The sequence below is a fragment of the Miscanthus floridulus genome, chromosome 16 (genome assembly GCF_019320115.1).
Source record: "Miscanthus floridulus cultivar M001 chromosome 16, ASM1932011v1, whole genome shotgun sequence".
Lineage (NCBI taxonomy): Eukaryota > Viridiplantae > Streptophyta > Magnoliopsida > Poales > Poaceae > Miscanthus > Miscanthus floridulus.
The window spans coordinates 108315154-108387242 of record NC_089595.1 but is presented as its reverse complement, the minus strand read 5'-3'; the positions used below and the strand labels follow the sequence as shown (position 1 = coordinate 108387242).

Sequence of the window (72089 nt, the reverse complement as noted above, 5' to 3'; positions counted from 1 at the left end):
AAAAATTATTCAAACTTCGCTAAGAACGCGCTGCGAATTATAATCTGGTGCTCGTTCATGAACCAACGTTCAGCGCGACAAACCTAGATTGGCATGCTTCTATCTCCCCTTCTGGTTATCCTATTCATGTGCCGATCATTTCTTTGGAATGTCGGTACTATGGGCCTAGGGATAGGAGAGTTGATTGAGCCTCAAACATGATCGTTGATAGTTTTTTGTTCGCTTTAAAACTTGTGTGTAGCTCCCTGTCCGACTGTTCGATCGGGAGTGCGGGGTCACCGCGTTGGCATGCGCGCGTGGCCATAGGTTGGTGGGAGCTGCCCTTGGTTTGGCTGCGGTGTGGCTGTGCCTTGGCTAGCCCAGGCTGCAGCGCTTGCTGCTGGCCGATGGCCTCGGCACTCCTCTCGGCTGCCGCTGCCACAGGGCCTGGCGTGGCCGTAGCCGCTCTCCGTCGGGCGTGAGCTGGTGTCGACCATAATGTCATCCTCACACGCATATAGGGAGGTGCCCCTGTCCATTGCCGTTCGGTCACTGCAGCGCTCGCTCTTCGTCACTCAATCCACCTACCCCGCCTTACTCTCTGCATCATGGCGCGCCTTGCTGTGTCGTGGGGCCATGCTGCCACGTGCACATGGCCGAGCAGGTACTCGCTAAAGGCTCCCTATGAGCACTAAGCAGCATGATCCTTGTCCTCCCTCATGCGACTATGCTACATGCCACCATGCTTTGTCGGTCTTGGTCGGGTCGCCTTGGCCTAGGCCGCTCCCCGCTCCGTGGTGGTGGCAGTGCACTGCTTTCTCCTTTCCCCTTTATTATTCACTAGCTCGAGGTTTTCCAATCCAATTCCTAGTGTCGACATGTAGTAGAGGGAGTTAGCTAGGCACCCCATTCGCACCAGGTCCAGTCGTCGCCTGTCGCGGTCGAATTTTGATTTCTTCTCGCCGCCGGTCATGGACACCGTCGAACCGATTGATTGGGAGGTGAGTCTAGTAGAAAGAGTCATAGTTACATTGCTTGTGGCCCTGTGCTCATCATGACTCCCTCAACCTGGTGCTCATGCTATTTTGGATAGGGTGCTCATCGTCGGTGTGGTGACGCACTGGTGCCATGCTCGGAGCGCCGCCGCGTGGTGTGGGCGCACGTGGCCAGGGTTTTTCTGACTTTCCCCTTCGCAACTGGTTGCTCGACAGGCTTCGGGGTAAGTCCTTGTTGCTCACTTGCAAGCTCTACCATATCATCAGCGCGTAGTTTCATCAAAATAGGTTCACCACCGACGCGGATCGCCGCCCACCACGGCAGACCGCGACAGGGCGTCGTCGAGTGTCCAACTACCGCCCATCACTACAGGTTTAGTCGTAGATGGTGGTCGATCTATTAGTGCCATCACTGTAGGTCTAGTGCGTCCGGCGTAACTGCTATCATCGCCGGTGTGCCGCGCCACCACGCGTGGGTGCACCGTGGACCGCCCTGTTGCGAAGGCAACACATTCCAGGGACTTTAATACAAAACATGAGTCTGTAGTAATAGTGCTCTGTTGCTCTGCCAGATTATTCTAAAAACCGAGTCCTCTTTTGCAAAGTGCCGCGCGCGTGGGCTTTCCCCCACCTTGGGCCGTTTTGGGCCGCCGCGGCGCGCCCACGCCCCGCGCTGGGCTGGTAGGCCATATGGGTTAAGGTCAGCCCTTTTCTTTTTCCATGTATTTACTAATTTAGTTTCTAAGCCAAACTTGTAAATTCATTACCAATTTGTGTAGCTAACCAAAAATTGTGAAACTTATTTTGTTAGGTTCCTAAAATCATGATCTATCTTCTAGTGTATTTTATTCACATAGTTTCATAGAATTTTCAAGAGTAATCTAATTAATTCGAGATGCTTAATATTGTTAAAGCATAAACTTGTAGGAATTGTTGTGATGAATGGGTAGTAGTGTTGGCTCTAAAATTTTTACAGTAGATTTCTAACATTATTAGGTGCTCACTGTAATTTTTGTAGCTCAATAGGGATTAGTTGTTAAGGTAACTAAATGAGCCCTACTAAGAAAAGCTACTAAGAAAAACAGATGGTGACTTGATGATCGTGCCACCATGATGAAAAGCTAGCTTGGTTATATTTTACCCAGGCAAGCTCCGGTGCATAACCCCTATTATTCTGCACTTTATTTTATGCGTGTGTATTAAGTTTTAAGGAGTTGAATGAAAACCATTTGCATATATATATCCTTATCCTATGAGTCCTACTAGTATGTCAGGATCATGTAGATTGCTACGCTATAGGATCCGGTAGAAGTCGAGTGATTGTCTGTCACTCGTGAGAGATAGAAAATATATTACTGTTGTTATTATATTACTATCACATGGAATATATATGAATGATAATTGGAGACTGGGCGGAATGGTACTTTGGATCTGGACTTGGTTTGGCATTCGAGCGAGGCTCGGATTGCACTAGTTTCGCCTGTGTCGGTTAAGGACCGGCCATTGCATTGGATTCTAGTCAGGTCATAGATTTATTATCCTGAGCACATACTTTTTTTATGAGAGCAGAGAAGGCTCGTTGCTCTCTTGTCATGGGTTCCGGCTCTTTTTGGACCGACTGATTGGAGACGGAGATGGTGGATGTCTAAGCATCACACTGAGTCCGGGACTCAGGTGTGTGGGCTTGGAGTCCAAGTTTAGACGGGGACCTAGACCCCTTGATAGGAGAGTGGTGGGTTGGTCCTACTTGTGTCTGGGGTACAAGCGGGGCATGTGTTTTAGGGTACCCAGCTAGGCACATTGATTCACGAATCGCCGGATAATCCGGTACGACTTGTCTACAATCTGACACCGTAGTAAGAACTGGAAGATGAAAGATGGTAAAATAGTTCCTAATTGCATACCACCTGCTTGAAAGTAGCACATGTGCTTATATAGAATGGTTAGTTAATGAACTAATGATGATTGCTAATAAGATTGAATATAAGGACATACGTTTAGTAATGCTTCCTGCAGATGCAATAAACCACGAGCCAGATAGCCTTGCATATCCTTAGAGTCTTTTGTTTCCTCCTGACGGGTAAGCCTTGCGGAGTACAATTGAGTACTCGGGGTTTGTTCTACCCTGTTGTAGGTGACAGGAACATGTGGAGCTGGCACTTGTGTGTGAAAACCTCCTGGTGGACTCAGCGAGGTTTTCCTTAACGTTGCGGACATAGAGTTCGTTTGAAACTTTCACCCAAAGTGTTTTACAATGGAAAAACTTATAACCTGTTAGGATGTATATACGGATCATCATGTTAATGTTTAACTTATCATTAAATGATTTTGTTTCCGCTGAACTCTGATAACATGGTTATATTCTGTTGTTTTAACCAATAAATATTATGCTCTGATGTTGCATGGAAAGTGATGTAAGAAATGTCTTAAGAATGTTGTAAGCTTTATTCTCTCATTTGTGATCCTGATGAAAAATATAGATTTTTGGGTTCTCCCTTAGGGTGTACTCGATGAAATTGCGTAATTTAGTGTCCTCCCTTGAGTACTTACTGTCTACTAGAAGACAAGTACTCCTGAGAGCCATTAGATTAGGCGGTTCTGCCACAACGAGAGCAGGTAGGAGATGGGCAGCGCCCCCTTCCAGAGATGCAGTCTTGCACAGAAGGCGAGCAGTAGAGGCAAAGCAGCAACTGCGGTCGATCGTCGGCAGGCACTAGCGCACTCCACAGGGGCGTTGGGCCGCTTGTCGTCGACAGGCGCTCGCCTACGCAGCCCGCGCTGGAGGGCGGGGGGTCGGGGACGGGTGGGTCGCCACCACCGTCCACTGTTACTCCTAGTTACCTTCTCGGCAGCCTTGCGCTGTTTCTCCCGCTTGGAGAGTTGGAGTAACCAGTCGGAGTGCCAACGCCATGCGAGGGTGTGAAACGTGAACAACCTGAACGGGTAGGCCAAGCCCGGACGGCGCGCCCACTCGGCAATGAGCTAGAGCGCCACCGCCCTGACTCTCGGCTACTGCACGAGCAGGGCCGCACGGGAGAAATACATATCTCGCTGGATTTTTTGTAGCAGGGCCGGCCCGCAGCCACCCTGGCCTGGAGTGACGACGGCGTGGAAGTGCCGGCCGATGGCATCACCATACGGACAAGAGCGGCGGCGGGCAGCCTGGAGGAGAGGGGCGCCGAACTTGAGGGCATGGGTCTGGCCTGGAGTAGATGGATTGCCAGGGGAAGGGTACCGGCATGGATTCCCCCCTGTAGGATTGGGTTGAGATTTCTTCACACGTATGTTACAAATGTTTTAGCTGGATGTTTCAAAAACAGATCGGGTATTGCTGTTGAGGACCCACATGCCGCAGCAGGTGTCCGAGTAGGGAAGTAGTGGGGGCGTGAGCGGTCTCTGTATGGGGTCAGGAGGCGCGGGCGATGTTCGGACGATGCGTGAAACAGAGTGTAGACGTGGGTGTCCGGACACTTACGTCCGTCCGGTAGCTAGCACTGCCAATCAAACTTGGGAAGGACAGTAGCAAAAGTATACTTGTTACCTGAAACAGTTTCTGGTCGAGAACGGTTCGTACCAATTGTCGAACGGGTGGTGTGCATATCTTTTGGTTCTGGGTCACTGAACACATTCTGACCTGCACGCCTTTGAGCTTGCATTTGCTGACTGCTGTTGTGTGAGATCAGATCAGAACACGAGTAGGCACAAGAGTAACCAGAGGCCAGCGCGCACGCTGACACACTCAACCACGCAGGCCAGGGCCCACTCGTAAGACGCACACTACTAGTCTAAAAACGTACCGTTGCTTCCTGTCTTCTCTAGCTTCAGTCCTGTAGTGTTTGCTGCTGTGACAAGGTGCCCGCCATTGCCCATTGCCATGGCCGTTGCCACATTAGCATGCAGTTCTGTACTTACACGCGAGCTCCTGGTAGAGTACTTAGCCCCCGCTTGACATCGGATTATTAATGCATGTATACCTCCGTCGGTAGTCGGTACAATCAGTGCACTGGAGGGGAGCTGATTGGCCGATGGTTTCTGCGGTCAATAAGCTGGCTGAAGTTGATTTGTTGTGAGAGAAAAATATTGTTCCATAGCTGAAAAGATTAAGCGAATAGGTCGATTCTGTTGCACAATACGTACGGCAGTAGGTGGTTTCCGCACGTTTTTCACCAAACTACCAAGCTACAGGGATGAAAACGAACGGAACGGTGGAAAAAAAACTCCTGTTCTGTTTTTGTTTCTATACTTTTTTTTACAGAGGCGAGACTGGATTTGGAGAAGTCTGATCGGAAATAATGTCAGGATACGCGGATATATAAAAGCGGATAAACAAGGACGCAAAGCCAAAAAATTAAGTCAGGGTTATGCATGTATAAAGTTACACAATAATAATACACCTACGTATAAATATTGGTCTAAAATTCACTTGCATGTCATGTTTGTTAACACTTTAACATGCACAGTTAGTGATTATTAGCTTACTAATATTACGTAAGGACATGTAATTGTTAGGCATAGCATATGACAAATAGATTGAAAACGAGATAAATAAAAGTTTGTTTTGGATAAAAACAGGATCCGTAAAAACCGGCAGAAAACACCATCTCCTCTTTCCATAAATATGAAAACAGGAACCCACAGATAGGGCGAGACAAAAGTAGAAAGCATACATAACAAAATAACCACATACTCGCCTTCTACTCTTAAAATTTAATCAAATAGTGTATATAAAAATATACTGCTATTTATGATAGGTAACAAATATGTGATGCATAATAAATACTATTAAATTATTAGAGAAATATATTTTTTAATAATATATCATGTATATACAAATGTTGATACTATTTTTAAAATCTAGCTAAACTTAGAAAAGTTGGACTACCTGAAAAATGAAATAAACGATTATTTTGAGACACGGAGAGTACGGGCACAATGATTTGCCATTTATTTTCTGTGCAGTTTGCGATAATACGATCCAAGGCGCTTGGGCTTGGCTCTTGCTGCTAAAGCAGAGCATCTATCACACACAGGAGGGGAAGATATATGGCATGCGTGCACAACAGTTCATTGTCACTGGTGATTTTTTTTAATTTTTAACATTTTTTAAAACTAATTTTAAATCTAACACTGTTTTTTTCTTCAAAATTAACACTTTTGGCCGCGCCTATTGCCATGGCGCGGCGAAAAGCCTGTGACGCGCCATGCATGGTGGCGCGGCGGGTGGCTGACGTGGCGACGACCGCAAATGCTGACCGGTGACGTGGCAGGGCCTGCCGCGCCACCGATTTTGGCGCGGCAGTGGCGCGCCACGGAGCATGGCGCGGCAGGGCCAGATAAATATCGTGAGCGAGCCCGCCCGCCCGCCCGCCAGCGCCCGCACGCGCTCGGACGGCCGCGCCGGCCACGCCACGAACGCCGGCGCGTCACGGCCGCCCGCTCATATCAAGGTACCTCCCTCTCGATTTCATGTTATTATGATTGTTAGGGATTTATGATAGTTAGGTTAGTGACTTAGGATAGTTAGTGATTTATGATAGTTAGGGTTTTATGATTGTTATTGATTTAGGATAGTTAGGTTAGTGAATTTGTTTGTTTAGGTAGGTAGTTTTTATGTTTGATGTTGTGTGTTGTAGTATAGTTAAGATTTGGTTAGGTAGTTAGGGTTTATGTTACTGTTAGTTAAGATTTTGGGTTTAGGGATTGATTATGTATTTATTATTTAGTTTATAGTTAGTTATTTAGTTAGGGATTTTGGGTATAAATACTAGTTTTCAAGTGTCGGTACTTAGTAGTGCGTGATACGTTGATTTGGATGACTTGATGAAGTTTCGTCAAATGCTTATTTTTCTAGTGAAGTTGTTTAATATGTTTGTTAATGTTACTTTAAATATATACATGTGCTTTTATATTGTGTTCGTATTGCAGAACAAGTAGTTCAAATTTTGTAATGCTACATAATATTAATTTGAATATTGTTAATTTAAATACTCTAACTCTTTGTTTATCAATTTGTAATAGGATGGCCCCTCCCACGCAGCACCCGTTGTATCCTATTCTTGAGGTGGAGTACGACGACCAGCACCGAGCACACATCTTGAGTGACACCGACGCAGAGGTGGCCTTGTCTCCTTTGAGGCCCCGCACGCACACCAAGGCGCACCATTGGGACGGGCGTTACGCGCCGTATATACGGCGTGTCGGCTTCCTCAAGCTTGTCCGTGTTGTCAACTACGATCTTTCGCCCCTTGACCTAGCACTACTTAGTGCAGCTATAGACAGGTGCGAGTGCCTTCTTTGTACGTAAATATTCTTATAATAAATTTGAGTCAACTAACAGTCGTTATATTCTTATAATAGGTGGAGGCCTGAGACCCACACGTTCCACCTACCTTACGGCGAGATGACCTTGACCATGCAGGACGTGAATGCTATCTTTGGCCTTCGGTTGAGAGGACTTTTAGTGACGGGTATAGTTGACAACGATCACTGGAGGGAGCTGGTGGCTCAGTTCACTGGCTTTCTTCCACCAGATGACGAGGTTTCAAAGAAAAATAAGTGAGCAATTCAAGTCTATTTAATACTTATATTACTTTTCTGCAGCCATCGGGTCTTATTTTCTTTGGTAAATTTCAGGAAAAGTTTTAGTGTTTCGTCGTCCTAGATCACAGAGCGCTTTGATCACTTGGACCCACAGGCTGAGGAGGCTCAGATCGACAGGTTCGCTAGAGTGTGGCTCTGGTACTTTCTTGGTGCTTTCCTCTTCCTAGACGCCTCAAGCAACACCATCAGTTGGATCTTTCTTGACATACTACGCCAGCCATGGGAGAACATAGTGGCGTACAACTGGGGTAGCGCAGTCCTAGCATGGATGTATCGATAGCTATGCATTGCCTACCGTCGCACCTCAGGGTATGCGAACCTTGGGGTTGCTCTATGGCAGAACCGCCTAATCTAATGTCTCCCAGGAGTGCTCGTCTTCCATTAGACACTAAGCACCCAAAGGAGAACACTAAATTACTCAGTTCCGTCGGGCACACCCCAGGGGAGAACCAAAAAATCCACATTTTCGCCATTAGAATCACAAATGAGAGAATAAAGCTTATATCATTCTTAACCATTTCTTGCATCACTTTTAATACAACATCAGAGTATAATATTTATTATTATAACAGCGGAATGTAATTATATTATCAGATGTATGAACAATTTAATTTAATAGCAGAATATAAACATGGGATCAGAATTACAGCAGAAATAATGAATATCTAATCATGACATGATGAAGTATTGATATATAAACTACGACAACAGATTGTAAGCTTTCATTTATAAAAACATTTGGTGAGAGTTTTAAATAACAACTACGATCGCAGCATAAAGGAATCCTCGCTGAGCCCACCAGGAGGTATCCACACACAAGAGTCACCTCAAGCATCCACCTGTCACCTGCAATAGGGGGAATAAAACCCTGAGTACTCAATTGTACTCAGCAAGACTTACCCGACAAGAGGAAAGAAAAGACTCCAAGAATATGCAAGGCTATTTGGCTTGTGGGTTTATTGCATTTACAGGAAGCATTACTAAATGTGCGTCCTTATATTCAATTTTTATTAATAGCCACATTGGTTCATTAACTAACCATTCTATGTAAGCACATGTGCTACTTTAAGCAGGTGGTAAGCAATCAGATTTCCTTTTTTCATCTTCTATCTTTCATCTTCAGTTCTTACTACGGTGCTAGGCCGCAGATGAGCCGTATCGGATTTTCCGACGATTCGCTAATTAATGCCCCCAGCTGGGTACCCCAAAAACACACGCCCCGCTTGTACCCCAGGCACAAGCAGGACCAACCCATCACTCTCCTGTCCCAGGTGTCCAGGTCCCCGTCCAAACTGGGACTCCAAGCCCCCGCTCCTGAGTCCCGGACTCAGTGTGGTGCAAGAACCTCCTCCACCAAAATAAAACCCTGACAATCGGTCCGGAAAGAGCCGGATCCACGACAAGAGAGCAACAAGTCTTCCAAGTGCCCATACCCAAGTATGTGCTTGGGATAATAAGTCTATGACTTGCCTAGAGCCTTATGCAACGACCGGTCCTTAATCGACACAGACAGGAAAAAGCAGTGTAACCAAGCCATGTCCCGCATCCACGGCGACACAACCTCTTACACCCACCATTACCCAAACCATATCCCTGCTCGGTCACCATTTTTCCTTTCCACCATTTATATTTTCCAAGTGATAATAATACATTAATATATTTCCTATCTCTCGTGAGTGACAGGCAATCACTCGACTTCTACCGGAGTCCTGTAGTATAGCAATCTACACGATCCTATCATACTAGTAAGACTCATAGGACAAAGATATATATGCAAGTGGGTTTCATTCAACTCCTTAAAACTTAATGCACAAATATAATTTAAACTACAGAAAAGTATGGGTTATGCACCGGGGCTTGCCTGGGTAAGATATATTAAAAAGTTAGTATCTGCATCTTTAGATCATCCACCATCAGCTGAATAACAAACCCATTGCATCATCTCTTGGAGAGAATGACATTACACCATCTTTGGATTCCCAATCATCCTTCAATCGATCCGTTGATCCATCATCGTACCTATATGATATGCAATGCGATGCAATGCAAAGATGTAATTAATCGACTGTAATCGTGGCTCGTAAAATACGATTTTCGCCACTCGAGTTAACGGGCTAATTCTAATGACAACCGTACTTAGGCTACTTATACACGTTGTCGGATAATGCCTTATTTCCCCACAATTATTTTATTTATATAAAGCAAGGTGTTTCTTTATTTTATTCTATCAATTTAATCTTTATTCGCAATAGGACATCATTATCTACTTAACAAACTAATTATTCCGGAGCTACAAAAATTACAGCGAATACCTAATATTGCTAGGAGTCTACTGTATAAATTTTAGATTCAACAATATTACCAATTTATCAGGAAAACTCCTACAAGTTTATATTTTATAATATTAAGTACCTTAAGTTAATTATATAGCTCCCAAAAATATTATCAAACTATGTGAACAAAATCTACTAATAGGTAGCTCATCATTTTAGGAGACTAACAAAATTGGTTTTACAATTTTTGGACACCTACAAAATTGCTACTAATCTTACCAGTTAAACTAGAAACTTATATTTGAAAAGCATTTAGATAATGGAAAAGCCGGTGGAACCTAACCGGCCCAACGGCCCAGCACGGCCAGGTCCAGCGGATGCAGGCGGCCCAGGCTGGCCCAGCATGGGCGTGTGGCCTAGGGACGCACAGTGTGCGCGGCCAGCGGCCCACAGGCGCGCGCGGCACAGATTGGCCCAAGCGATGCGCGGCCGATGGCCCAGGTGCGGGCACGAACGGTGGCCCGGTGGATGGGAGCGTGGCCAGCGGCCCAAGCGCGGGCAGGCACAAGACCGGCCCAGGCGGCCATGGCAGGCCGGCCCAGCAATGCTGCCCACGCGGCCAGTATAGGGCGGCAGTGGTTATTTTGCGGTGAGGTTCCTACACTTTTCTTAAATCCCTCCGCAAGACAAACGCACCATTCCCCTGTGTCACGTATTTGCGTAAAGAACCCTGTATAAAATATTTTCTTGGATTTATACCCTTGCTCACCATTTCTCTCTTTCCCCAAAAGCAGAGGACGACCGAGGCAGCAGTCCGTCGGCCACAGGAGGGCTCGCCGGCAGCAGAGCTATCGAGGGGCGGCGCGAGGGGGCATCAGCGGACCCGGCCTTGTACGTGGGCGCCGACGACATGGCCAGCGACGGCCCACAGCACCCTGGCCACGCACGCGCGCGGCAGCCGTGGAGCGACGGTGGGACTACGTGGCTCCGGTGAACAAACGGCGACGGAAGGGGTGGCAAGGTGCTGCGGCAGCGACTCCGGCGTGGGGCAAGGACACTCGCGCACACGGAAGAGAGCCGGCTCCAGCGCGGGGCGCTGCGGCGGGACAGCATGGGTCCCAGTGGGGCAGCAGGAGCCACGGCGGCTGGAGCGCACTGCGCTAGAACGACGGGGTAGCGTGGGGCCAAGGGGCGCACGCTGGCAGGAGGGCTCCCTAGCTCTGGGCGGCCTAGTGCAGCCATGGCTGGGCGCTGCGGAAGGGCAGCGCCGTGGCTAGCACGCGTGTGGTGCGCCTGGAGCGACATGAGGAAGGCGCGGGCTAGTGCAGAGCTGAGACGGCAGGGCAGCACAGCGAAACCACCGGGTCACACGCGTAGGCACGCGAGGGAAAACGGCGATAGCAGGGCACTGTGGGTATGGAGGAGCGAATGTGAGGTGAAACCGCGCGCGGGGTGACGGCTCGAGGAGACGCAACGACAGCGGCTCGGTCGAGCAAGCAAGCCGAGAGAGAGCGGGGAGGGAAGGGCCTTTCGCAGCTGTGAAGGCTTGGCTGCTGGCACTGTAAAGGTGCGCTGGTGCTCTAAAAGATGGAAACATCGTACGTGCCAGAGGACGGACGTGAGGACAGGACAAGACGATGCGGCGTGGCCGGCAGCTGCACAACGTGAAACCACGGGTGGCGATGATGTTGAGGCAACGACTGCGTTGACGGCGTACACGACAAGGATTTGTGTGCTATGCTCTGGTGGTAAAGAAAAAGGGGAGCAGAGAAATAGAGTCAGACTGAGACAGCAGAAGCAAGGATGAGACGGCTCAGCTTTGGTGGTGTGCGAACAGCGACAGCGGAACAGCGGCCGTATGCAGAGCTAGCCACGCAAACCCAACGTAGAAGGCAATGCGGGAAAACAGCGGCATCACGACAAAGCCATTAGTTCGACAAGACAACAGATGCAGTGGCTACTCAACGGTACTTTTGTTATTATTTTAAATGCAACAAAAAATCATACTCCAAATTTGACTTAAGTACTATATACCAGTCGTATCGTATTTTGTTTATAAAAATTGTTTTTCATGTTTAATCAATTAAACACGCCGTTCGCTATTTATTTGCTAGAATCATCGTTCGCCATTCCTAAATATTCCTACGCACGGCGTAATTTAACTTGAGCCTTTATTCGAGTCCCCACAACTAAGTCACTGGATCCACTCATCACGTCGAGTATGTTTAAATAAAATATTCAAGAAACCTCGCTTCGAAAATTTTTCTTAGGCCTAAATTGTGGGGCTAAACAAGCTCGTAACACCAGGGGTGTTACATGCTCCTACCTACTCCAGGTTTGGTGTTGGGAACGATAGCCTATTGGGAGGCCCCTTAATACTGGTTTACCAGTAAGTACTTTGGTTCACTATATTCTTCGAGGTGGTTATATATGATAAAATTATTAATGGCTAATTTATTATCGTGTTCAATGCAGTAATGGAACGGGCAAGATACACTCCCTACAGCTCTGTATATCTTGATGGAAGTAGAGTTAGTTAGAGAAAATATGAGGCGCAAGTATAGGGAGTACACAGACGATCTCGACGTCCTAACACAGCACCAGGTTACGCTGTCTTTACTATCATACATGTGTCTTGTTCGATGTATACTATATCACAACCTAACTCAATTACGAAATGTTCAGGTGCTGTCGGATACCGTGAGAAGGGGTACCCTAAGCAAGAACCAAAAAACGACTGCTTAGACTTCGTAAAGATCAAAACCAGCTAAACACCGCTGGCCTCGGCCAATTCTCCGACTCGCCCGAGGCCCCCTCACCGCTGACCTCGGGCGATCCCCCACCGAAGGCCTCGGCCGACCCCCTCTCGTCGCAGGCCTCGGCCGGGTCGCCGACCCTCCGTCTCGCGCGAGGCGGGCTCGGCAGCACTCCGCTGCCTCTTCCATCACCCGTCCCTCTGATAAAACATCGTGTCGCATTAACTCGGCCAACTGCTGCCCCTAACATCGGCCGCATGCTCGGCATAGTACAGCGGAATGGCCGACGGGACAGGAGGCAGGACTGGGCAGGGGTTACCCGCCACTGTGCCAACCGCTATGCACATGGTTGACGCCCATGCCTCACTGTGCTGCCAACTCCTGCTCCGAGAACAACGCGGCATGGGGAGCCACGTCTGGGATACTGTGGCCTCGAAATCAGTACCTAGGACCAATAATTCCCTCCAAGGCCTCGGCAGTTTGCTTCAGGGGCTCGGCAGCCTGAGGATCCGTGTCCACCAAGCCCCCCACGATGGCTCGGCCTCGGCATCTGCAGAGCCACGGCTCCCTACAATGTCATCACACGATGACTAGCACGTCGCCCGCCATGTCCTACCTCAAGCTGTACTGGAGCCCCACGATGCAAGACCAAGTATGGCCGGTGCGTCACTTCTGCACGACAAGGACGGGGCCACTCCACCGACCATACCACAATAGTGCCCAGCTACAGGGCTCAGACACGCCACCCCCATTTGTAGAGCGTTATGTAGCAACATATGTACGTTCCTGGTTCTCCCTTAGAGTATAAAAGGGAGGGACCGGGGCCATTTCTAGGGAGAGCAACGAGCAGAAAGACGAACACACCGATAGAACTACACACTTCTACGCTGCTTGAGAACAGCGCCTCAAGCAGCCCGCACCACCCTCGCCGAGACCTGGGGCTAGCTCCCTCTCTCACCTAGCTTGTAACCCCCTACTACGAGCACTCTGGTGCAAGGAATACAAGATTGATCCCTCAGACTGGACGTAGGGCCTCGATCGCCTGAACCAGTATAAACCTTGTGTCTCTTTGCATCACCATCCGGGATAGGGCACGCAGCACAAATTCACTCGTTGGTTGAGGGACCCTCGGTTCCAAAACACCGACAGTTGGCGCGCCAGGTAGGGGCCGCTGCGTGTCGTTTTTGTCATCCCAGCAGGACCCGGATGGCAGACCCCATACGACCATTGCGTCTCGGCACCGTAGTTTGGTTCGGGAGCCTAGAGTTCATGTCTCTAGGGCATGAGTATGACATGGTGCTCCTCACTCCTCGAGCCCCACCGTCTGATGATGAAGTCATGCCCCGGCAGCCTAGGCGCAGGCGGCGCCCGGGCGGCCGCTCTCGCCGCGCTCGCCAGGCACGACGCGAGGAAGGCCACCCCGACGCTACGCGAACCCGGGGCGGCACGCCACTCCCCGCCGATATCCTACGACCAGCTATTGGTATGGGGTCCCTGGCTGGGGACCTGTCTGGCCTGAGCATGGACAAAGGAAAATCGCCGGTGGCTCGCGGCGATGCCCAGTCGTCTAGCTCCGCTCCACCACTCCCTGAAGAGTCGACCCCGGCGGGGCAGAATATGGAGACGGCACCGTCCCCATACCCCTTTGGGTTGAGAAATGCCACCGCCTCTTATGCCTACACTTACACTGCCGCTCACGAGCACCCCTCAGAACACCGCCAGCGCTTCGCTCTCAACCTAAGCACCCGCTCTGACTCCTCGGACGAGGACGAGGCATGGCCCGGGGTGGATTTCTCCGAACTCCACAACCCTGGGGCTTTGCGCCAATTCTTGGCCGCAAGCGACTACTGCCTCGGCTATTCCGACTCCGATGACGAAGGGACTTACGATCCATCTCGTGAGTGCTTCCACGTCAGGCTCGGGATGCCAAGGGCGGGCGAAGAGGATGAGAGGACAGGCAACCATTCCCCGCCCCAGGCAGGGGCGGGCGATGCCACACCTCCGCGTCTCGAAGCCCCAACAGCACAGAATGAGAATCCCGTCCGCGGGGAGCATCGACGCCCAGACCTGGAGCAGCTCCGCGAGCTTCAAGCCATGGTCGAACAAGATCGACTCCTTCTGCAACAGCTACGGGACACTCTCGAGCAGGAGCAGCAAGGGCGCGGTGAGGGCGGAGGAGCCCGACGGAGGGCCCGCGACGTCCATCACCGCATCAATGACAACGAGGGGGACGAGACACCCCCAATCTTTAATCACGCTAGCCAGAATGTCGCAGCAGCTGCGATGCTGGTCCGAGCAATGCCCGAGCCCTCCACCACCATGGGGCGATGGGTCCGCGGAGAGCTCCGCGACCTCCTCGAGACCGCAGCGGTGCAGCAGGCCGAAAGTTCCGCCTCCCACCGGCGCGGAGGCACTTCGGAGCAACCCACGGCGCAACCTCGCCAGGGCCAGGATGCCTTGGTCCGTCCCGAGCCTGCTCGCGCGCCGACGGTCAACAGGACCCTCTCGGTGCGCGACCGGCCTGGACACCAACGCGAGGCACAAGGCGACCACGAAGTAGTTGGCAGGCGACGGCGCCACGACGACGGAGCCGCCTGGGGCTACCACCCACACCGAGGCGGTCGCTACGATAGTGAAGAGGACCGCAGTCCTTCTCCCGAGCCACCTGGCCCTCGGGTCTTTAGTAGAGCCATTCGCAACGCTCACTTCCCAGCCCGGTTCCGGCAACCTGCCAACCTCACAAAGTATAGTGGCGAGACGAACCCCGAGCTATGGCTAGCCGATTATCGCCTAGCTTGTTAGCTAGGCGGTGCGGACGATGACCTGCTCATCATCCGCAACCTCCCTTTGTTCTTGTCAGACTCAGCGCGAGCCTGGCTCAAACACCTTCCTCCCGCACAGATCCACGACTGGCGCGACTTGGTGAGGGTCTTCGTCGGGAATTTCTAGGGCACCTACGTGCGCCCCGGGAACTCCTGGGACCTCAAAGGTTGCCGCTAGAAGCCAGACGAATCTCTTCGAGATTTCATCCGGCGCTTCTCCAAGAAATGCACCGAGTTACCCCGCGTCGGTGACTCGGAAATCGTCCAAGCATTCCTCTCTGGCACCTCCTGCCGAGACCTGGTCCAAGAATTGGGCCAGAACGTACCAACCACAGCGGCCGCACTCCTCGACATCGCCACCAACTTCGCCTCGGGTGAAGAGGCGGTGGGGGCCATCTTCCCCAACAACAACGCCAAGGGGAAGCAGAAGGACGAGGCCCCCGAGGCCTCGCCCACCCGTGTCCCCAAGAGAAAGAAGAAGGGTCACCCAGGGAAGCAGGAGGTCCTCGAGGCCGGCCATGTCGCCACAGCAGATCGCAGGAATCCCTGAGGCCCCCGGGGCCCCGGGCTATTTGACGACATGCTTAAGAAGCCCTGTCCTTACCATCAAGGTCCGGTGAAGCATGCCCTCAAGGAGTGCACCATGCTCCGGCGTTACTACGCTAGGCTTGGGCTCCCCGACGACGATGAGGCTAGGAAAAGGGGTGCCGGCGAGAGGGACGGCGATAAAGATGATGGGTTCCCCGAGGTACGCAACGCCTTCATGATCTTTGGCGGACCCTCGGCATGCCTCACGGCGCGCCAGCGAAAGAGGGAACGCCGGGAGGTCTTCTCGGTCAAGGTGGCCACCCCTCGGTACCTCGACTGGTCTCGGGAGGCAATCACCTTTGATCGGGATGACCACCCCGATTATGTTCCAAACCCTGGGCAGTACCCGCTTGTCGTCGACCTGATCGTCGGCAACACCCGACTTACCAAAGTGCTCATGGATAGAGGCAGCGGCCTCAACATCCTCTATGTCAACACTCTGGAGCTCCTGGAGCTCGATCAATCACGGCTCCGAGGCGGTTCGGCGCCCTTCCACGGCGTTGTGCCAGGAAAGCGCACGCGACCCCTCGGGCGCATCGACTTACCCGTCTGCTTTGGCACTCCCTCCAACTACCGCAAGGAGGTCCTCACCTTCAAGGTGGTTGGATTCAAGGGGGCTTACCACGCCATCTTGGGGCGCCCGTGCTACGCCAAGTTCATGGCGGTCCCGAACTACACCTACCTCAAGCTCAAGATGCCAGGCCCCAACGGCATCATCACCGTCCAGTCCACGTACGAACATGCATACGACTGCGACGTCAAGTGCATCGAGTACGCCGAGGCCATCGTGGAGGCCGAGACCCTCATCGCCGATCTCGACCAGCTTGGTAGCGAGGTTCCCGACGCCAAGCGGCGCGTCGAGACCTTCGAGCCCGCGGAGGACGTCAAGCTCGTCCCCGTCAATCCCACCGTCCCCAACGGCCGAGGACTGAAGATCAGCGCCACCCTCAACAGCAAATAGGAGGCTGTGCTCGTCGACTTTCTCCGTGCGAACGTCGATATATTCACGTGGAGTCCCTTAGACATGCCGGGCATACCAAGGGAGGTCGCTGAGCACGCCTTAGATATCCGGGCGGGCTCTAGGCCGGCAAAGCAGCGCCTGTGCCGGTTTGACGAGGAAAAGCGCAGGGCCATCGGCGAAGAAGTGCAGAAGCTCATGGCAGCCGGGTTCATCAAGGAAGTATTCCATCCAGAGTGGTTGGCTAACCCTGTATTAGTCAGGAAGAAAAGTGGCAAGTGGAGGATGTGCGTGGACTACACTGGTCTAAATAAAGCGTGCCCGAAGGTCCCATTCCCACTACCACGAATTGACCAAATCGTCGACTCCACTGCAGGATGTGAAACCCTCTCCTTCCTTGATGCGTATTCCGGTTACCACCAAATCAAGATGAAAGAGTCCGACCAGCTCGCGACTTCTTTCATCACTCCATTCGGCATGTACTGCTATGTAACCATGCCGTTCAGCCTCAGAAACGCAGGGGCTTATGGGTAACGCCTTCCGCCAAGGTTTCTATTGGCCAACGGCGGTGGCCGATGCCACGAAGCTAGTATGCTCCTACGAGGGATGCTAGTACTACGCTCGACAGACGCACCTCCTGGCCCAGGCCCTCCAAACCATCCCCATCACATGGCCATTCGCTGTGTGGGGGCTGGACATGGTTGGGCCTCTGCAGAAGGCACCCGGGGGCTATACCCATCTGCTGGTAGCCATCGACAAATTCTCCAAATGGATCGAGGCTCGTCCGATCACTCAGATCAAATCCGAGCAAGCGGTGCTGTTCTTTACGGACATCATCCACAGGTTTGGGGTCCCTAACACCATCATCACTGACAATGGGACACAATTCACCGGTCGCAAGTTCCTAATGTTCTGCGACGACCACCACATCCGGGTGGCCTGGTCGGCCGTAGGACACCCAAGGATGAATGGCCAAGTAGAGCGTGCCAACGGCATGATCCTACAAGGCCTTAAGCCAAGAATATTCAACCGGTTGAAGAAGTTTGGCAAGAAATGGCTTGCCGAACTCCCGTCAGTCATCTGGAGCCTACGAAACACCCCGAGCCGAGCCACGGGATTCACACCGTTCTTCCTGGTCTATGGAGCCGAGGCCATCCTCCCCACTGACTTAGAATACGATTCCCCGAGGCTACAGGCGTACAACGAGCAAAGCAACCGCACCGCCCGCGAAGACGCCCTTGACCAACTGGAGGAAGCCTGAGACGTCACGCTGCTACACTCAGCCAGGTACCAGCAAGCCCTACGACGCTACCAAGCCCGGCGCGTCCAAAGCCGAGACCTGAAGGTGGGCGACCTGGTGCTGAGACTGAGGCAGAGCAACAAGGGCCGCCACAAGCTGACCCCGCCCTGGGATGGGCCGTACATCGTCGCTCAAGTGCTGAAGCCCGGGACCTACAAGTTAGCCAATGAGAAGGGCGAAATCTTCACCAACGCTTGGAACATAGAACAGCTACGTCGTTTCTACCCTTAAATTTCCAAACGTTGTCTACATTGTTTCTCGAAATACAATAAAGAAGCGTTCTTAGTTGTTATAATCTTTCGAGGACCCCCCTTATAGACAAGTCGATTGTATAGAACCTAAGGATAGTACGATCGTCTCAAAGGCGAAAAGGCCGGCCGAGCCGTGAGAACGGCCTACGCCTCTGGGCTACGGCAGCTCCCTCACCACCTTTTCACCCAAGGGACAGTGTAGGCTCCGAGGAAGTTCTGTACAGAGAGCTTGTCTATCAATAGGGGCTCGACGCCACAATAGCGCTATAAGGGAGACTCGGCTATGCCTCTGCAAAGCCGAGCCTCCCTCGGGGGCTAAAAAGGGGGAACCCCCTAAGTCCCGAACACCGTTTGTTAATGGTCTTTCAAAAAATTTCTACGCCAAACTCTCTCGCGCTCCGACGGGACCTTCTCAAGAAACCCAAAGACCAAAAGCTTGTCTCAAGGCCAAAGGGCCGATTGAGTCATGAGAATGGCCTACGCCTCTGGGCTATGGCAGCTCCCTCACCACCCTTCGCCAAAGGACGGCTTAGGTTCCAAGGAATTTCTTTGCGGGTTCCCAAGACCGAGATAGAGGGCACAAGCTCGGAAGTAGAACAGAAAATGGTTAAAAGACGCACATACGCAAATACTTTAAAGGCCTCGACGGCCACAAAAACGTCACGGTATGGCAACTAACTCAATCCGGTTACATGGCCCCTTTTGGCCCAGGTCAAAGCTCAAGGATCGGCGGCCGGCGCGGGAGGGACCACCTCTTCTTCAAATAGACCGGCCAGCGCTGTGCCAGGTGCCTCGGCCGCCTCCAACAGCTTCATCACCTCTGCATCAGCCTCCTTGTCATCTTCTGGCAACACGTAGCCGTCGCTGACAGCCTCGAGGTTGATGGCGTAGTGCGAGGAGACGACGGCCAGGGCGCGCTTGACGCCCATGTGCAACGCCCCCCGGAGCCTCTCGTGGACACGGCCGCTCAACGCAATCAGGCGGCTCCCAAGGGAGCTGGCCAATTGGACTCCCTCGACGTCCAGGGCCTCGCAGGCGGTACGGATAGCGCTGCGCAGCGCCTCGTGCTCCTGGACCTCAACATCCAGCGCCGCTTGCGCTGCGACGGAGGCCTCAGCCGCCTAGGAGGCCTCTTTCTCCAGATCTACGTCGCAACGAGGGGTCAGGAGTCAAACGCGAACCAGAACAAAAAGAACAAGGAGCACGGTTCAGTGGAACTTATCCTCGGCCTTGCTCTTCCAGTCTAAGGCCTCGACCCGAGAGGCCTCGGCCGCCTTGGTAGCCTCGGCCAAGGCGACTTTCGTCAGCTGATGCTCGCTCTGCTCCGCACCTAGCTGCCTGGCTATGGCCTTGGCAGAGGCCGTCGCTTCTTGGGCCCGAGACCTGGAGGCATCTCGCTCCTCCTCCAGTTCCTTGATCTTCGCTACCAGAGGGGCAGACTGCTCTTTAGCCGTGGCCAACTCGGCCTGAATGTCAGCACAACGAAGGCGGAGGTCCTCCACTTCCGCACTCCACGCCGACAAAAGCCCCTGGGCATCGGCAAGCAGGCCCTTCTGCCGTCGGAGCTAGTCCCAGATATCCCTCTCCCTTCGTAGGAACACCGATTTCCCAAGGGATTGGGTCTCGAGCTCCTAAAGAGGCAAAACAAAAAACGCACGTCAAACACTGCGAGGGGGCTTGGAGAGAAAACAACGCGGCACAAGAGAGGAAAGTACTTACCTGGGTGACACCGGGCAAGTCCCCTCCCATAATAGTCATCGCTGTCTGCAGCGACCGCACTGCCAGTTGGCGGTACTGCTCGAGGGTATCCCACTGCCCCCCCTCTGCAATATCTTCAAGGGCGAACACAGGCTCCCCCTCGGGGTCAGCCTGGTTCCACCAGAAAACACACGGGAAGTTCCACCCACGGGGCTCGGGCCGTAGCCGGACAAGGGCCGAACTCCCCTCGGTGGGATCTAGGACTGGCTGCTCCACGGTACTGGCCACCTCGACGTCCGCCGCCTCCTTCCCATGGGAGGAATCATCAGGCGAGATTGTCTGAACCAGGGGCGGCGCCAAAACTTGCTCCGTCTCCACCTCTATCGCCTCGGCCTCGACGGACCTAGGGGCTCTGGCCTCCGCCATCTCTACCTCGGTGGCCCCAGCGTCCACCGCCCTGACTTCGGAGGTCTTGGGGGCTCCGGCCTCACCCTCAATGGCCTCGACAATGGTGGACTCCCCAGCCTCCTTCGCCCCAAGACCCACGACATCGTGAGGCGTGGGCTCCTCCTCCTCCACTCGCTCCGCGGCCGCCTCGGCACCCTTTTCCTGGGCAGCCGCCTCCTCCAAAACGGCCCCGCCCGAAGCCGCGCCACGCTGCACGCCAGCCTGCGCCTCCGCTGCCTGATGGGCGGAGGAGCTAACGTTCACCTTGAGCGCCTTATGGGGCGCCAAGGCAGGATCTTCCACCAGATGCTTCTGGCTGGAAGCAAAGACACTCCCAAGGTCAGCATGCGACCAAGGGGCAAACAAGAAGTACTACGGACTCCACCAGAAAAGACGCTTACCGCGAACGGGGATGCAGCCGCTTCGGCACCGCCAGCCTCCTCTGCAACGGCGGCGGTGGTGGCAGCAGCACGGCCTCTGTGTCCACCAGTGCCAGCTGGCCTCCGCCGGACCCCGGCATCTCCTCGACCCTTCGCGGAGACAATGGGGTCGCCCCCACCGTCGCTCGCTCCACCTCCACCGACGGGCCCACCGGGCTGACGGCACGCTCCTCTGACACCCGTGCCTCGGGCGGTCCGGCCTCGGCCCCGGGACGGGCCGCCACCGGCCCCGGGACACCTCCTCCTCCTAGGAGCATCACGCTCCTTGCCGGCGCCCCGGGCACCATCTCCCTAATGTCGGGAAGGTGTTCCAGGCAGGCCGTCCCCACCTCGCGCCCGCCGCCGTCGCCCGAAGAATCCGACACCGACGACGAGGGAGACGGCTCCAATGGGAGACCATCGAGCTTCTGACGCCGGCGACGGGCATCCAGCTTTTCGCGCGCGAGGAGCTTCTTCGTGCGCTTCGCCTCCTTGGCATCTTTCTTCTTCTTCTGCTCCTCGGCATGCGCCCTGTTCACGGCTCGCCACCGGGCGTCCTCGAGAACGAGCGGTGGGGAGTCTCGCACGTCTCTTATCCCCTGTGGGAACGACGAAGTAAGACAACGGGCAAAAATGGCGAAAAACAAGAAGGCCGCGAAAGCCTCGGCAACATCTAACTTACCAGTGAAATGTGCCCCCTCGACGGACGCATCGGGAACGGCATCAAATCATCAATCTTCGGCTTCCCATCTACCGCCTCTCTCACCCGACGCAGGGTCTCGTCGTCGGTAAGGGCGAAGGCGGACATCTTGATACCGGCAATCGGATCGCTCGGGGTCATCTCGAACAGCCGCCGCCGCCGGGCCATCAGCGGCAACACCCTCCGGCGGTGAAAAGCCGCCACGACCACGGCCGCCGAAAGGCCGCGGTCACGCAGCTTCCCCAAGGCCCTCAATCTGATCAACCTTGATGACGCCGTATCCCCATTTCTCTGGCTGACTCTCTACAACCCGCCCGGTATAAGGGGGACGTCCTCCGTCGTCGTTGCGGAGGTAGAACCAGCTGTCATACCAACGACGGTTGGACGATGACAGCTGGGCCAGGATGTAGAGGGACTACCGGTCTTGGCGCACGTGAAGAGTGCAGCTGCCGGCCCTCAGCACCTTCCGAGCCCCCCTCGTTCCCCCCGGCTTAGTGGTGAACGTCGCTCGGAACAAGTGGAGCCACAGCTCCCAGTGGGGAGCGATCCCCAAGTACCCCTCACAGACGGCGACGAAGATGGCCGCCTGCGCGATGGAGTTGGGGCTGAAGTTGTGAAGCTCCACGCCATAGTAGTGCGGGAGCGCCCGCATGAACTGATCCACCGGCGACCCGAGGCCTCGCTCGTGGAAGACGACGAAGCTCACCACGTAGCCCTCACGCGGCCTCGGCTCCGACTCATTCCCTGGAGCGATCCACTCTGGCTCGTCGGGGTCGGTGATCGGGCGAAGAAGACCGGCCTCCACGAGCGACTGCAGCTTCTCCTCGGTGACGTCAGACCGCTCCTAGGGATCCGCCGGGAGGATGACGGGACCACCAGCCATTGCGCGGTGGAGGACGCTGCTATGGCGGTAATCTCTCTCTCTCTTTCTTTCAGTCTCTCACTCTCGCCCTTCTCCTCCCCGGAGCTCTATGCTCTCAGCAACGACATGGAGGCAGCGAAAGCGAATGCGGAAAAGGTAAGAAGGGGGAGGGCGAGGCTCTTTGCGTATTTATGCAGGGACGAGACGAAACCGCCGGGCGACGAAATCGGGGAAGTTTCCCCCAAAAAATCCGGCGCGGTTATCCAGATCCGGTCCTACTGCCCAACGCGCCCACTCCCTCCTCATTAATCGCGCGTGCAGATACGTCCCATCGGCTGACGCCACGTCGCGTCCAACCGCAGCAGCAGCAGGCACCGTTTCGCCTCCCCGAAAAAGCCACCTCAAAAGACGCGCCTACCGTTGTTAGCCGTAGGGAGAGAAATGACTCCCACCCGATTCCTTTCAGGCAAAGGAACCGGGCACCGAGCCCACTACGGCCCAGGGGTTCGAAGGCTGGGCCCTTAGGGGTTTCGACAGCCGCCCCAGGGCAACAGAGTCAGGGGCGACTACGGGCGAGCCTGTACGAGGCCTAGACCCAAGCAAGCGAAACGCTTGGGACGCCCTGTGTCGTGTCCGAGACTGGCAGGGAGGTGTCCGAATGGGATCCCACCGTAGGGAGGCACCGAGCCACCGAGGCCCAGCGAACGGCCTCGGCACCCACTAGAGAAACCCTCTGGTACTCTTGGAGCGCGTCTCCGGACCGCTAGCCGACCCCCAGCGAACGGGGTACGGGCCTCCACTCGGACTTACCCGATAACAGCTCACCGGAAATGCCATTGCTTGCGCCCACCGAGGGTAGCGTGGCACATTCCACCCCTCCTTCCGAGCGAAAAGGAAGCGCGAGGGTCGAACAAAAAGTCAGGAGAACCCCTGACGGCCCTCTTGCCCCGTGCAGAGGCTAAGGGACTCTTCCTGCAAAACATTGCCGAGGCCCGGCGACTTAGGCTCGCACACGAGGGGGCTCGGCAAAACAAACCCTCCTTCCAAGCGAAAAGGAAGCGCGAGGGTCGTTCAAAAAGCCAGAAGAACTCCTGACGGCCCTCTTGCTCCATGCAGAGGCTAGGGAGCTCCTTCTGCAAAGACGCCGAGACCCCGCGACCTAGGCTCGCACCCGAGGGGGGCTCGGCAGACACCCTCACGCACGGGGGGCGAACCAAAAGCCAGGGGGACCTCTGACCGCTCTCTCGCTCCGTGCGAGAGACTCGGGGGCTCCTCCTGCAACTTTGCCGAGACCCAGCGGCTCAGGCTCGCACACGAGCGGGCTCGGCAAAAACCCCCCGTCCGAGCAAAAAGGACGTGCGGGGGATGGACAAAAAAGTCAGGAGGACCCCTGACCGCCCTCTCGCTCCGTGCGGAGGCTCGGGGGCTCTTCCTGCACCCAAGATAAAGAAAAGCGACCCAAGCCTGTTACGGTCCAGGGGTTCGAAGGCTGGGCCCCCAGGGGTTTCGACAGCTGCCCCAGGGCAAAAGAGTCAGGGACGACTACGGGCGAGCCTATACGAGGCCGAGACCCAAGCGAGCGAAACGCTTGGGACGCCCTGTGTCTTGTCCGAGACTGGCAGGGAGGTCTCCGAATGGGATCCCACCGTAGGGAGGCACCAAGCCACCGAGGCCCAGCGAATGGCCTCAGCACCCACTAGAGAAACCCGCCGGTACTCTTGGAGCGCGTCTCCGGACCGCTAGCCGACCCCCAGCGAACGGGGTACGGGCCTCCACTCGGACTTACCCGATAATAACTCACCGGAGATGTCATCGCTTGCGCCCACCGAGGGTAGCATGGCATCTTCCACCCCTCCTTCTGAGCGAAAAGGAAGCGCGAGGGTCGTACAAAAAGCCGGAGGAACCCCTGACGGCCCTCTCGCTCCAGGCGGAGGCTAAGGGGCTCTTCCCGCAGCATCATCGAGGCCCTGCGATCCGAACTCGCACCCACGGGCCCGGCAAACACAATAAAAACCCCTCACTCGAAAGAGAAAAAAGCCCCTGAAGAAGTGAAATCACTCCTCCAGGGCCTCGGGGGCTACACCCGGCGGGTGCGCACGCGCGCACCCACCGAAACCTCGAGTACAAAACACCATCCTGACAGGAACTATCAAGAGCCAATTCTTGTCAGAACCTCAGGGGGAGTGCCTCCACTCCCCCCAAGGCTCGGGGGCTACTGTCGGATACCGTGAGAAGGGGTACCCTAAGCAAGAACCAAAAAACGACTGCTTAGACTTCGTAAAGATCGAAACCAGCTAAACACCGCTGGCCTCGGCCGATTCTCCGACTCGCCCGAGGCCCCCTCACCGCTGACCTCGGGCGATCCCCCACCGAAGGCCTCGACCGACCCCCTCTCGTCGTAGGCCTCGGCCGGGTCGCCGACCCTCCGTCTCACGTGAGGCGGGCTCGGCAGCACTCCGCTGCCTCTTCCATCACCCGTCCCTCTGACAAAACGTCGTGTCGCATTAACTCGGCCAACTGCTGCCCCTAACATCGGCCGCATGCTCGGCACAGTACAGCGGAATGGCCGACGGGACAGGAGGCAGGACTGGGCAGGGGTTACCCGCCACTGTGCCAACCGCTATGCACATGGTTGACGCCCATGCCTCACTGTGCTGCCAACTCCTGCTCCGAGAACAACGCGGCGTGGGGAGCCATGTTTGGGATACTATGGCCTCGGAATCAGTACCCAGGACCAATAATTCCCTCCAAGGCCTCGGCAGCCTGAGGATCCGTGTCCGCCAAGCCCCCCATGATGGCTCGGCCTCGGCATCTACAGAGCCACGGCTCCCTACGACGTCATCGCACGATGACCAGCACGTCGCCCGCAATGTCCTGCCTCAAGCTGTACTGGAGCCCCACGACGCAAGACCAAGTATGGCCGGCGCGTCACTTCTGCACGACAAGGACGGGGCCACTCCACCGACCATACCACAACAGTGGCCGGCTACAGGGCTCAGACACGCCACCCCCATTTGTAGAGCGTTATGTAGCAACATATGTACGTTCCTAGTTCTCCCTTAGAGTATAAAAGGGAGGGACCGGGGCCATTTCTAGGGAGAGCAACGAGCAGAAAGACGAACACACCGATAGAACTACACACTTCTACGCTGCTTGAGAACAACGCCTCAAGCAGCCCGCACCACCCTCGCCGAGACCTGGGGCTAGCTCCCTCTCTCACCTAGCTTGTAACCCCCTACTACGAGCACTCTGGTGCAAGGAATACAAGATTGATCCCTCAGACTGGACGTAGGGCCTCGATCGCCTGAACCAGTATAAACCTTATGTCTCTTTGTATCACCATCCGGGATAGGGGCACGCAGCACAAATTCACTTGTTGGTTGAGGGACCCCCGGTTCCAAAACACCGACAGGTGCATTGGTGTTCTTGGGATGCTCCGGAGCTCGAGTACTATCTGAGTCTTGTCACTAGGGATGAGTCAGATGAGTATCGCTGCAACATCCCTCTTATTTTCTTCCACGTGGTCGAGATTCACTTGCCCATTAGGGTCTATAGACAATTTGAAAGAATGACAGGCTGCCCACCACCGCTTTACTCCACCAACCAAGAATTGCACGGGTGCGTTATCGATTAATAACAAAGCTACAATTTAGAGGTGTGTGTGGTACAACTAACATCGTTTTGTTGCAGGTATGACTGCAGAAAGAGGTACAAGACCAAGGATTGACACGTGACACACAACGCGTACATCCACTTATAGCAGAACAGGGAACCACAGCCGGTCCATGCGGGTCCTCCACACGACCAGCACACCTTCGACGAGGACCTACGGTGGCTTCACAGGTCTACGAGGACACATATCAAGCCCCCGTACACTAAGGAGGCGATTGACGAGGACTCGGAGGAAGATGTGATCGAAGATGTGTACGACGTTGCTACTAGGGAGGACACACAGCTATAGAGAGCTCCGCTTTAAAGATACGTGGTAAGATACTTAAATGATACAATTTATTATCCATTTGGTATTAAGTATATGTACTAAAACTGTCCAACCGTGTTTTTGTACCCAGACGACACAATTGTCAAGGATGTCCAACGAAGCAGCGTTCCGACTTTACGAGTCTAAAGGGCAAGGGCCAGGAGTTTTCGAGGCTTTTATGGAGGTAAACATAAACTTGTCCGTTCTAAAAATGTTTCTTTAGTGTATATGCGTTTGGGAAATGCACTAACTTTAACGTCTATTTATGTAGAAGGTGAAGAAGAGCTGTAGGAAGCTAGCTCAGAAGCTGAGCTGCATGGACACTCCTTGGGTAGAACCGCCACTCCCGGCGTGGTCTGGTGGCACGTCTTCCACCTCTTTGAGGACACCAGCCGGCTCTTCTCAGCCGATGATAGGTGCCACTTCTGCAGTGCATACACCACCACATCATAGCGCTGGGAAGGACCCTACAACTTAGGACGACGAGGACGATGATGACGACGACGACGCCCCCCCCCCCCCGGGCTTCCGCAAACAGCACGACCAGTGGGACGATTGGCCGTAGGATGAGATCGGCATGTCTCAGCTAGATGATGCCCCGCTTGGTACCCAAGTAGCCTCACAGGTACTAACAAAGGTAGTTTCTTTAAATACGTAGGCTCCATGAACTAAAGATCATAAAGATTATAAGTAATCGTGCATATCATATACTTGCAGGGTACGAGCCATACGCACCGGCAACGCGACCACACCGATGTTGACTACACTTCCAATATGTTGCCAACAAATCCAAAGAGACAGAGGCGTCCGAGGGATCCTTACACTCCTGGGTCTTAGTTTGTTAGGTCGAACGAATATTGGCGTCCAAAACTTGCAGGCTTAGTTGGTTATGTTATGTCGAACTTATGTTAAACCAATGAAAATGTTATGTGGCAGCTTGTCAACTTGCGCACGGACTTCATTTATTTGCTTCATATTCGTTTCAATGGCCCCATTCGACTTGCTGAAACTTGGCTGAATTGGCTGAAAAACACTGTTATGGCTGAATTGTTGTGAGAGAAAAACACTGTTCCGGCTGAAAAAATAAACTAAATAGTGCGGATTATAAGGTACGTCGAACGGGGCCAATACGTCGCAGCAGCACTGCCGGCGAGATTAAGTAGCAACTAGTTCGGGAACCGACAGTCCCGGCGTATCTCGACGCCTATGGCCGGCGTCTTGACCCCGATCCTCCTGAGCTTGGTCATCGCCGCCACGAAATTGCCGAAGAAGACACCCTCGTTAGACGCGTAGTAGTCGACCGTGCTGCGCGACCTCACGTCGGACTAGAGCACCTGGTCGGAGCCCACCGACGAGGGGTCGAAAAGTGTTAGTTTTGAAAAAAAAACAATGTTAGATTTAAAATTAGTTTACAAAAAGTGTTAAAAATAAAAAAAGTTCCCGAGGTCCATGGTCGCGTCGCTGCCGATCCTCACCGACAGCTACCGATCTTCTGTCTGTGTCCAGGTACTGCCGCGTCATGCTCTGTGGCGCGGCACTGCCGCGCCAAGATCAGTGGCGCAGCAGGCCTTACCACGTCACCGATCAGCATTTGCTGTCGTCGCCACGTCAACCACCCGCCGCGCCACCATGTATGGCGCGGCACAGGCTTTTCGCCGCGCCATGGCAATAGGCGCGGCCAAAAGTGTTAGTTTTGAAAAAACAAACAAACAGTAGATTTAAAATTAGTTTAAAAAAGTGTTAAAAATATAAAAAAAATCTCACTGGTGGCCCTCTGCAGGTGGGCCCAGGTGCTCGTTGACCAATGCTTTTCTGCATTTGTTGGCTGGACCATGCAGGGACAGCGGACATGGTCAGGGTCACAAGCTAGGTTGATGGTACGGTACTTCCGCAGAACGAGCCAGGCTGTTCCGGTGTCCCATGTATTGCCTCACTTGACTCTGCGCGCAGTGCGGCAGTGGTCGTACATGGTACTACTACCTACTCCTGCTACTAGTACGCCATTTTCAACAGTTTAGCATCTTAGGCTGATTTAGTCGGCGAAATGATACGGTAGCATTTTTGTTGTTATTTAGTAATTAGTGTCTAATTATAGTCTAATTAGGTTTAAAAGATTTATTTTGTGAATTTCGTCTAAACTGTATAATTAATTTTATTTTTTATTTATATTTAATGCTTCGTGCATGCGTTCAAAGATTCGATGTGACGGGAAATCTTAAAAATTTTTACAAAATAGAAAAGAACTAAACAGTACCTTAGAAAGCTGCTGAAACGCACAAATCCACCGCCGGTAGGTGCATATGGTCCGGTAATAACGTTGGACAATGAAATGCTCATCAAGGTTTCCAACTTTCCATTACACGACCTAAGAACCTGACAGATAGATATTCCCTTGTCCTAAATTATAAGTCATTTTGACTTTTGTGATATATCTATTTTGCTGTACTTCTAGTCTAGATATAATAATATATCTAAATACATAGCAAAATGGATGAAAAAAAGTCTAGCAGTTTATATACTGTACTGTACTATAATGCTAACCCTTGTTAGTACTGTATTAAACTGCTATTAGTCAACTCTGTGCCCAAGAATGTCCGACTAAAAGAAAACACGCTTGAGCTTTAGAACATGAGGCTGCATTTGACCGGGAGACCTGGAACATATGTTTGGACGCCTGCAGACTTGATGTACTGGTATATTGTGGGTTCAGCACTCAAGGAGTCAAGGCTAGCCGTCTCAAGAATATATCCCGTTCGCTTGTCTTAAAGTTTGGCTTGTTCGGCTTGTTTTTTCAGTTGGAACAGTGTTTTTCTCTCACAACAATTCAGCCGGAACAGTGTTTTTCAGCCAGTTTCAGCCAAAGTTCAGACCAGCGAACGGGGCCGAGATTTTAATTTGCTGCCGCGAGAAACTAGGCATTTGAAAAAGTTTAGAATTGAAATCGACCGCCTTTGCCATATTACGCCATCTTGTTCAAAAATCCCACTACATATATTATACAATGCTACCCTTCTGTTGACCCTAGAGCAAGCAGGTGGCCATTTCCATTTCAGTTATAATTGACATGTCACCTGTCCGCATGCGGCATCAACAGCCAACAGCCTTCCCTTTGCTTTGACCTCACTCTTTGGTAAGCTAGACATAAACAGGCAGCCAAACATCCAACCAAAGGTAGATGCACCGTCGCCGTATGTGTCTTGAGCATCTGATCACAGTCACTATAATTACTGCTATATATGGTAGCCGCATGGAGCTACTTGTCCTAAGTATGGACTGTTACCATCGACATGTTCAGTTTTTCTATATATATATATATATATATATATATATATATATATATATATATATATATATATATATATATATATATATAATAAAGGCCGTGTTCAGTTAGTTACTGATGCTATCTAGCATTACAAGCAAAGTTTCACTTTTCTGCCCTTCCTTAGATTCTACTCAAGTCTCTGTAAAAGATGCTGTAATTTTTCACTCAACTCAACCTAAGGGAGCTTTATTCTCTCTTTTTTGTTTGACCTCTGTTATTTGACAATTAGTGTCCAATCATAGTCTAATTAGGCTTAAAAGATTCGTCTCGTGAATTTCGTCTAAACTGTGTAATTAGTTTTATTTTTTATTTATATTTAATGCTTCATGCATGCGTCCAAAGATTCGATGTGACGGAAAATCTTAAAAAAATTTGCAAAATTTTGGGAACTAAACAGCACCTTACTCGTACAGAGGACAATGTTTGGACCAAGATTACAGTTCAGACGGCTGTGGCTTATCATAAACGATCATAAATTTTCAGTTAAAACAGTATTTTTCTCTTACGCAAACTAATTAACAGTACTTCTTTACGAACCAACAACCATACAAACCAGACAGCCGAACACGCTGAAAGCTATACGGGCGGGGCCCAGCAAACGAACAGAAAACGAGAGACGTCAGCAGAGAAAGGTTCGTCCCTGACAGAGCTACGCATGTCACGCAGAGAAACAGACAAGAACAGTCTTAGAGACGTCACTTCATATCTGCAACAGCCAACAGTGCCGAGAAAGTGAGAAACAGAAGCCTGCATACAGTGGGACCCCCCAAGTCCCTTCCTTTTCTCTCAACCCCCCTCGTCTCCATTCTCCAGTCACCAAGCTCCAGCACTCTGATAATCTGTGTGCCCTCTTGCTCTGGATCACTCCAAGTGTCCAAAGATGTTTTCTTTTGTTGATAGTGCCAATTTTAGTTTATAAAATAGGTTCACATGAGTTCAAGAGGAGTTACAGTTCAGTAGTCAAATCTTGAGCATGAGTTTCAGCAGTGGCTTTGCTTCTCTTTTGTTCTCTAGCATCTGTCCATGATTGTTCATGGGGTGCGACCAAGGCATGGTCTTTTGGGCATTTAGTGATCCTGTCATTCTCCAGATGCAGCAAGTCAAGAACTGGAGGTAGCAATAAATACCCTCAAGAAGAGCGAAATCTGCAGCATCTGTTCAAGATCTTTTTTGCTTGCATTTATTTCGACTTCTGTAAGGGAGTGAGAGGCATCCGAGATTCTAAAGGAGATGCATTGCAGCACAAGGCTCGGAGAGAATCGAGTTTGGTTTTTCTTTTTGGTCGTGGGGACATGAAGAGCGGCAGCGCCTCCGCTCCCAGCGGCGGCGCCGGCGGCCTGGCGATCACCGAGCGGCAGAAGCCGGCGCCGTCGTGCGTGGCGGCGCTGTTCCAGATGTTCGCCAAGAGGAAACTCTTCTCCTCGTCCTCCAAGAAGAGCAAGCTGCTCCCCCCAGGTGAGATTGCAACGGGACTGCGCTGTCCTTTCTCCGCGCAAATCATTCCCCCCTCCCCCCTTCGCGCAACTATGCGAATCCGCCGCTTTTCGTAAGCTTTCGTCTTCGGTGTTTCAGTCCGCGCGCACAAGTTCTCACCTGGGAGACCGCCGGTCGGCGGCGAGAAGACGGCTGGTGGCCAAGATGAGACCCCTTCTGGTACGCTGTTTTCTTTTTCTTCATCAGATTTTTTTGGGTGGTGAAACTGCAAATTTTTCTTGTTTTCAAGTTGTGATGAACTCACCATGATATTTTGGGACCTTTGGCTTCTGCAAAACCATATGCCTGAAATGTCAAATTCTCCTGCCTCCAAGCCATTTACCATTTGTTTTGTTCCCCAATAGTTCTAACTCTTTCATGTTATTTTTCCTTCAGCTTGATTCTGCAGATTACTCAAGAAGCAAAACTGAATGCAATGGCACCAGTCACTACCCACAGCCTGGCCAAGACAGAAACTGCAGCGAGAACGAAATGTGTGCTCCGGGGGTGGTGGCCCGGCTGATGGGTCTCAGCTCGATGCCGGCCAACCAAAGCCATCAACGGCCGACCAAAGCCACAGACTCCTATGAACCCGGTGACCACTGGAATTCAGGCCGTCAAGATTGGTCTGGTACGTCTCGGAGCATATACACATCACCTCAGAAGCAACAGAAGACGGAGCAGCTCATAGATGATCGGCGCCACGACAATGCAGGTCAGTTCAATACTCCAGATACACGGCCATTGTGGCCACGAAGGCATGCACACAAGGTAGCCTCGCCTGTTAAGAGCCCAAGGTCAATGTCTAGCAGGAACAAGGCCCGGCTGATTGAAGCAGCAGTCAAGGTTCTGGAACCTGGTTTGCAGTCCAGGAATCGCCGTCTCTCTTGGAGACATTCATACTTGGAGTATCCATGCAGCAGCAGTGATGGTGCGCCCGGTGCTGCTGCTGTCCTACATAATGTGTCTGATCAGTTCTTGAGAGATATGTGTGATGTTGACATACCAAGATTAGGTGCTCACAATACAGGAGCTACCTCTCTGGACAATTCTACTTCTGATCAGAGGACTGAAGAGGATACTTTTAAGAAGAGCATTCCAAGTAGGAGGTCAGACCAGAACGTACCATGTCAATTGCAACCTGAGTATTTGCTCTTCAGCTCAACTGAGAAGGCTGGATTTGGGGACAGTGTTCAGAAGATCTCTAATTGTATTGCTGATGCAAACCAAGATGCACCGAGAAAACAGCTGAAGAGCAATATATCCCGGTATAATGCTCCTCATGGTCCTCTCAAGCAAAACAACCTGAAGCAGAATGCACTGCCTGCAGCTTGTAAAGCGGCAGATCCAGGATATGTGACACAAAGTAAGAAGCATAGAAGTGGGGAGCGAAACATGAGAAACGGAGCTCAGGACTTTATTTCTTTGAACAAAAGGATGAATGACAGTGCATCTTTGAGGTCAAAAAGAAAGGTCCAGGATAGATTCGGACGAGTCACATACTAGTGCAGAGAAGAAGAACATGAGCACAAAAGGTTGTCGAGCCAGCAACCTTCATGGTGGAACCTCTAACAAGCTGAAGCTAAAGACTGGAACACCAAAAGCTATGGAGAAAGACATGATAATTGCAAAAGGAGCAGGGTTAGTCAGTGAGAAGGCCGAAGCCTGCCAGTCCAAACTGTGCAAGAACTGATTTGCAGAGACAGCCAGTCTCACACAATGTTTCAAGGGGTAACAAAAAATCAGGCAACATTCCTTTCACTTCCAGCTCACCGATGAAGGTTGCCCCTACTTTGTGTGGTGACAATGCTAGTGGAACTGGTACTGCTGTACAGAGATCTCCAGTTGATACTTGCCCTAAGAGACGCTCTCGTAGAGATTGCCAAAATACGTCTCCTCAAAGAGAAATAGTTTTCTGGGAAGATTTACAAGGCACATCCAATGTGGAGTCTACTGAATCAGTTTTCTGTAACCAAGATGAGGTGAAAAATAGAGTTATTCTTGGTGGCAGAGCAGCCTCTTCTTTGTTCGAAAATAAGAGTTGTGGCCATGTTACAGAGGAGTCTTTAAGCAATGAACTGGTCAAGCAGCACAACTCAGTGGACTCTGCGATTTATGACAACAAAGACCCTTATAAAGTGGCCCACTTGTGTGAAACACGTAAGAAACATGCGGTCAGTACTCTTGATCTTTCTTGTTCCCAACCATGGTGTAATTCTGATGAAAACAACAATATAAGTTTCTGACAGAAAAATGTTGCTACCATCTGCAGGATGATGGAAAAGGCAGCATACCTTCTCCATCTATATCCAGAGGCAGCAATAAGCACAGTCCTACATCTATTCTTCAATCTAGAAATGCTGATGATGCCTGCGTTCCTGGTACTTCCACGCAATACTGCAGGTAAGGAAACAACCTTTTTTCTTGTGTGTGCGCTGCCATTAATCTAGCTCTGTTCCTTATAATTAGTTTATTCTGCCCTTCCCTTTTTAGAATTTCAGTCTACAAGTAAAAGCTTTTGCTAGCGAACACTGTGGTTACCTAATCCTTTTATGTGGCATTATATAATAATTAAACATCCTGGTTGATATGCCATGCAATTTGAGTTGTGATCTGACTATTTCTTGTTGTCAACTATTTCCAACAGAAGCTACCTCCACCAACAGCCATCAAAGGGAGACATGCACAGTAGCAGCTAGCATTGTGCAAGATATAACTACCGAGAGAAACCCCAGATGCGGCGATCCTAATTTTGGCCAGCATGGTGTTCAACCATCTGAACCCGATGAAGTCCAAGACAGCAAGCTGAAACACTCTGGAGAGGTTACAACAACTGTCGAACTGCTACTAACAAACGTCCGCGCTTCTACTCGACACAATAAATCAGAGGAATCACCCAAGGCATTCCTCCTCCGAACAACCGAGTGCGCTCTCGCCACCTTGACGACAGGCTCCAACTCCAAGCAGGAGGATTTCATCAGCACCGCCATCATCAAGGACAAGGAAGCGAGCGCGCTGAGGAACCTCGCGCTGGACTTCGTCTGGGACTGCCTGGACTCGATGTGCTCTCAGCTCTGCGACTCCGGCTACAGGTCGTTCTCGGAGCTGCTTGCGCTGATATGCACCGAGGAGAGGCTGGCGGACAGGGTCGGGAAGGAGATCGCGAGGTGCGGTGGCATGGCTGGGAGGAGCTTGGACGAGCTGGCTGTGGGCGAGGTCGAGCGCGCGGTGGAGGCTGGCATGGATCCCATGCTCGAGGCGGTTCAGATCGGCGCCCAGATCGAACAGGATCTTGTCCAGGAGCTAGTAGACGAAATCGGAGTAGATGTGTTAGCCTTGTGACTTCGTTGCACCATGTCTATGTCCATGATATTTCGCTGAAAAAAAGCTAAAACACTGTTTCGGCTGATTTATTGCGAGAGAAAAATACTGTTTTAACTAAAAAACAAGCTGAAAAAGACGGATTATAAGAGAAGCAAACATGATCTATGTCTATATCTATATTCTATATATATTATATATAATATATAATTATATATTTATATCTTCGATACCTCTGTACCTCTAATACTGAAAAGATAAAATTTCTTTCACCATAATTTTTCGTCCAGCCCTGCCACTCGTGTCCGTGTCGGTCTCGGAGTGGTCGTCCATGTCCTGTCTGCCAATTCAGCTACGTTCACATTGATTAGGAGTGGGGAAGAAAATAGCAAGAAATATGGGGTTTCAGATATAAAGATGCTAGAGAAAGTAAACGTGTGAGAGACTTAATAGTTTTTAAAATAGATCGAGATTTTCTGATACAAAATGTTCAGATCCGAGTATGCCTCTCTAACTAGGCTTCTTTTTTGACCCGTTGAACCGACTTTGTTGTGCGCCAGACCAAATCCATACAAGACTTTTTCCTTTTCTTTCGTTTTTCTCCTTTTTTCTATAAAAACAGAGGTCTTGCAAAATTCACCAAAAATCATAGAAAATCAGAAAAATACCAAACCAAAAATGTGATCTATCCATAGATGTTATAAACCTTGTTAGTCTATGCTTCATCTATAGGTGTGTTAAATCATCCTTGCATATGTTGTATGTATATAGTTTCGGCGATGACCGAGAACGTACCAGTGGCAAATCCGGAATACGCGGAGGTAACCGAGGAGTACGAAGCCTTCACTAACTTTTTGTTGTCCGGTTACTGCCTATGAGCCCTGGTGCATAACCCCTACTTTTCAGCAATTATTATGTTTGTTTACACATTAAGTTTTGAGGAGAAAGATTTACACCATCTGATGTAGTTTTGATTAGAAACAAAACTATTTTTTTATGAAAATATGGTTAGTCAATGGTACAACTAATTATTTCGTGAACCAGAATCTTGGAAAGATTATTGTCTAATAAAATCTAAACAAATATATTTATATAATTTCTAACGAGGGCTATCATGAAAAATAAAGAGAGGTCTCCCATCATAATCATTGGCGGAGAGACAAATCCTTGACACATCGATAAAAATGTTACGGAGGTTGATATGATGCGTCAAAAAAGTTACAAAGGTCGATATTGAGTCATAGAAACACATGGGTAGTATGAAAAATTAAAATTATGATATATTTATATATGTAAATAATTATGCGCTTTGCAACGAAAAGAAAATATATCAAAGTGTATTTTAATTCGATACAGGTTTAAGGCGTCCTTTGGTTCGTAGGAAAAATGGGGGAAAACATAGGATTGACAATCCTATAGGAATTGTTATTATTCATGCCATTGGTTCACAGGAATGGAGTATATGAATAGTGTAGAAACTTTTCCTTTGAACGCTGTTTTGGAGGAAAACTATAGGAACTTTAGCATCCATTCAAATTTCTTGATAAAAATCCTACGTTTTTCCTGCGGTCCATCCAAATGTTCGTTACTTTCAAATTCCTGTATTTTTCAATCCTCAGTTTTACAACTGCATTCTTGTGTAATTCCTATATTTTTTCTATTCCTATGTTTTTGCTTTCTATGTTCCATAGGGGGCCTAATAGGACATTGTTATTTATTGTGAGCATTAACTTATATTATGGATGTGATGGTCATCATAAAATAAATGATAAAAGCATAAAACATAAGTAGATATGTAACATTCAAGTTTTGCAGAAATGTTTAATAGTTTTTTCCTTCCGTTGCAACGCACAGACACATTTACTAGTAATAATAAAGAGACAAAATATCTGGCTATTTTTTTCGTCCATCTATTTTTTGGTCCGTCTCCCTAACTACAGGACAATAGAGAGTTTTTTTTGTCCAGACTTATATATATATATATATATATATATATATATATATATATATATATATATATATATATATATATATATATATACACACACACATACAACTCATGCTCATACGAGTTAGAATAACTCTTTTTAGCATAATACGGAGTACGATTTCAAAACGTATTGGGTAAGAGCTAAAAAAAAATTGTGCAACAAAATTTTGATAAAGTCCAGTCCGTCGTTCCTTTAATTTTTCCTCCACGTCCTTTTCTTTTCCGTTTCCATCTCTTTTTTTTTTTGGTAGTTGTCAAGCTTCCGTAATGTAATCCACCTCAACATGGTCGATTTTTCTGTTCTAATTTCCTTCTCACATGCGCACGTCAGCCTCGCAAAGGTAGTTTCTGATTTTTTTTTCTGTCGGTGCACATGGTATGTTGATTCTTTAAAAAAAAATCTTCCAATGGCTAATAGTAATAGGCACGGATGATCAGCTCGGGAAAAAAAATCGACCGATGGCCAATCGTTTCCATGTTAGCTCATAAGGAAAAAAAAAACGCAGCCAGTTCAGACACAAACAAAAACTATACTTTGGAACGGATGTCAACCAAAACAAGACTCACGAACAGACAGAAAATTGGAAAGAAAAGGTAAAACAAACCCGGATGCGTACAGCGGAAATCGTATATAGATTGTACGAGGAAAATCCTTCCAATCCTGCATAACTAGGAATCTTTATATCTATATCGATATGTCAAAACAAGAGCTCGGAGTCACAAACCGTCTCGGATTGCACGTCGTCATGTTGGTTTCCCAAGCATGCACGTTCGAGATTGCCTTTAGCTCATGGTGCCTCCGTATACCAGCTCCGGTTCCAGTTAACTTGACCGTATTACTTGCGTCTCTTTTTTTTTCCAGCTCACAAGTCACGTGTCCCTTTTTTCTTTTGCCGTGTGGAACTTCCGTTCCGTGTAGGAGATCGTCGAGTCAAACCGCTATTTCCAATCCGAACATAGCACGATCTTGGTGGCTACAAAAAATTAAATGCGCAAGCCAACCAAACCAAAGAATCAAAACATATCGTATATTATGCCAAAAAAGAAACAAATCACGAAGCGGGCAAGGAGCGTACTACTCGCTGAGTTGGCAGGGGCAGCTCCACCATCCACTCTTCGATAACAGGTTCTAGGTTCGATTTCAGTGAGAGCGAATTTTCTAAGATTTTAAGGTATTGTGTTTTTAGTGGTAGGCGGTGTTCCCGTCGACAGCGAGGCACCTATGATAACTTCGTCAATCTCAAGGATTTACCAGATCAGTCTTCAAAGATGCTCACAGGGGTTACGTTCATGTGTTCATAGATGTGAGTGTGCTACGTTGTATCTGTGTTGTACCGTGTAATCGCAAAAAAAAAAAGATCGAGTTAAAACAGGCCATATGGAGCTCTGAACAACACACAGAGATGGAGGCAACGAGGGACCAGGGAGCACATAAAACCACTCCTAAAGCTGCTAGAGACGTTGATTGTTGATATAGTTCTTATTAGAAAAAAATAATAAATTACCATATTATTGTAAATATTAACTTATATTATGACCCACCATGGTCATCATAAAATAAATTAATTTTTAAATTTAATAAAAAGGATAAAACATAACTAAACAAATATATGACATTTTATCATTGTTTGTCACATGTTTAATAGTTTTTTCTTCCATTACAACGCACGGACATATTTGCTAACGCACGGGCATATTTGCTAGTGAATATATGATTCCTTATATGTTCTATTTTGTTGTGTTGTTGTAATACTTGGATGTTTGCCTGCCGTGCTGTCTCAATGTTTGCAAGCGCAAACGGAATTTCGCCTATGAGCAGTGCTCGGCAAAAATTGTCATGGCAACATGCATTGCTTGACGCTAGCTTCCCAAACCACTAGAGAAGCAGAGGACCTTTCAACGTTAGCATTAGCATGCAGTGCGCGGACTCGCAGCCATGCTCAATAATGTCACCGCACCGGGTCACCGTGACGAGCGCGACCAGGATAGCCAGGAGCCCCGGCGCTTGTACGGCCACAGCTCACAGTGAAGGAAGGACAGAAAGGAAGCAGCGGTTGGGGTTGGGGCCCGCCAGGTGAGAATTATCAAGGAAGAGGCACTCGCAAGGAGGTAGGTTGGGCCTTGGCTGGAAGTTTGGATCTCCCAAACGGACCATGGTGATTATTAATGAAATTCGATTCCTTAATACCTTTTTTTTAGCAGAGACAAACCAGGTAATACTATACCAACATGGGGAACATATCCGGTGCTCCCACCCAAATGTGTCTGAAAAATTTGAGACGCAACAAAAATCTATAGAGATGAAAAAGTGAAATGAGCACTTGAATAGTTGTGGATTTCAGACCATAAACAGTACGATCCACAGCTACTCAAGTGACAATTCACTTTTTTGCATCTCAAATTTTACATAAATACTAGGTAGCGTGCTCGTGCGTTGCTACGGAATAACTAACAATTTATACTAAAAACACACGGATCGCACGATAAGATAATAATACTATAAAAATTAAATATCAACGTTAAAGTGATATTTAATCTAAAAAGCAAAGTTTATGAATTTAACACAGTCACGGAGTGCGCGGCGTCGCAGGCTCACAAACTCTACTTTATAGAACTTTTCGTGATGCGGCTAAGATAATATTTTATATTGGCAGGAAGAAATCTTCGATATCCATTTCTTTCATTGTAATCCATTTATCTGGAGAATGTTTGTAACCGTGCCCTCACCTTAAACATATATGTTTATTCGGACAATATCGCAAAGCTACTAAAAACTGTAACCGTGCCCTCACCTTAAACATTATCTAGATAAATGGATTACAATGAAAGAAATGGATATCGGAGAGTTCTTTCTGCCGATATAAAATATTATCTTAGCCATATCACGAAAAAATCTATACAGTAGAGTTTGTGAGCCTGCGACGTCGCGCTCTCCGTGACTGTGTTAATTTCACGAACTTTGCTTTTTGAATTAAATGTAACTTTAACGTCGGTATTTAATTTAACAGTATTGTTATCTTATCGTGCGATCCGTGTGTTTTTAGTACAAAAGATTTAGTTGTCCCGTAGCAACACACGGGCACGCTACCTAGTTGAATATAAAAGGAGAGAACTGACTGCATTCGTACATATAATGTACGTCAGTTAAGGTTTAGTTTGAATTAACTCAGTTCGTGAACTAATAGTAATAACTAAGGGCCTGTTTGGCAGGGCTCCTCCTGGGGGCTCCTCCGGAGGAGCCAGAGCCGTTTTAGAGGAGCCACAAATTGTGGCTCCTCTAAAACAGCTCCAGCTCCTCTGCTTTTTACTAAAAAACGGCTCCTCCAGAAAAACGTTTGGCAGGCTCCTCTGGAGGAGCCAGAGCCGGAGCCGGAGAGGAGCCCTGCCAAACAGGCCCTAAATGTGGCATATATCGAATTCTGTGTTGCTACGGGAAATATTCGTTTAGGAAATTGCCGAAGATTCACCAGTCTCACTATGTATAACCTGCACATCTTTTATTTGGCACCACTAATGTTCTCAAGGAGCAGTCACTTTTTAATTTCAGGTCTGCTTGCTGGAAACACTAAAATTAAGGGCCAACCTCATTGAGTCGTCTTGCTTGATCTTTGCCAATTGTCTTGCTTGAGCTTTGCGAACAAATTATACCATTGACAAAGACTAACACATAAAGAGGTAGAAGTTGCAAGAATAAAGCTAGGTGGCCTACTATGCACCTAGCCTAAATTTAATACCCTCCAAATTATGGACAATACTATATGAACTGTTGTAACCGACATGTTAACTCCATCATGTAGTACACCTAAGTATTGAACATGCACATGCATAGTTTTTTTATCATAGAATATATTTTTGTGAGACAACATAATTTTTTTTCTAAGTGACAGCAGAGAGCCCCAAAATATTAGATAGAAACTCTCATTTTACTATCTCTGCATCTGCTAAAATTTAACTGAAGTTTAGTTAATCCATGGAATAATTTAGATTGTGCCTTTTGTACTGCCCCAACAATTCTTTTATCAAGCATGATTATTGTTTTCATGGATGATTATTGTTTCCTTCTATGCATGTGGCCTCAGTTGATCGATTTGTTTTCTTCAAAGCAGGCGGGGATCGCAGGGATGACAGTTTTATTTTCTATCGTGCGGGGTATCGCACGTCCGGAAGGGAGGAACGACCCCAAAAAAAGTCGCACCAAAAGAGGTTGGCCAATTTGAATTTTGTGTTAATTCTCTTTCATTTTGCTCGTTGTCATGTATGATGGTGCATGCAAACATGTAATGTGTATATAGATAGCACAATAATTTTCTACTTCCTATTTTGCCGTGATTCCTCTATCACATGACAGGCAATATTCAATCAAGGAGAATGGCATGCGGGAGATGTCGTGGGATCGCAGGCGTGAGTAGACGGACGAACCAAAATAAATGTCGCACAAAAAAATGTCCACACTTTGTTCTTTTTAGTTGTAGGAGATAAAACTTGGCTTGATTCATATTTCAATTTGGATTTTTGAGCACATTTGGATGAGGTTTTTTCGATGTTATCCTAACGCTAACTTATAAACAGTCGCTCACTTATCGTTTAGGCATTATTCGGGCAAAACGGCCACAAAAAGGGCAAGGTGGTCCTATAAAAATGACAAATGACTGATTAAACGAAAATGGCATACCTTCGTGTAAAGTTTAAACGGTGTGTAAATGGACTAAACTACTGTTTAGGCGAATGCCACTTTTTTTAGTTAAATGCACCGTAGGTCCATTAACTTTTGGTGGTGTGTCATCTAGGTCCATCAACTTTTAAACTGTATTTTTTGGTCCATTAACTTTTAGTGGTGTGTCATCCAGGTCCATCAACTTTCAAACTGCATTTTTTGGTCCATTAACTTTTGGTGGTGTGTCATCCAGGACCATCAACTTTTAAATTGCATTTTTTGGTCCCTAAACTTTTTAATTAGTTCACCGTAGGTCCATATCCCTTCATTTAGCAAATAGATCTGACATGACACGTCAAAAAAGCAGCCACCGTGGAGTACATGACGAGATCACCACCTGGAGATAATCTTCAATACGAAAAACCTGATGGGATCACCATCCAGGGTTTCTCGAGCGGCGGCTCGACGGGGAATAAACTCCACAATAAAATTCAGTCTAATCTACCCGGTACAAGGCCGAAGGCTACAGGTATAGGCACGCAAGCCACCTGACCCAAACAAAACTCGGACTCCACCAACCCAACTAGGACCGATTGATCCTGAGTCCCTGATTTGGCTAACATGCATGGCACGTCCAAACGCAGCCACCAATTTGATTCACGTACATAGATGCACGCAGGCACTAAAAGCTAGATGCTAGATAGAAAACTAATGCATGGAAATAATAAAATACTACGGTAAGGATGCTAATCACGTTGGAAAAATTCCATTGATGATCTCCACCCCTTTAGAATTAGTACTGATGTATTGGCTTTATTTTCTCATCCTTTTCACGCAATAATAAGGTAAGTTTAGGGATCCAAAAATACAATTCAAAAGTTGATAGACCTGAATGACACTTCACCAAAAGTTAATGAACCCAGAAATGCGGTTTAAAAGTTAATAGACTTGGATGACACACTACCAAAAGTTAATGGACAAAAAACTACAGTTTAAAAGTTAATGAGCCTAGATGACACACCACGAAAAGTTAACTTTTTCTTTTCAAATTAGTGCACGGGAGCATGGGAAGGACCGCGAGCACCGAATATGTTCTCCTAGGGGCAGGACAGGAGGTGCGACAGTTTAGGACTCACATAAGAAAGGGGGTCTCGGAGACTCGGACCTCAGGTATGTAATATCTTGTGTGTGTATTGCCGCACTACAGCTGAAGCCAGCCACGTAGCCATGATGCAACCACTGCGAAACATTGCATTCAGCAACAGGTCACGTGGATCTATCTCGGTGCTGCATCCTTATCAAGGCAATCCATCATCGTGGATTGCTGGCCATAGGCCATGTCGATGGAATCACGCTTGTCACTGTCAAAAACGATCACTCATCGCCTTGCTTGAGAGCTTGTCGATGTCCATACATGATTGTGCTTTTCTTCCCATCCCTCCTTACTCCCAGCGCTTAACCGTTTATTTTTTTTAGTTAAAAACTCTATATCCCATAGCTTATTTGATCGGCATGTTAGATTATTAGGGGGTTTAAACTTTTAAGTCCAATATTGTAGCATTGACAGCACAAAAGTCATTGTATCTAATATATGGACAATATTGTAGCAAGTGGTGAGAGTTTTCACAAAGCAATTTGTTTTGAAGGTACCGTAGCTGTGACTGTATTGCTATCTACGGTACCTTCAAAAATGGTAATTCTCAGACCCCTCGTGCGCACGCGTGGGTACACATTTTTTTTTAGATAATACATCCAGGTGGGGTTCCTCCCCCCAGTTTACTCTTTAAAAAACTATCACAGCTACAGTCACGAGGTTTCTACCCCGTTGATATATATGTACAAATGAATTGCGGGAAAGAAATTACAAAGGGCGAGAGTTGCAAAAGAAATCAAAATCTCGCCTGGTTAGTTTGACGTAGAACACTCTGCCGTATCAGTCTTGATGACTCTGGTGTTGTAAGAACCACAGAAGGCACATTTGTGGTAGAGCCAATGGAATCGTGACCTACCTTTTCTCTCACAGTCGTTACAAAGTATATCCTGGAACAGTCACGCAACGATGGTAAATATACGTGAGGTATGTGAAAGAATGAAACTGGGATTAGGAGAGTGGTTTACCTGGCACCGGTCCCGGTATTCCTCCGGAAGCTGTTCTGCAGCCAGCAAACCATCAAGCATGCCAAAATACACCTTCAGAAATGAAACATCGCATTAGCTATTTACTGGACTGGAGAAAAGGGCAAACGGCTATACGACTTAATATCATCAAGAACTGTGAGCAGAATAAGATGTCCAAAACTTAAATGAAGTATAATTTGGAATGTACCGAGTATTTATTTGTTTCAAAACGAAATACTTCAAACCTACAGGGTCCTTGGGCATCCCACAGATTAATTTGGAGAAGAGAGCACAAGAATAGTATGCCTATGGACTATAAATGGCAGAGCAAACCGAAACGGTGAATGCAAAATAACTCTTTATGCTTAAGCAGCGTAGTTTACCGTCATATCTCCCAAGGATTTGCAGCAGATTGGACAAGTGTAGTGGGTACAAGTATATGCCTGAAATATTATAATCAAATCTATTAGAACAGCACTTACCCCATCCATAATAGCAAATGAGAATGCTACCAGATTGTCATACCTGAAAGCAAGCCGAATGCATGAAGTGGCCACAAGGAAGACCTTTAACTGGTGCACTTGATGTGAATAAAAAGTCACAGCAGATCGGACAGTTCATCTCTAGCATCTTTTCCCGGCATTTGTGTTCTATCATCTTTATGCCAAGGCAACAATTGCACTTCATGCAATGAAAAAAATCAGTGCCCAATCCGCTCCCAAGACGGCACAAGTTGCAAAAGGGACAATGGTAGACACTCCTGAGAAACAACCCAGAATTAGGAGTGCAAAATATCACAAAGATGAACCACATCAAACAATAATTTAACTTCAAGTGATAATAAAGCAATGAAGTAAACACACGAGGCACATAACACATTAGATCCTCACAGCTTGCTACTTTAGTGGCTTGAACTTTTGCATGAAGCTGAAGTTAGAGAAGAATATAGCACAGGACAATTTTACTGATCATAAGTAGAATATGACAATAGGATGATAATAAATAAGCAATATATTGGGTGCTAAGAAATAAAATCATCATTATTTCAAAGGATAATGCGGAAACTGAACCACCATGCATTTATGGCAGAGAAATTTGTCCACCCTACAAAGACGAGGATTGTATATAGTGCAGAACAAAATAAAATGTAGATCTGCACAGTATTACCTTTCATCATCGAAGAACTTGCATATGCTACAATAATACTTTGCCATGGACAGTCCATTGCAAGAAGGGGATTGGCAATTTGGACCGACCGGTTGAACATTCAGACATAGCATGCACATCATCTCCACCACTGATTTCCTACAAATAGCAGCTCCACAAAGTAAGCAAAGTATAATTGTTTCTTTTTTCTTTGTAACAGATTTCTAAGTTCTAACAATCAGCACGTCATATGACAGAAAAGGTTGTCCAAGTATACAAATACAAGTATGTTCTTTTGTCCTTATTATGCAAAACTGATAGACTAAGAGCCAAGTATCCCACTGGAAATAAAAGCTCCAATTAGAAAGTTCAATGACAGAAAAACAATTCATTTCACAAGGGACGCACAGGTCCATAGCACCACCACAAACAGCTATTTCCAAATAAAACGTCATGCTTAATTGATATTGGTAGTTCGATGTTGAAATGAAATCCTACTAGCATAAGAGGTGCATAAGCATCTCTAAAAAAAACGGGCGTACCCAGTGCAGAGAGCTCCCGCTCTGTGCGGGGTCTGGGGAAGGGTGTTAGTGGCAAGCCTTACCCTCGCCTGTGCAATGCGAGGAGACCGCGACTCGAACCCGGGACCTTCCGGTCACAGGCGGTAAGACTCTACCTGCTTGCACCAGGCCCGCCCTTCTGTGCATAAGCATCCCTCAGCAGGAAAAATGTGGACAGTAAAATAAATGGTTGTGTTGAAGATACCTGTCCATTGTATGGTCACTAACTTTATCATGACAGAATCTGCATGTGAATAGCTTATTGCAGCATGCAGCAACAAGCTTGCAGTTTCGTTTATAATGCTCACAGCCAAATATTTGTTTCTCTGGGTCTCGATACGAAGGAACACATCCAGGTCGTCGTGTACATCCATTATGTCCTTCGACGTTTGGTTGGGGTGATTTCTGCTGAGCAGCTATCCAACGGCTGAAATTTACAAAATTAGAAATATATATAATACAGACTTATTTTCTGTATTCTTAGGGGGAGATAATAGTCAACTTATTTACTTTATTTTTAAATAACAAACCTGGTCATGAGATTTTGGATCAGATAGGCCTTCCTCCTTGGATCAAGAGTAGAATCTCGAGAGACTTTTCGAATCTCAGCCTCAAGCTCACTCTGGTTCATTCGGAAGATGTCCTTCCAACCAGGCCTAAACATCTGATCATTTTGTTCAAGATTCTCCTGAAAATGATTTTCTACAAGGCCAAAGTAAAATATCTCAGTGACATAGAAATCATATCCACCATTCTAGAGGAGAGAAACCAACTGAACAAACCTTCTGAAAGAGTAGAAGCCTTGTCTGATGGGTCAGATGAAGTTGAAGGTCCCTTCCACCATTCATTTAGCCATTCATCGAACATTGTATTTTTCGTTGCTTGCTTCCATGTATCCAGCACCATGTTCTGTTCCTCTAGACTAAGTGCTGATGTAACCCAAGGTAACATTGACTGCAGAACCTCAGCACCAGTAGTTCCAATTATACGCCCGATAATCTTATCCTGCTCGTCTACAGAAAAATGTTTATCGAACAATGGCCACAACTCAAGTTCTTCTCTGTGAACGTGATTTGACAACGTGACATGGATAGACTTGCATAATCCTTGAAGCTTTGTCAAAATTTCATTACGCTTTTTAGCCCAATCAATCTCATTATTTGAAATATCATTTGTTCCAGCTTCAACATCAAGAGGATGGCTCAAACCATCATGTAGTTGAGAAAGTTCAGATAGGACAATGGATATATCTTGGAACAATTCTTCTTCCTGCTTGTGATCAAGAGTGTATGAATGACTAACATTGTGCAATGTCTCCTTTGATTCAAGAGCAGGAAATACAATCTCATCTTCAGCATTGCTGTGTGCTCTATATAGACCCCACAGTAAACGAAACCTTCCGATAAATTGGCGAAGGCAAGATTCATTCCCGTCAATAAGTTTTCCAGACTCCACATCCAAAAACTCTAAATCCTTACGAATTGCCTTGTGGAATTTGAATATGGTATCAATTGGCTTAGAAATGTTATCTGGGCCAGATAATACTGCATCTGTCTCCCATGAAAAAAGGCTTGAATATAATGAAGGTGCAGAATTATTGTAAGGCAGAGAGCGAAAGGATTTTGCAGGGGTAGATGAATTAACACCAAGGTAGCTACTTTCTACTCTTAACCTGGGAATGTAGCAGGGTCTGTTGTTACATGGCGAGGCTTCAGTATCCACATTTTGTGAGCAGTGACTTTTGTTAATATTAGTGCTAGATTCTCCATGACTTGCTCGCTTAACTGGTTTCGAAAAAGCTCCATTGCTACTTACATAACATGGACAGAATGACTGGCATGTTTTGGAACCATTTCCATCTGATGCACAGCCCACCGCTCCTGATGTGCATATGAACTTTCCAGGGTTGGATGTGTCCTCCAGACGACCTTTGCATGCCCAGCCGGAGAGAAGGGTAACCAATGCAGTTTCAGAGGAAGGTGCTGCGATGCATTCAATAAATATAAAAATTAGGAAAGCTATGTGAAGCTGTTGTATTATTCAAGAGAGGTAGAAACATAACAGAGACAACCTGCTAATCGCATATTCTGAAGAAAAGACACTGCCTCTGCATCATTCAGTTTCACTACAAACCATGGTAGAACACATTCCAACTGCTTTAGTGGCATGACACATAGACTCTGATATAAAAGTTCCCTCTGTTTCTCTGGTGAGAACTTTATCCTAGCTTTAGGAAGTACCTGAGTAATAAAGGTAAACAAGACCTGATGATCTGTTGGGCAAGTAGGGTTAACATTCTGACTGATAGGACAGCAGTCCCAGCTTCTTTAGTACTAAACTAACCTTTATTTCCTCATCATTGAAGTGACTCTCAATTTTCTGCATTATTTCGTCAGCTTGTGAACATAACTCAGAATGAAAATCAACTACAGTTGACTTGGCTCCTGTTATTTGAATTTGTTCAATTAAACTCCTAAATTCATTTAACCGCTGTTCTTCTTCAGCATGCTCCTGTACAAAAGATAATTCACCATCCACTGCAGGGAATATAACTTGATCCTCGGCAATACTGCAGACCAACAAAAAATCAACTGATGAAACTAAGAAATCAAGATAATAGACTTCACCGGAGAGCACAAAAAAAACATAGTTGGATATAAAACATCAAGTGTTTGACCAAAACAATAATCTATATTATAGAGAAGCAAAATAAAGAATATTTTCTAGCATATGGCTAGTATTTCTACCTCTTAACTGTGGCATCTGGTGCGTCTAAAGCATCTATCAGAGCATTAACAATTTGTTGTCACAATACATGTAATATAATGTGCAGCCGAATAAGTATCCGCAAATCTAACACGATAAAAGAATATTCACATGAGTTGAGATTCGAAGCCTCATACCTGTGGAAAATGCACACATCTGCAATAAATTGCAGCCTCATATTAAAGCCTGCTATGTCAGAAAAATCTCCAGACTGCTGTATCCTTTTCGTCTCGTCTGCTATATCCCTCAGTTCTCTCCGAATAGCATTGTGCCAATACAGAATTTCATCAATTGGATGTGTGACAAGCTGACTAGATTCTGTGGACTTCCTCTTTCCAATTTTGGAGTGTTCAAGTGAACATACATGTTTATCTATTCGACCAGAGCTAGACTCACATGTAGAACTGCTTTCTGAATAAGGATCACTAATACCTTGTGCTATTGTTCTGAATGATTTCCCTCCAAACCACGTGAAAACAATCTTCACAAAGTAAAAAAACTTAAGTGAGAGACACCAATAATTTTACAAATGCAAAGTTAAGATGTGTGATGCCATAATCATGCGGACCTCTTGGAGGAGTTTTTCTCCGGGAACTATTTTACTTAGGCAGTCAAGAATATCTTGATTCTCATCAGTTGAAACAGAAGAAGATATCCATGGAAGGAATTTTGCCATCATATTTATAGGGATACTACATAAGAACTGCCAGACCAGATCTGCTTGCTCTTCGTGTGAAAACTTCTTGATGAGCAACGGGAAGACCTGCAAAGTTTTCGGAAGATTAGACCCGTTATATGCCCTGCGTCCCAGCTGCTACCACTAAGGATGCAAATTGTGAAGTTACTACAGATTCATCATGTTTAGCGTGTTGCTCAGAAAATGTCTAGAACTACATATGGGAGTATAAACTATAAAATTATGGATGTTTTTTCCTCTCAAACGTGTAGAAGAACCATCAACCATGTGTCATGCATCGAATAGAGGAACCGGTTCAATCACAAAAATACTATAGATGTGACAGAGAACACTAAAAGATTGACAGATATTCCTTATTCCTTATTAAACTAATTGAGCATGCCAACATGTCTCATACTCATACAACCACTTGATAGAGAAACTGAAGGCCTGCGAGCTATATTTCATTATTTCTCAAATTACATTCAAATGGCAGGACAAATTAAGCAGGGAAACAGGAATACCTGTTCTTCTTCCTTGGACATGTGTTGGGTAACAAACGTCCGAATTGCTCCAGTACAGGATGCAAGTTCCCTCCGAATAGCATCATCATTCTGCACATCCAGCTGTAGCAGAGTGAAGAGCTGTGCGAAGAGATCATTTTCTCCTTTGTGTTCAAGAGAATATGTCCCTGCGACATTTTTCACTCGAATATCAAGTGCTGGAAAAATAACCTGCAATCATCAAAAGAAAAGTCTTATACCACAAATGTTCTGTGCATCACGACGGGCTTACAGTTGGCCAATAAATTTCCAGAAATACACCGATCTATGGGCATTAAAATCAGCAATTAATCTATGATAAAAACATGCAAGGTCCATGCTTTGAACAGATGGTATAGTAGGCCCAGCATTTCCCTGTATGGCCATATGAAACAGGAACAGTAGTTGTAATTGCACATAGGAAGTTAGGAACATATTTGTTTGTAACAATTGCACTGTGTGGATTGCAACCTTCATTTGATCCAAACACCAAGATTCTAACAGGAAGGAGTTGTTTCTTAGAAAATAAATAAATAATGTACTCCACTGTAAACAATTCGCAGTAGCCATGCTACTCTAACAAGCACCATGAAACATGTAATTGGAGATGAAACCCCAAGACTAAGGTGCTGTCAAGGTTGACAGTTTACTTTAAGACATAACTGGACGTTCACATGAGAGTGACAGTAAAATCCAGCAAATCGACACTGATGTCACACGCCGGCTAATTGTTTACAGTCACATGGCCTGTACACGTACACGCATATCATACTGCAATTGAGAATAATCAAATCGCCCAGCTAACTAGCTGCACTTGAAAACTCCTTCCGTTTTCAGATCATGTCGACGCAACCGCAATTCAGCCCAAACCCAAGGCAGATCTTCTTGTTGAGTTGTGATCCAAAATCAGTTATGTACAAGATAAAGGCTAACGAAGATTTGCTGAAGATTTGCTGGCTGGTGCCCGTGGTTTTTTCCTTCTTCCTTGGAGGGTTTTCCACGTTAAAAATCTCGTGTCCCCTGAGTTTGATGTTCTTCGTCGTTTATATTGCCTATGGTTTCTAACACTTCTTCTGAGCCTAATCGACAATTCCGCAAAACACTATCCCCCGCCGCAATCACCACAATTCCGCTGGCTCATATGCACGAGGGGCATTCGTAGAAACCACAATCCCAGTACGAAACGACTGCGAAACAAAAATGCGACGAGGAACAGCAAAATCCCCGGCGGCGCGGGCGCGCCGCACTACGTACCGCGTCCTCGGCGTCGCAGTGGTGCCTGTAGACGGTGAAGAGGAACCTGCAGCGCGCCTCGAGCGCGGCCACGTCCCCGCCCGCGCGCCCCGTGGCGAGCCGCACCGCCGCGGCGTGCATCCGCTCCAGCTCCGCGCGGATCGCCTTGTGGAAGTAGACGAAGATGAGCACGGGCGCCTCGGCCGCCGACCCTCCCGCGCCACCCTCGGACAGCGGGGGTGGGGACCGCGGGATCGCCGCGGCAATCGTGCCCTCTCCGGCCATCGGCGTCGCCATGCTCCGGCTGCGGCTGCGGTGCGCCTGCGCGGTGGCTCCGTGTGTGCTCTGTCTGGTGCGCGTCCGGCTCTGCGCTCGGTTGGCTATTTTTTTAGCTTTTTTTTTTTACCGGTTGATTTGTTGTTTTCCGTTCTGTGGGCTGCTTTATGCTCGCGGCCAATCAGCAACGGAACGGGACGGCGCGTGGTGGCGCCGTGGTCTGTGGACTCTGCCTCTGCGCCTGCGCGGTGGGTCGTGGCCTCGTGGGTGCCTGAGTGCCTGAGTGCCTGTGCCTCCGCTTTCTCACCTTGTAGTGGGATTGCATTTAATTTTAAGGTAGAAGAGCATGTTTGACTTGTCTAGGTTGGGAAGGCACGTTGGACGTGGTACGAATTAGTTTTATTTACAAAATTTATACATATTGGTTTCAAAATAGTGTACGTCTCGTTTGGTGAGAACTCAAAAAATAATTGAATTTGACTAAATATATAAAAAATATTATTAATTGTGTATAATAGTATCATTACATTCATAGATATATTTTTATAATAAACTTACTTCTATTTTGGAAAAGAGGGAATACTTTGTTTCTAAATCTAATCTAATATTAATGAGTAAAGACTTTTCTCCTCTATCCGTCTCTATATATCACTCACTCTTCTTTCATCTCTCACTCTCGTCTTCCCCTCACTCTCTACTCCGTCCGATAGTCTCCTACTCACTCTCACTCTTCTCTTCGTCTCTACCATGTCAGTCTCTTACTCACTCTCATCCTTCCCACACTCTCCGTATCCTTTCCTTACTCTCTGCTCCGATCCATCAATCTTTTACTCAATCATCTTGTCCCTTGCTTTCACTCTTCTCATTTTGAACTTAGGTCCGAAAGTCATTTAGCATGTGTTTGGTTGGGTGGCCAACCCCTAGCCTGGCTCCCTAGAACCAATTTTGGCATGTTTGGTTGCCTAGAAGTGGGCTAGAGCCTGGCTAGGGCTGGCCATCCGTACTGCTATAGCCTGGCTAGGAGCCTGGAAGTAGGCCTGAACCAGCCCCGTGCTCCTTTCTTGTCACCGCCCCGCCCCTCACCTATCGGCTACCGGACGCGAAGGAGGACCACGCGGAGGTCCCGAGCAGAGGCGGAAGTCCCTGCTCGTCATCCCCTGCTCGCAGAGCGGTCCACGAGCACGGCGAGCCGTGGCCTTCTTCTTGCCGCTAGTGGGCTCCACCTCCCTGTGCTGCGCGGCGGCATGCCCGTTCGCCGCCACGGAGAGGGTGCGTGGCCAAGGAGGCCGCCGTGGAGGTCGTGCTCGTGCGCGGCGAGGGGAAGGCCGAGGCCGGGCTGTTGCAGGTGAACGATGATGCCAAGATGGCCGGCCTCGCATCCGCCTTCCCCCCACCCGCTTCCCCGGCCACCTGCCTCCGCCCGCGATCGCCGGAAGAAACAACAGTAGTCGTCGGGGTAATGGCCATCCTCGTTGCCGCCTCCACGGCCTCCCTCCGCCTGTGGCCGTCGACGCACCTATTCATAGATTCGAGCTGAGGCCGTAGCTGTCCACGGAGATTGAAGGTGCAGGCGGTCCAGCCACCGCGCTTGGAGCGAAGGGCGGGGTGGCCGCGGAGGTCGACGAAAAGCCTTCCTTGGTGTACTCCCCTCCTCCTCCCTCGCCGTTCTCCATGAATGAACGCTGCAGCTGGCTCAAGGCCAGAGGCTAGTGCGACGGTGATGCAGCACATATGTTTGATGGATTGCTTCAAAGGGGTTAACTTACCTCCTCAAAGAGGAGGTGATTCTATTCAAGCAAAACCAGCTAACCAAAAGCACCAAAACTTAGCCAGGCTAAAGCAATCACTCTAATCAAATAAGTAGCGGTTGGCTTGTTCTAACTTGGCTAAGTCTAACCTAACTCAGAAGCTAGCTAGGCTAGAAATTAAACACGAACCAAACACACCCTTACTCACTCTCGCCCTTCCCTCACTCTTTGCGTCCTTCTCTCATCATGTGCAAGATGCCCGCGCAAGTCGCAAGGACGACGACGGTGATGATTCGTGCCTCTCCTAGATCTACGCAAGACCAAAGAAGGTGTGCGGACAACGCCGGGATGGCTAGGCCATGGTGTTATGTGGAAGGGCTCCTGTGAGGGTGCGCACACTCAGTGCCTGCACTCATGGTCGCACAAGAGATATGCGAATTCCTTTGTTGCCTTGAGGTCGCCATTGTCTCACCTAGCCACAGGGCCGACATGCCCTTCTCTCTGACTTTTCGTTGGTGCTCTGCATCGGCTGGTCAGCGCCTCTCTGCCCCGGAAGCTACCGGATCTGGCATCACAATAGTCAGATCTATCCTTTTTGCAGTAGGTGATGGGTGCCTGCTGACAAGGCCACTTGAGGTGAGGTCAACGAATGTCATGTCAGGTTTGTGTGCATCCTCAGTCTTGTTCGGCTGGTTTATAAGCCGCTTGTGCTGATTTGTATGGCTGATTTGTTGGGGGAGAAAAATATTGTATCATTGCTGATAAGCCGGCTTATATGAGCAGCCGAACATGCGGTTAGCTGGCCCTAGTGGGGCGCAACAACGATGGCCCTGCCATGGCCATGGCATTCCATCTGAAATGACTCCATGAGCTTGGCTAGAGAGCAGTGTGCACTGGTGGACGACGGGCAACTTCACCTGGCTTCGTGGGTGCAGTTGAGTTGGTCACGCACGTAGATCTCAGACCACGTGCCATGGTGCTTGCAGGCTAGCTGTTGAGTAGTGGGTGCCTCTCTTTGTGCTGGTATATGAGGTGGAATGCGTTGGGCAAGAGCCCCCTGGCAAGTGTTTGTCGTCGTCGCCGCCGACACCTTAGGTGAGGCGTAGTCCCCTTCCTTGGAAAGGTCCATTGAGATGCCTCCCCTCGTCCTAGATGTGGGATTCCTCTGAGGAGGTGATAACGGCGCTCAACGTCACAAAAACACGTCATCTAGAAGATCTTGCACCGCCTTATGCTGGTCTGTGTGGGACGCTTAATGCTTATCTGCAAGCCGTAGGTTTTCGACGAGGCCAAGTTCTTTCGGGTTCACTGCTTGCTTTGCAGCGTGTCTGTGGCTCTTCTGAAGTAGATCAGCAGTGGCGAAGTCGGAGTTGCTTTTGTTGTGGGGTGCAATAAAACTCAACAACGATGACACGATGTGTTCACTAGCTTGTTTGGCTGTCTAGGCTTGTTGGGAGTAGGCGGCGACGTGTTAGACGCTTTGGCTGATGTTCGCCGTGAGAAGAACGAAGCTAAGTTCGGTAACAATGACACGCTCCCTACCTTTTTTAAGGTTGCTTCAAAAAAATTGCAACTACAAAGACCTCGACTATCCAAAAGAGGAAAAAAAACACCAAATCGTTGACGTGCCGTGGCTGCCCATTGGTGCCAATTCATGCAGCCCATGCACACATGTGAGATGTGATGTGACCCGCCACCTGCTGCCATGTCAGCTCCTCCAGGCGCTGCGTCGCCATAGCCTCGTAGGAAAGGAGAGACGGCGTGCCGCGCGCCGCGTGCTTACAAAATCTGATGACCCATGCCATGGTGTATTAGCGTGTCTGATAGTAGTTGCATGCATGGGACGTTGACAACGAAATTAATCAAGTGCAGAGTTATTTATTGCCGAATCTAGCTACCTAGGCGACCATAATTCTAAACTCGAGCATGCCATGCATTGATTTTAATTACTTTACTATATATACGCGGTCTCTGTCGACCACAGATCCTGTCTGACGACCCCGCAGTCAACATTTCAGAACCTGTTGAAAGATACTGCTGCACTGCCTTCGTCCTAAAAAAATGTATAATTCTAATTTACTATTTAGTCAAACTATCTAAAATTTGTTAAAATATATCGATCAGTATTTATAACGTGAACAGATATATATTATTAAAATATATCCAATGAAGAATCTTATAATACTTATTTTGGTATCATAAAGATTGGTATTTTTTATATATCTGAATTTGGCCAAAATCAAAGTAATTTGATTTGGTACTGTACTAAAATTATATCCTTTTTCTGGATCGAGGAGGGGAGTATAAAATTACTCCACGAGTAGAACAAGCACTAGAGAAAGGGGTGTCTTGTTGGCGCTTGTTGCCCCCTCCACGTTCCCAAAGGGCAGAGGGTGGGTGCCCTCTCAGATATTATATATGTACTATAGCTAGCAGTGATCAGTTTAACAACCCAGCAACCGGCAGCGCAGACTGGTGATCAGTTAAATTAACTATATATATGCATGGCCAGATTGTAGGAGGAATTAGGAAATATCACTGAGTATGTCGTGATTTGTGACGGCGTGCGTGGGTGATGACTGACTGGTGACTGGTGGGTGGGTGCTCTACGACCCACCTCGCGTCGTGACCTCGTCCGGCCCCGAATATAGGGTCCGTTCGCTCGAAGGAATTTTGGAGAAATCTGGAGGAATTCGGAGAAATTTGTGAAAGAAAAACGCTATTCCAGGTAAAAAAAGAAGCGGATAAAATCGGATTTAACGAACGGGGGCCTATATAATATATATAGCTAGCCAGCTAGAATCATACTAAACGCATGTTTAGATATTATAGAATAATTGTTAGGCAGCTAAGTTAGCTCATCTCCAAACAAGAGGGCTAATAAGTCGACTAGTTTTTTAGTCAAGTCTTCAACTAGTTGTTAGCTAACTAGCTAACCAACCACAGTAACCAACCACAGTTAGTCGGGGCAGTTACTAGTTATGGCTAAAAATTAGCCTAAAATAGTTATGGTTGGCTAGTTAGTTGATGATTTGACTAAAAAATTAGTTCACTTATTAGCTCTCATATTTAGATGCGCTAGAGCTAATTTTTAGCTAGCTAGAATTTAGTTCTTGTATTAAGTAGACTCTAATTTATATTAATTTTTAGCTTAACTATTAACTAGCCATGACCGTAAATACACTGGACCACACACTAAAGAAAACTATGCCGCATTCGACCCAGGTGGAGCCGTGGAGGTGGCCAGGCCAGTGGGCCATGCATATTTGGTCATGCCGTCCCAAATGGTCGGGTCACTTGTGAATATAATTGTGATATATAAGTAGTTATATTTACTCTGTGTGATCCAGCAAAACCGAACTGATCCACTACATGTGATCGTGGTTGCACCATATTAGCCCGGGTCCGGCCAAACTGGTCCCTGACGGCTCATACTGAGAAAAATAAAGGCGATGGTGACATTTTGAATAGGTGACAAGCAAGGACTGCCGAGAAAGTGGGAACCCTGATGCACGTTAGGGTGTGTTTGATGCATGGACTAAAGTTTAAGAGATGTTTCATCGGATGTCATGGGGTATTATATAGGATGTTTAGATACTAATAAAAAAATAAATTACAGAATCCGTCAATAATCCACGAGACGAATTTATTAAGCCTAATTAATCCGTCATTAGCACATGTTTACTATAGCACCATATTGTCAAATCATAGACTAATTATGCTTAAAAAATTCGTCTCGCAAATTAATTTCAATTTATGTATTTAGTTTCGTAATTAGTCTATATTTAATACTCCATACATATGTCTAGACATCTGATAGAACAACGACTAAAGTTAGTTTAGGAGGTGAAATCAAACACCCTTGCTCTGATGCATCCATCTGATATGCTTTTGCTGATAGCCTGATACACAAACGAACAAAAAAAACGTGTCGGCCCTGGGTCGCACCGAATACTAGATCGACCGAGACGGAACTTTCTGCACGCCTTGCTGGCACTCTGAACCCGATGATGAGGCGATGAATCATGACCTGTCTCGACTCTTTTTTTTGTTGGAAATTCCCTGTCTCCACTCTCGAGGTACAATCACGAGAAGCTAGCGTGAATCATGCACGGGGGCACGGCATGCGACCAGTGCAGTGGGTCCAAGCCAGCCGTCCAGGTGATGACTCGATGAGGCCTCCGACTCTACTTGCGGCGTCTATCGATCAGGTTTGCCAAGCCGGAAGGAGGATCGCATCGTCGCATACAGAGATGCCAAACGATCGCCGCGGCGAGATCGTATTCGCGGGCCCAAACGCCACGCAGGTACGGCGATGCGCCCTGTCCTCTTTCGGCGGAGCCGGGCGCGGCGTGTGCCGCCTCGCGCGCCGGTCGGGGTCGCCGCGAGGAAACGGGTGACCTGCGGCGGTCCCGGCACGCGCGGCACGCGCCCCTCGCGTGTCTGCCCACGGGTGGCGCACACGCCGTCACGTACGCGCGCCGAGCAAACCACCAGGCACCAGCGCTCCGCGTCCTGGGTCTGGGTCCAGCGCCAGAGACGCCGGCTAGGAGAGAGCGCTGGGATTTGTTGGAGACGACTAGCTCGGCCGTTGGGTCGCGAAATTCCAAGATTTCTGGCCCGTTGCGGCTGGCGCTGAGTAGGCCCAACTCTGGACCGTGGATTGAGTTGCTTTTGCTGATAGCCTACTACCCATTACATGACTTGTCTGATTAGCTGTCTATACGTTAGATTCAAGACTTATACAAACAATCTTTGTCTATGGGTTGTACATGCCTTAAAGGCCGTAGTCCATATACCTTAAGGATCTTGTGACACACTGTGCAGAAAAGGAAAATTAGATCTATTAAAAGATAAAATTAAAAAAGAGAAAAAACTAAGTGTCGGTATTTCAAGTAAACACCAACGAGTAAATTTATATATTGCGCGTCTGACCCGGATGATGTGCTAAGAGGACACAAGGATTATATTGGTTCGAGCTGAATGTCCCTACGTCCAGTTTCGGGCTACTCGTGTTACAAGCACTGAGTTTGTAGTAGAGGGTTACAAACTGTCGAGAGAGGGAGGAGCTCCCAAGTCTCTGTGGTTCGATTGCTCGATGCTTCTACTGCTCAATCTATCAGTCGGTTAATATCTCCCTCTGAACGGTGCCCTGTCTTCCCTTTTATAGACCAAGGGGAGCAAACAGGATACCCGAGACCGAGAGAGAGGAAGAGGAAAAAAAGAGAAATAAGGCTCCTGGGGTGTGCCGTCCTCCTCTTCGCGTGGGTCCCGCCGACCCTGTAGATCGTGGTGGTAGTGGCGTCGCACCGGGATCATGTTGTCCGCTGCAGCATACGTGCGGGAGTCGTACGCCGTTCTTGTCTTCCATCCCATCTGAGCAGACGGAATGGTCAAAGGGTCCCCTGACAGAGGCCATACGGGGGGCTGACGATACAGTGCCAGTCAACTAACGCCGGTCGACTGATGTTGGACGGTGGTCAAGCAGGGAGTTGGCGGCACAGTGCTGGCCTGTTGACGCGGTGGGCGACATGAGTCTCCCAGCATGGCCTGACGCGACCGCCAGTCGCATCAGGACGCGCCCGAGACATGCTCTCGGGCGTGCGCCTCCACGCTGTAGTGGTTGAAGTGGTTCGGGTCCGACCCTGGGGCCACTGCTTTCGCCCGGTAGCAAATCCGACCCCCAGGGAACGGGCGAGGCGAAAACTCGCCATGGGGGCCGGGCGAGACGGAATCCGACCCTCGGGGGTCGGATGAGGCGGAGCCCTCCCCGCGGGACCGGACGAGTCGCAACCCATGCCTTGTGGTCAGAGGAGTCGCAACCCACGCCTTGGGGTCGGACGAGGCGGAAACCTCGTCCTCGGAGTCGGACGCGGCGTGGCCCGGCCCTTGGGGGTCGGATGAGGTCGCAGTTGCATCCTTAACCATCGGATGAGCCGACGTGACGCTCATTAATCCTTTGGCTCGGATTTCCGGGTATAGATATCCGACACTAAGGTTTTTAACAATAGCATCCAAAAGATGCTCTATTACATATTTTTACCATATCTGTTAAGCTACTACTAGAGCTGAGATAATAAGTGCAAAAATAGAGGTATGAACACCCAAATTCAAGCATGCACACAACACACGCACACCCAGCCCAAAACACACGTACCCAACATGAGGAGAGAGGAAGACACGCACACTATGCTTGGTACCCAACATGAGGAGAGAGGAAGACACGCACACTGTCGGGTTCATAAACCCGGGGTCCCCAATGGTCCCGCTTCCCAGCAAAAAGCTCGGCCTAGCAGACGATGTTACGACAACGCGTGACTCCTGGGCCGGCCTAGGTACCTAACGATAGGCCAAAAGAGTGATCCAGTCTCCGACCGGAAGGTCTGGCCATGGAGGGGGCGACGCTCGCTTCCGACTCTGACTCGTAGTCTCCGACCGGAAGGCCTGGCCAAGGGGGGAACGATGCTCGCTTCTGACTCTGACCCGCTCTTCTGACCGAGAATATGTCTAACCTCAGCTTACGGCTTATGACTCCGACCGACGCGGTCGGAGCCGACTGAGAACGATCGATCGGGGACACCCGCTCGGTGAGGACCCAAGAATCAGGCGGAACAAATAAGACAAGACGCTTAAGTCAGCTGCAATACCGAGGACCGTACCCTGTATGCCTGTAGGACAGTACCACTAGGACATGTCAGAAGGGTGCCCTGCAATCTTCCAGACATATTAGAACACGAACAATATTGTGGGCGCTGACATTTGTCCTACAGTATGGTAGGCGCCGACATTTGCCATACCAGAAGAACACGATGGAGCCTGCCACATGCATCTAGGCGTCAATAGTATTGTGGGCGCCAACAAACTATCTTGTACCCTATGGCGTGGGCAACAAGATAGGATAGACACACACACACACTCTCTCTCTTACATGTAAGGCCATCCCCTTCACCTATAAAAGGGGATGCTCTCTCTCCCAACAGTGACAGACAAACGACTCATTTTGACTCTCTCTCTACTAGGCTTTAGAACTCTAAAGCTCTCAAGCTACGCAGAGCGTATGTTCCAATACTTAGCACATGTTGGAGCTCCCGTCACTCTTGGCCCTTCGGTCCAGAGTCCGACCGGACCTTTAACATCCCTCTTCTATTTCCACTCGTTTGTAACCCCACAACAAACTTCGAGCACCTAGGCTTAGGAATAAAGTCACCGACCGACTAAAACTGGATGTAGGATACATTGCCTGAACCAGTATAAACCCTGTGTCATTGAGTGCTAGGCCACATCCGATCACAACGCATGGCAAAACTACAAATATTTACTTGTTGGTCACTTTTCGCACCGACAGTTGGCGCCGTCCGTGGGGAGGACGCCGTACGTTCATGTTTTTTGGTCAGCGGATGGCCCACCTTTCCACCATCTTCGGCATGACGGGCTCAAGCGATACAATTTGCTTCGGCTTGCTGGAGTTTCCTACGCTCCCACCTGTTGGGACGTGGGTCCCTCCCATCTTCGAGCCATCCCAGACCTTCCTCTTTGGAAGCTTAGACTTCGTCGCTGACCAACTCAGCGTGCTTCGCCTCCGTGAGGAGGCACTTGTCCCGACGCCAGTCGGAGGTGGAGCGCCCTCCGTCGACTCTGGCCCACCCGACGACCTTAACGACAAGACACCTGTGCTTCGCCCCAAGCCCACGCTAGGCTCAAACTCCACTATGAGTAACGTACATATTGTTCTTTACTCGCTATTTAATATCTTTCGCCGACTCTCCGGAGGGACCCCATTGTCCCCACCGTAACCATTGTGCGACCGGTTCCCCTATGGCCTCACGTCCCCCGCGGACACGTACGCACGAGGGTTCCGAAAGATGCTGATGTCGCCCCCTCTCATATCTGAATTCATAGGGATGGCGAGCTACGCTCCCACCTCTTTCCACGACCTCTTGGATGATGAGGTTGAAAGCGACGGCTCCAGCATCGGCGATGTCGTGGCACCTAGCCACCCTCTGTCCTGGTAGTGCGCTATGGCGGACGCTCTAGGATAGCCACCGGTGGTAGTGGAGTCCCTACAGACTCACACCCCTCTGGCCCTCGTGCGGAGGCCCTCGCGTGCACAGGAGCACAACGAGGAGTTACGATAAAGGCGGCAGAGCAGCCGCCACCTGCGCTGGCGCGCTCGGTGTAGCACGCTGCGCCACGTGCGCGTAACCCGACGAGCGGTGCCCGAGATCACGCTCGTCAGGTCTAGCGCAACATCATTGATGGAGGAAACGATCCCCCATAGTTCGCTCAGGCTGGTCAGAACATCGCCGCTGCGGCGATGCTTCTGCGCGGCCTTCCCGAGCCTGACGACCCCTAGGAACAAGCGATCCATCGGAACCTCTGGGCACTGGTGGAAACCGCCGTCGTTCAATAGGCGGAGAGCTCTGTGTCGTGACACCGACTCATGGCCTCTCTCCTCACTAGGGGAATGGGGGCGCACCAGTCAAACCGCTCCATCCGCTCACTGCTACAGCCACCGAGCATGGAATAGGAGGCCGCAGCTGCACCATGGCCTGACCCGGCGCCCGCTCCACACCGACCACCTATTCGTGAACGACTCGGGCCGAACTGAGATGCTCGCAGCGTCATCAACAATCGGCATCAAGCCCGACGTGATGATGAAGTTCGTCATGGGGCGGTGAGAGCAGGCGGCACGTGCCCTAGCTAGACCATCGAGGGGAGCGGGGAAACGCACCCTAGGCTTGGTCGTCGACCAGACGACCAGAGTCCCAGCCCAGACGGCCTAGGACCACGAGCCTTTGGCCGTCGCATCCAGAAAGTTGTAACACCTCTGGTGTTTTGACCTAATACTAAAATTTGACATGTCATCATGTGCATTGTAAAGCATTCATTTAGTATAAAGTTTTGAATGTATTCACTAAATAAGGTTTATTTCATAATGTTGTTATTTCATGTGATATGTTTCAAAAACCCTAAATACAGATCATGACCACAAGGGTTAAATTTCATGTGATCATGTGAGGTCATATGTCCTTTGACTCAAATAACCCTAATGGGCCATGTTACTGGTCAAAAATCAAAATTTAAGTAAAAGGAAGACAAATCAAATTTGAATTCATATTCAAATTTTAAAAGTCCTTTTTGCCCCTTTTTACTAATTCAAAATCCATGAGGAATTTGGGGTTGAGGTAAAAAGCAAAGTTGGAGATTATTTTATAAGGATCAACTTTGGTATTCAAAGTTTTTCAAGTTTACATATAAAATTTGGAGTAATTTTGAAATGATTCAAATCTTTAAATGTACCCCAAATGTGAAATTCAAAATGGAGGTAGAATTTGAAAATGTTTCTTAAATCAAAGTTGTAGTACTTGAAAAGTTGTGCAACTTTCATTTTTGGAGATTTTCAACTTCTTTAGAAAATTTAAGAGTAATTTGAGAAATGGACGCAATGGCAGTTTTGTAAATTTTTCAAAATTTCATCTCCACCTCACTGCTCACCGCCGTCGACACGCAGTCAGCTTGCCGCCGCCCTTCTTCGCCGCTTTCACGCGCGGTGACACGCCGTTGTCACCGTGGCGAGTTCGCCCGTGCGTTGGCGACACCGTACGCCTCCTTCCAGGCTATAAATAGCCACCGTCGTCGCCGTCGCTCCCATTTCTTCCCTCTGCTCTGCTCCGCCACCGCATAGCTCCGCCGCTCGCCGTTGGTCTCGTCGAGCCGCGTCAGTCGTTCCCAGCTACGTCAACGTGATCGCATTGGTCTTGCGCTCCTCCTCGACTTACTCACGTCGCTGGTGTTGGCCGGAATCGCCCGGCGTAACCCATCTTCCCCGTGACCGGTCGGAGCTCCGCCGCGACTGCCTCACCGTGGCCAGGCTGCTCCAGACCATCTCCGGCTGCACCGAGTCCGCCATCGTGATCGCAGTAAGCTCCTGAACGTGTTTATCACTTCGCTTCAGTCCCTACTGTACCATCACCGTGTTTACGCCGTTCACCGACGTGCTCCGCCCGCCATGCCCGGTGTGGAGGTGTCTCCGGTGTACCTTATTCCGTTCTGATAGCCGAGTTCGATTCGTAGGAAGTAGAAGATCATGTAGGAGCAATCCGTAGCGTCGGAGAGTCATCACCGGCGCGTTTTGCTGGCCGGAGCTGGCCGTGCCGCCGTGCCTTGCCCACTGCCGCTGACGCGTGGGGTCAGGCTGTCAGTGATGCTGAGGAAGAAGAATAGTGAGTTTTGATGATTTTCTGATTTTGAATAGTGCAGAGATTTGGCAATTTTGTAGGAATTTATTTACACATTCAAAAATTCTGAAAATTTTTGTGTAGCTTCTGTACATGTTCTAGTATGATTTAAAAATTTGAAATTTGAAATTTAGTTAAATTTTGAATGTTCAAATATTCACTCCTTTAATTGAAAAATGCAATTTCCATGATTTTTGTAGGTCACTATATAACTCCAAAAATTATGAAATTTATTTTGGTACACTAATTTATCATGAGGAAGCTTACATAAAAATTTGAGCTTAATTGGACAAAGTTTAATTTGTACCTAATATAGACTTAAGTATTTAATTAATTATTCATTTAATCAATGTTTAATCAATTAAGATTTTGTTTGATTTTAGAATTGATTGTTGACTTGGGTCATTAACTTATAATGATCCTTAGTACCTTAATTAGTTTTTGAACTAATATCTATGTTGTGATTAGTAAGTCTTAATGACATTTCATGTGATAACCAAGGTCATTAACAAGTTAACTCGTCGAAACCCTAAGTGTTGATTAGTGATGGATCTTGTTTTGGTCATGTTTTGTGACTAGTAGGGTTCCAAGATCCATTAGGTCAAGTCTCATGTGTGGTTCTTGATGATAGGGTTACGGGTTGGTTTTGTTGGCTTACAACTGTACCGCGAAATCAAATCGTTTGCGGGTGTTTTTACATTTTATGTACTGTGGAAGCATCATGTTTACATTATCATCATGTTAAAGCATATGTTATCATTTCGTGTAGAATCCGAGAACGAAACGATTCTAGTTGAGCAAGTTCTGGAAGAATCCCCGGTTGTCACGGGATTTGATAATTGTGGTCCTAATCCAGAACCGGAAATCGTCAACGAAGGCAAGCCCCGGTTTATGCATTAAGCCCTTACCTTGTTTACTTTGAAAAGTTATCACCTATGTTATTTATTGCATTAAGTTGTTTAATTCAAATGTTACCTACTTGATGCATTACCTACCTTGATAATTGTTTACCATCCTTGAAGATGTTTTCATTTATAAAGGCGTAGTGTGCTTAGTATGCTTTATGATAGGCTTTCAAAGCAAAAGTTTTGATACAATCAAAGATGGCATACTGGCCAAAGAAAGAAAGAATGTAGAATGAATTAGAGACTAGCCGGGTGACTTATCTTGAATGTTGGGTAATGTTACCGACTATGTCGCTTAAAGGCCACTCATTGTGGATCTTCTGAACGAGACACTTTGTAGTACTGGTCACATACTCCGGTAAGCCTACTTCGGCTAATCCGATACTAAGACGAATGCCCGCGCACTGGGAGTGGAGAGATGGCGGGAGTAGCGTGTACCCTCGTGGCTGGAATGTGGCCGGATTTGAGGTGTGCTGTACTCTCGGGTGGCGTGGAGACGGCTTAGTATAGGAAGATCCGATAGCGAGGTTGATATATGCAAGATTAAGTTCTACATATGTCGTGTGATAAGGAATCCCCAGCTGGGACTTGAATCAATTCGAATTGCCGGTGCTCCACGGATATGGAGACTCGATTCATTACAGAAGCAATGTAGTACTGGTGAATTACTAAAATATGAGAAAAAGAATGGAATGGGAAGGAATGGAATATGGGAAATGTATATTTAGTTGAGATAATGAACTAAAAGAACTTAGTGGTAAACTTGAAAATAGAATGAAGGATAGTAAGCTTTTGGCAAAGAACTTTTGAATCTTGCTACATCCTTACCTTGCCCCAAATCCCTGCATCTCTAAAGTATTACACCCCGTTACGTCGGGTTAGTCTTGTTGAGTACCTTTGTACTCAGGGTTTGTTAACCCTTGTTGCAGGTGAGTCGCATGCGCAGGCTTGTTTTGGTCCCTGCTGCATGTCAGTGTTTGAAGTCAACGATGATGATGAGGAGTAATGAATGGCCTTTGGACAAGGCACTAGTTTGTTTGATAAATAAAGTTAATGTAATATTATCCCGCTACTATGGTTGTATAACACTTATGGTATTGTAAGTTTGAAAACAACTGGTTTGTAATTATGTTATCTTAAGACTTCCGCTATCTTTTACTCTGGTATATATTTGAATAAACTGTTGTAATCTGCAATGACTGTGATTGGGATCCTGTTTGAAAAGAGAATCGTGGATGATTCGGGTCTCCCTAGGACACCCGACAGACCTGTTGAGTTGTTGGGAACTCTTGTACGCTATCCGAGGTCTGTTAAGACAACGATAGGTGCATGTGGGCCCAATTTCTTAGGAGGTTCTGCCACAGCTGGTATCAGAGCAGTTCCCATCTAAGATCATTGTAGGTTACTTTGGAAAACCTTCAAAATGATTTGGATCAAGGAAAGTAAACATGATATTTTGAAAGTTCAATTTCTTTCTTCTTACCTTTGATCCAGACTCAATCCTGACTTATTTGAAAAGTTTGTGGCGGATAATATGATTAGGTTTGTCCTATGTATTATAAAAATCTAGTACTCATGATTATATTAATCTTTTGGTACTTAGATTCGTAAGATCGATTCATGCATCATGCTTAAGCACATTGCATATTAATTCCCCTTAATAGTGGTTGGGTAAGTAATGTCAATCCCATTCTTGCTAACCTCCGTTATCCTCAAGCTATTCTTATAGTCCTACCCTAAATTCTTCAGGCTATGGCAAAGACCAAGAAAACCGCACGCAAGTCCACCGGACCTCATGGAGTCCCTTGTCACCAATTGGCACCAAGAAATCACGAGCTTGGTGAAGGAAGTTCCAAGAACCCAGGAGAGGAAGGATCTTCGAGCAACCCCGCCAACGTCGAGAACCTTAACAAGGAGCTCAACACTCTTCGTCGAGCTCATGCTAAAGACCAAGAAGAGCTGGCGGAAATGCAAAGGGGTATCACCATGACCATGGAGCTGCGGAATGAAGCCTGGACACGAGAAGATGCGGCCAATGAACGCGTCAATGAGTTGGAGTTCTATGTAGAGGACCTGGAGATGGACAATGCCATCCTGCATGAGAATGTCCATATGCTGTATGCTCAACTTCATCCTCCTCATGGGGATGGTGAAGTTACCGATGAAGAAATGATTGTAGCTCCAGGAGAAGTCGAGAATGAAGAAGAGGAGGAGGATCCTGAGGAGTTAGTGTACTTCTCAGATGAAGATGAGGTTTCGTCTGATACGGGCACGGATGCCGAAGACTGAAAGCTTGGAGTAGAAGTAGTTCCTTTACTGCTTTCCTAGAAAACCAGGGTTGTCTTGTGGGATACAAGACATGTAATATAAATAAGAACCCTTTGTGGTATGCAACCTTTTAAAAGCTTTCAATAAAGAATAATGTAAGTAAATGTGTTTCTCTAACAGATGCCTCGTCCTATCACCCGAACTGGTGCTAGTGGCTCGCATGATGATGATGAGTGCCCAAATCCTCCACCAATGCCCTCGACTATGGCAGATGCCATAGCTGCACTCGTCAACGCAACGGTAGAGAATGCCAGGCTGTTAAGGGAGTTGGCGCAGAACCAGCAGGCACCATACCCTAATCGTGGCCGTCGTAATAATGGAAACGACGAGTCAACATATGTGGATTTTACTGACACACGTCCGCCTGTATTCTCAAAGGCAGACGAACCTTTAGAAGCTGATGATTGGCTTAGGACAATAGAGCAAAAGTTCGAGCTAATCCACTGTACTGAGGTTCAAAAACCAAGGTTTGCGGCACAGCAACTCCGAGGAGCTGCTGGTGCTTGGTGGGCAAATTTGATAGCAGTACAGCCCGTTGGTCACCAAATCAACTGGAGGGAGTTCAAGGATGCCTTCAGGGCACATTATATTCCGGACGGTGTGATGACCATGAAGCTGGAAGAGTTCTTGGCTCTTAAGCAAGGGGAGCACCCGGTGATGCATTATGTTGGGCGTTTCAACCATCTGTCTCAGTATGCTATTGAGTACGTCAATACGGACAGAAAGAAAAAGAATCATTTTCTTAGAGGCTTGAACACTAAACTGCAGACAATGATGGCAGCCTGTGGTAATGCAACTTACCACGAAACAATCAACATTGCTATCGCTTCGGAAGAAAATTACCGCCGACACAAAGAGGCGAAGAAGAAGAAAATATTTGCTTCCGGATCATCAAGTGGCAAGCGTCAGAAGATAGTATACCATCCTCAGAATCATGGCCGTACGCCATTCCGCCCACAACAAGGCCAAAGCAGGCAGCAAATCTTCATTCGCCCTGCAATTAATACACCTTATACTCATCAAGTACCACAACAGCAGAACAATGCCAATAATGCAAACCGCAATGCTACTCCTCAGAATCACAATTTTCCATGCTATAATTGTGGTAAACCCGGGCATTTTTCCCGAGAATGTCCGTATCCTCGGAAGAACAATCCTAATGCAACCAAAGCCCCTGTTAATCAAACTCCAAATCAGTACAAGGGCAATGCTCAGAACCATCAAAAGGGTCCGGCTGAGAAGAAAACTGGAAGGGTATTCTATACGCAAGTGGAATCTATTCCAGAAGGAGAACCAGTTATGATGGGTATGTTTCCCATTGCTAAGCATCCTGCAATTACCTTATTTGATTCTGGTGCATCCCATACATTCATCAATCGTACATTTGTCGTGAAGCATGGGATAGCTATTGGGGAAACAAAAGAACCCTATCATATACAGTCGCCTGGGGGACGAATCTGTACAAGGGAGGTAGTTCAGCATGTACCTATTGATTTGGGAGGTTATGAGTTCCCTACTAATATGCTGATATTAAAGGATCAAGATATAGATGTGATCCTTGGTATGAACTGGCTAACTCAACACGAGGCTATCATAGATGTTCTACATAGAACAATAAGGGTAAATGCACCTGACAGCAAAACCCGACTTCTCATCCAACTTCCTTTTCCTAAGAGCACAGTGGAGACAGTTAGTGCAACTATTATTGAAGGAGCCGAGGGAATTTCAGTGGTATGTGAGTTTACGGATGTCTTTCCCGATGACCTACCTGGTCTGCCACCAGACCGCGACGTAGAGTTCAGAATTGATTTGAAACCAGGGACAGCACCAGTGTCCAGAAGAGCATATAGGATGCCACCGAAAGAATTAGCAGAATTAAAAATGCAACTACAAGAGTTGTTAGACAAGGGTTTCATTCAACCCAGTTCATCACCTTGGGGATGCCCTGCTATATTCGTGAAGAAGAAGGACCAAACCTTAAGGTTATGTGTTGACTATAGGCCATTAAATGAAGTCACCATCAAGAACAAATATCCCTTACCCCGAATTGATTTGCTTTTTGATCAACTTGCGGGAGCTAAGGTATTCTCTAAGATAGACTTAAGATCAGGTTACCACCAGATTAAGATCAGACGTGAAGATGTGCCAAAGACAGCGTTTACTACCCGATATGGACTATATGAGTATCTAGTCATGTCTTTTGGGCTGACCAATGCCCCGGCTCATTTCATGTACCTGATGAACTCAGTTTTCATGCCTGAGTTGGATAAGTTTGTCGTGGTGTTTATTGATGACATTCTTATCTACTCTAAGAGCAAAGAGGAACATGCGGAACATCTCCGTATTGTTCTACAAAGATTAAGAGATCACCAACTATATGCCAAATTCAGCAAATGTGCATTTTGGTTGGAGGAAGTACAATTTCTGGGTCATGTGCTATCTGCTGAAGGTATAGCTGTTGATCCGAGCAAAGTAGAAGAAGTCCTTAATTGGAAAGCACCTACAACTGTTCATCAAGTTCGTAGCTTCCTGGGGTTGGCAGGGTATTACCGTCGGTTTATCCCTGACTTCTCCAGAATTGCGAAGCCAATTACTGGACTGTTGAAAAATCAAACAAAGTTCGTATGGTCAACCGGATGTGAGGAGGCCTTTCAGACATTGAAGAAGTTGTTGACAACGGCACCAGTATTAGCACAACCTGATATCGAGAGGCCATTCGATATCTATTGTGATGCATCTGGAGTTGGTATTGGCTGTGTTCTTATGCAAGAAGGCAGAGTCATAGCATATGCTTCCAGACAACTCAAGAAGCACGAAGAACATTATCCCACCCATGATCTTGAATTAGCTGCTGTTGTCCATTCACTCAAAATTTGGCGACATTATTTATTGGGCAATATATGTCATATCTATACGGACCACAAAAGTTTGAAATACATCTTCACCCAGTCAGAGCTGAATATGAGGCAAAGGAGATGGTTAGAACTTATTAAAGATTATGACTTAGAAGTGCATTATCATCCGGGCAAGGCTAATGTGGTTGCCGATGCCCTGAGTCGCAAGAGTCATTGTCATTGCCTAATTGTAGAACCTATGCAGCAAACATTGTGTCAAGAGATGGAGCATCTGGATTTACAAATCATAGAACAAGGTTCCCTGTCCAATATTGTAGTTGAGTCCACTATCGAAGACCAGATCATTGCTGCTCAACAGAAAAGTAAGGGCATAGCCCATATTAAGGATAAAGTCAAATCTGGAAAACCAACCTGTTTCAAGATTGATGAGTCGGATGTTGTATGGTTTAAGGATAGGTTGGTAGTACCCAAAAATCCGGAGCTACGAAGGCAGATTCTCGATGAAGCTCATTCTACAAGATACTCCATTCATCCGGGTAGCAACAAAATGTATCATGATCTGAGAAAGAGATATTGGTGGACCAAAATGAAAATAGAAATAGCTCAATATGTAGCCAAGTGTGATATTTGTCAGAGAGTCAAAGCGGTTCATATGAAGACTGCAGGTCCATTACATTCGTTGCCAGTTCCATCTTGGAAGTGGGAAGATATTTGTATGGACTTTATCGTGGGATTGCCTAGGACATCTGCAGGCTACAATTCAATATGGGTTATTGTTGATCGTCTAACCAAGATAGCTCATTTCATACCAGTCAGAGATAAATATCGAGCGGAGCAGTATGCAAAGCTTTATCTTGATAGAATTTTCAGTCTGCATGGGGCACCCAAGACCATTGTCTCTGATAGAGGATCATTGTTCATATCCAAGTTTTGGAAAAGTTTACATGAGTCTTTAGGAACTAAACTTATCCGTAGTTCTGCTTATCATCCGCAAACAGACGGACAGACCGAAAGGGTAAATCAAATTCTTGAAGATATGTTAAGAGCATGTGTTCTTTCCTTTGGTACTAAATGGGATGAATGTCTTCCCTTGGCTGAATTCTCATATAACAACAGCCATCAAGAGAGCATTAAAATGGCACCATTCGAAGCATTGTATGGCCGTAGGTGCCAAACGCCTTTAAATTGGTCAGAAGCTGGAGAACGTTGGTTCTTTGGACCGGATGTGGTCAAGGAAGCGGAAGAGAAAGTTAAACTCATACAAGCTAATATGAAGATAGCTCAGTCCCGACAGAAAAGCTATGCTGATAAGAGGAGACGACCGCTAGAATTTAAAGTGGGAGATTATGTCTACCTCAAGGTATCACCGATGAAAGGAGTTCATCGTTTTGGGATTCGGGGAAAGTTGGCGCCCCGTTATGTCGGTCCTTTTCAGATCCAACAGCGATGTGGACCAGTCGCCTATCGCGTCAAGCTACCAGATCACATGTCAGCGGTGCATGATATCTTTCATGTATCTCAGTTAAAGAAGTGTCTTCAAGTACCTGACCAGGAAATCGACTTTGGTGGTGTAGAACTAGAACCTGATTTGACTTATGCCGAGTACCCCATTAAAGTCTTAGATCAGAAAGATCGAGTCACTCGTAGACGTACAATCAAGTTCTACAAAGTACAATGGAATCAACACACTGAAGATGAAGCTACTTGGGAGTCCGAGGATTACTTGGAAGAAAATTTTCCTGACTTTTTCGCTTCTATCTAGTTGCAATACCTTGTCTATATTGTAACTTGTCTTGTTGTCAGCAGAATGAAAAACCCCCTCGCTAGCTTTTTGAATAAAGTTATGATGTGTTAGCTTGACACATTTCCTTTTCCATTACTTAGCCTTAAGTTTTAAATCTCGGGACGAGATTTCTTTAAGGGGGAAGGGTTGTAACACCTCTGGTGTTTTGACCTAATACTAAAATTTGACATGTCATCATGTGCATTGTAAAGCATTCATTTAGTATAAAGTTTTGAATGTATTCACTAAATAAGGTTTATTTCATAATGTTGTTATTTCATGTGATATGTTTCAAAAACCCTAAATACAGATCATGACCACAAGGGTTAAATTTCATGTGATCATGTGAGGTCATATGTCCTTTGACTCAAATAACCCTAATGGGCCATGTTACTGGTCAAAAATCAAAATTTAAGTAAAAGGAAGACAAATCAAATTTGAATTCATATTCAAATTTTAAAAGTCCTTTTTGCCCCTTTTTACTAATTCAAAATCCATGAGGAATTTGGGGTTGAGGTAAAAAGCAAAGTTGGAGATTATTTTATAAGGATCAACTTTGGTATTCAAAGTTTTTCAAGTTTACATATAAAATTTGGAGTAATTTTGAAATGATTCAAATCTTTAAATGTACCCCAAATGTGAAATTCAAAATGGAGGTAGAATTTGAAAATGTTTCTTAAATCAAAGTTGTAGTACTTGAAAAGTTGTGCAACTTTCATTTTTGGAGATTTTCAACTTCTTTAGAAAATTTAAGAGTAATTTGAGAAATGGACGCAATGGCAGTTTTGTAAATTTTTCAAAATTTCATCTCCACCTCACTGCTCACCGCCGTCGACACGCAGTCAGCTTGCCGCCGCCCTTCTTCGCCGCTTTCACGCGCGGTGACACGCCGTTGTCACCGTGGCGAGTTCGCCCGTGCGTTGGCGACACCGTACGCCTCCTTCCAGGCTATAAATAGCCACCGTCATCGCCGTCGCTCCCATTTCTTCCCTCTGCTCTGCTCCGCCACCGCATAGCTCCGCCGCTCGCCGTTGGTCTCGTCGAGCCGCGTCAGTCGTTCCCAGCTACGTCAACGTGATCGCATTGGTCTTGCGCTCCTCCTCGACTTACTCACGTCGCTGGTGTTGGCCGGAATCGCCCGGCGTAACCCATCTTCCCCGTGACCGGTCGGAGCTCCGCCGCGACTGCCTCACCGTGGCCAGGCTGCTCCAGACCATCTCCGGCTGCACCGAGTCCGCCATCGTGATCGCAGTAAGCTCCTGAACGTGTTTATCACTTCGCTTCAGTCCCTACTGTACCATCACCGTGTTTACGCCGTTCACCGACGTGCTCCGCCCGCCATGCCCGGTGTGGAGGTGTCTCCGGTGTACCTTATTCCGTTCTGATAGCCGAGTTCGATTCGTAGGAAGTAGAAGATCATGTAGGAGCAATCCGTAGCGTCGGAGAGTCATCACCGGCGCGTTTTGCTGGCCGGAGCTGGCCGTGCCGCCGTGCCTTGCCCACTGCCGCTGACGCGTGGGGTCAG

The 72089-nt window shown here is 48.0% G+C and overlaps 1 protein-coding gene and 1 pseudogene across 1 annotated transcript; one reads left to right on the top strand and one right to left on the bottom strand.

Moving 5' to 3' along the window:
* Positions 1 to 30775: 30775 nt before the first annotated feature.
* Positions 30776 to 34868, top strand: LOC136513931 (uncharacterized; annotated as a pseudogene).
* An 8165-nt stretch (positions 34869 to 43033) lies between these two features.
* On the bottom strand, positions 43034 to 50949 carry LOC136512462 (zinc finger protein BRUTUS-like). The gene is made up of 14 exons (XM_066506419.1): positions 50453 to 50949; positions 49181 to 49390; positions 48549 to 48743; positions 48118 to 48461; positions 47558 to 47783; positions 47286 to 47454; positions 45997 to 47196; positions 45745 to 45916; positions 45420 to 45641; positions 44676 to 44813; positions 44034 to 44268; positions 43892 to 43951; positions 43509 to 43580; positions 43034 to 43430 (listed from the first exon to the last, which is right to left on the bottom strand). The coding sequence occupies exons 1-14, from the start codon at positions 50726 to 50728 to the stop codon at positions 43296 to 43298; spliced, it is 3654 nt and encodes a 1217-aa protein (XP_066362516.1). The 5' UTR covers positions 50729 to 50949; the 3' UTR covers positions 43034 to 43295.
* Positions 50950 to 72089: the final 21140 nt, after the last annotated feature.

Bases quoted from the DNA above. Each gene is read 5' to 3' on its own strand.
- LOC136512462 (XM_066506419.1), bottom strand. From the start codon at position 50,728: ATGGCGACGCCGATGGCCGGAGAGGGCACGATTGCCGCGGCGATCCCG. The intron at 48,744-49,180 runs GTATTCCTGTTT...AAAACTTTGCAG, and splicing joins TGTCCAAGGAAGAAGAACAG to GTCTTCCCGTTGCTCATCAA. The intron at 47,197-47,285 runs GTTGTCTCTGTT...AATGCATCGCAG, and splicing joins TCAGAATATGCGATTAGCAG to CACCTTCCTCTGAAACTGCA.